The sequence below is a fragment of the Crinia signifera genome, chromosome 4 (genome assembly GCF_055691185.1).
Source record: "Crinia signifera chromosome 4, ASM5569118v1, whole genome shotgun sequence".
NCBI lineage: Eukaryota > Metazoa > Chordata > Amphibia > Anura > Myobatrachidae > Crinia > Crinia signifera.
This window is the reverse complement of record NC_139220.1, coordinates 294,214,965-294,287,053: the sequence shown is the minus strand read 5'-3', so window position 1 is coordinate 294,287,053 and position 72,089 is coordinate 294,214,965.

Below are 72,089 nucleotides of genomic sequence, written 5' to 3'. Positions count from 1 at the left end.
TTGATCATGAGTGAAACATGGCATACACTATGGGCCTTATTCTAGTTCACTCTTAGAGGCAAATTCCTTCTTAGCTGGACAAAACCATGTGCACTGCAGGTGGGGCAAATGTAAAATGTGCAGAGAGAGTTAGAGTTGGTGAGTTTTTTTGTTTCTGTGCAGGGAAAATATTGACTGCTTTATTTTTACACTGCAATATAGATCTCACTTTGAAGAAAATCCCCACCCAAATCTAATTATCTCTGTACATGTTACATCTGCCCCACCTGCAGTGCACATGGTTTTGTCCAGCTAAGAAGGAATTTGCCTCTAAGAGTGAACTAGAATAAGGCCCTATATGTGTGCTACTTCCTGTTTGACACCCTGTAATGGTGATAAAATATGTCATTGAGTAGGATTAATGTTTGTGATGCTTACAATGGCCCAAATGTCACAGCATACCTGCCATGTTACAGGCTGTGTTTTGTAAAGGCCACTAAAGAGCTGTTTGCCTGTACAATTATCTGTACTTATAACCTTTGCATGTATAGCTTGATAAGGCTTAATACAAATGACCCCTAATCAGCACTTTTTTGTTTTTCCCCAAACACAGCACGGGATCGAGCAAGACAGGCCCGGGAGGAGCCAGAGGTGGGCCAGGAGGAGCTTGCCCAACCAAAGGCCCAGGAGGTGCCTCAGGAGGAAGGGATGGCGGAGGAGGTGGCACAGGAAGTGGAGGAGGAGGAGGAGGGGTGGGCTGTGGAGGCGCTGCCACCAGAGGAGGACGTGCCACCAGAGGAGGAGGTGCCAGCAGTGGAGGCCCCTCATGAAGAGGAAGAGGAGGAGTTTGAGGCCTGTGAGGTTGTCCAGGCGGCAGAAATTGGTATGTATACATAAGGATTAATTTTTCCTTTTGTCATCTACTATTTGCTATGTAGCACTGGTGATTCAATTGTGTTTTTCAATACTATAAAGTGATAAAACAAACTGGGTAGCAACAGACACACTTAGGGGTTAGATAGGGTGGGCAAACCATCCCTTTCATCCAGGACACATATTAATGACACAGGTTGTGGGGATGGCTTTCAGGTCGATTTTAAGTGTCAATGAACCAGTGTAGTTAATCTGTATCCTGGAAGAAAGTGATGACGTGCTCATGTAAGGGTTACATGTCCCTGCTGCAAGCGTACAATCTGTAGGCTCATATAGGTGAGTATAGTTTACAGGTGCTTAATTTGACCAAACTAGATTCAGTATGGCATAAATGGAGTATGGACAGGCGTGGCTTAGACTGGAGTAACAAGTGGTCAGTGCCCCTGGGCCCTCCTCTAGCTAACCACCCCCTGCGGTCTGCATGTATGTTTGCCACCATAATTGTTTGATGATTTGATCTTAGTAATGATTTTGTGCATGGGAGTGGGTTAGTGCTGCAGCTTCACCTAACTGGCATTATGACAATGATTTCTGGAGCAGACCATCAGCAGGCAAGCCATGCTTGATTGCACCAATGTACTGTGCATTCCTGAGAGTTGTGTAACTCCCCTGCCAGGCTCCATCATATAACAGACACTGAACTTTGTTAGCAGAATTGTGATTGGTGCAGCGCGTGACATGCTTTTTTTTTTTTTTTAACTTGAGTTTTTATTTTAATTTGCATTGTAAAAAAATACATACAACAAAAGGAATACAATACATACAATTACATTTCCACATCACAGACATGACCGGACACGCCCCTAACTACCAGAAGAGAAAAAGGAAGAAAACCCCACCTGATATCCAAGGGGGTGATCATTTTATGGTTGACAACAATGCTTCATCTTAGTAAACCTTCTACAAGAGACATCACAGCTCAATAAACCGGGAAAAGTTAACAGGCCTAAAAAAAAAAAACCTAAAAGATAATTTCAATCCTCCGTGAGGCGCTGTGAACAAAACCTTATCATTTCTATTCAGTGGTATTGCCTGACTACCTCAGGCTCATTGTTTAGTGTTCTAGTATTCCACTCTAATATTACCATTACTATCCCCACTTTAGTGAATCAGTGTACTGTCCAGCGCCAATAGGAATTTAAAAATCTAAACACCTGACACTGGGACCGTTTAAGAAAAGTGAAAAAAGAGAAAAAAAAAAAAAAAAAATGTGTATATTTAACATAGTGCTAGCTATCAAGTAAGAGATAAACAGGTGCGGGTATGTAGCAAACTTCAAAAATTTCTCATTATCCTTTCCCTCCCCCCGTGCCCCTACTTGCTTTATGTAATATTTCTTACTATGTGTTTTCTTGTCGATATAATCATTCAGCTTAGACCATTTTATGCTAGACCTTTCCTCGTCTCATAGAGCCCGATAATATCTTGACCCAATCCATCTTCCCCAGGTCCTATAAAATTTATCCATGGTTTCCCTAGAGGCATATTCATATTTTTCATGTGCACAAACCAAATTAACCATGGAAAGCCATTCCTCTATCTGGGGAACCAAGTGGGACATCCACTTCGTTGCAATGTTGACCTTAGCGATGGCTATAAAATTCAAGATCAATTTGTCCCACGAGGCCACCTGACTGTCCCCTTCCCATACTCCCAAGACCAGACATAATGGAGTAATCAGTGTTTGTGGAGTACCCACCGCAACCAAAATTCTACTGACCTCCCTCCAAAATACCTGAAGCCTAGGACACTCCCAGAGCAAATGCCAGAAAGTGCCTTTAGCAGTCAGACATTTGGGACAATATTCTGAATTAGTTTTAACAATATTCTTCAGTCGTATAGGAGTAATGTAGATACGGTGTAGAATATTAAACTGAACCTGTTGGATGCGCGTGGACATAGAGGATTTACTCGGGACAACAACCGCCTTATCCCATTCAGCCGCGGTCAATTGAGGAATATCTTTCACCCAATTTGTTCGCAAATAGGTTAACTCTTCCTGTTGAGTAAACGAGAGGATATATTTATAGATTCTGGATAAACGTTTCTGGGACTCCAGTTTTTTAAGAAAGACCTTGCAAGGAGATTCGGCTATGATCAAGGGGCCCCGACTTTCTAATTGTTTATAGGCACTGCGAAGTTGATAATAATGAATTAACATACTGAAGGGGATGTCATATAACTGTTGAAGATCAGTAAATGGCCTCAGCTGGTCGCTCTCAACAAACTGCCCTATTGTCCTAAGGCCATTCTTTGACCATATTTCACCACATTGATCCCTCAGTCCATCCAAGATCGGGAGGTAAAAAATTGGGGTCTGGGGGTCAACACTGTCATAGCCCATCAGCTTATGCACCTGTCTCCAGATCCGAATGGACTGTATAACATTGGGGGGAAAATCATTATTTAATGACCCACCCAACAGATATTGCAGAGGAGAAACTCCACTATTGCCACAAGCCATTAGACCGGCAATATCTAAATAAGTATCCTTACCGGTCACCCATGATTGCATATGGGTTAGCTGAGCAGAGTAGTAATATAATCTAAAATTAGGAATGGCGAGACCACCTGCAGCCCTATCCCTAACCAAAGTGGAGAATTTAATCCTCGCCCTTTTGTTCCTCCATATAAAAGATGATAAGACGCTATCTAATTCCTGAAAAATTTTGGCTTTTATATACACCGGGGAATGATGGAGTACATAGAGAACCTTGGGCTGAATACACATCTTTATTAGATTTACCCTCCCGATTTGTGTAATTGGGAGGGATGACCATCTCCGGCACTTCTCTCTGACTTCACGCAATGCTGGAACTAGATTATCAGCAACGTAATCATGAGGACAATTTGATATATTAATACCCAAATATTTAAATTTCCTGGTGACCTTTAGAGGGAGGGTCAGTTGTACAACTGGGTATTCCTCACCCAGGGCCATCAAATTGGATTTTTCCCAATTCATTTTGATGCCAGAGAAATCCCCAAACTCACTCAGATAAGACATAATACAGGGCATATCACCAACTGGGTCTGTTGTGCCGATCAGTAAGTCATCTGCGTACAATGACACCAACCCGTTCCCTTTGATATTCTCCTCTCTAACTAATCTCCGTCTTAGGAGGCAGGACAGAGGTTCCATAGCCACTGCAAATAAAAGCGGGGACAAGGGACACCCCTGTCTAGTACCCCTAGCCAACAAAACGGGGGGAGATAAAAGACCATTAATCGAAATTCTGGCTTCCGGGCGCAGGTACAACACTTTGACCATTTTTATGAAACCCTCCCCGATACCAAATGCCCTTAAAGTTTCCCAGAGATAGTCCCACTCAATAACGTCAAAGGCTCTACTTGCGTCAAATGACGCTATTGCGGCCGGCTTCTTATCATGATTACAAACCTGAATATATGAAAGGACCCTCCTCAAGTTGATCGCCGTTGACATACCTGGCCTAAACCCGGTTTGATCCTGGTGCACAATCAAGTCAAGCACCTTACCCAAGCGATTGGCCAGTATTTTTGCATAGATTTTTGCGTCCGAAGTCATAATTGAAATCGGCCGATAAGAATCAACCTGAGCAGGGTCCTTCCCGGTTTTAAGAATCATGGTGATAGATGCTGTGGACATTGAGGGAGGGAGTTTACCCTCCTCCAACACTCCACCAAAAAGTTCCCATAAATGGGGAGCCAAGACTTTCCCATATTTTTGATAAAACTCCCCGGGCAATCCATCTAACCCTGGGGCCTTTTTTTTTGGGAGAGATTGGACTACTTCCTCCACTTCCCTCATAGTAATAGGGGCATCTAAAAATGCTTTTTTCCCACTTGGGAGTTGAGGTAAACTGAGGTCTACCAGGTAGTCTACTATCTCGTTTTTATTTTTTACACTCTGGGACTGATATAACTCCTTATACCTAGCGACAAATTCCGCCACGATAGAAGGGGTATCCATCACTATGTCCCCCGAACTCGTCCCTATTTTAGGAATAGTACTAGAAGGGCGATCATTTTTGGATATTAATGCCAACCACCTCCCGGCCCGATCCGAGTTGACAAAGCGTCTATGATCTCCTACCGCTACCCTGCGGATAGTAGTATTTTGCAGGTGGTCACGCCATTCGTTCTGGGCCTGCTGCCAGGCTGCCCCATCTTGCTCTGTTCCACTAATAATATACTTTGCCTCCAGGTCCTTGGTTCTATCCTCCAGTACCTGCGCCCGTTCTCGGTTCTTCCTCTTAAGGTAAGCAATTCTTTTAATGCACACCCCCCTCATATAAGCCTTAAACGAATCCCATACCATAGTTCGTGCAGCAGTACCGGCGTTGGACTGAAAAAACTCCTGTATAATGCCCTCCATTACTTCCAGCCCCTCCATCTGTTCTAACCAATAGGGCTGGAGTTTCCAGAACCTATCCCCCACCGGACCCTCCAGATCTAAGTCCATGACTACCGGGGAATGATCGGAGATACTCCGAGATTTATACTCTACTGCTTGTACCTTATTAAGGAGCCCCTCGGTAACAAAAATTAAATCAATTCTAGAAAAGGATTTATATGTTTCTGAAAAACATGAAAATTGCTTCCGATCTGGATACTTAATCCGCCAGGGGTCATACCATCCTACCTCCCTTATAAATTCACGAAACCTAGAGCCTTCATTACTTCTCCGAGAACCGGCTTTAAATCTATCTAAACTGGAATCCAGTACCTTGTTGAAATCCCCAAGACATATCACCTGAGATTGGGGGAAGTTGGCCGCAAATTCCACGGCCACCCTGATTAGCTCAAACGAGAAAGGAGGGGGAACATACACTGCAAGGATACATATCTTAAACTGATCTATTTGGCCCTCCACGAACACATACCGCCCGGCAGGGTCAATTTTCTTGGTCCCAAGAGAAAATGCCAAGGACTTCCTAAAAAGGATAGATACTCCTCTAGACAAATTAGTAAAGGGTGCATGAAAGACAGGGCCAATCCAGGGGCGCTTCAGTGAAGACAACTTGTCCCCGCACAGATGGGTTTCCTGTAGACAGATTACATCCGCCTCCAGGCTTTTACATTGCTTTAGGATAATGGCCCGCTTAACCCTGTCATTCATGCCCCTCACGTTCCATGACAGAAATCGTATTACCATAGTGCACAACCTGGATATCTCAACATGATGTCAACAGTTGTGGTAAATGTAATAACCATACAAATTCTCGTTAGGGCTAGGGGTGACCGGTCATGACACACATAAAAATTATACAAACACACACTAACAAACCACCCCACCCCCGCCGCCCCCCACCCTGTATGCCCCTTATTGGGCGTACCTACCCACCTACCCTCCCCCCCCCCTCTTTTTTTTGGAGCAATTGTATTAAAGCCACAAGAGAGCTGCCCCTCCCTCCCCACCCACCCACGCAACCCGGCATGACAATTTGAAGGGAGAGGAGAAGAGAAAAAAAAAAAAAGAAAAAAAAATAAAAAAAGAAGAGAAACCAGGAATATAAATCACACAACCAGAATCAAGAACATTAATGATGTCCTGCTTAGGTGGCCAGGAGTTGTTGTTTCCCTGGGTAAGACCGATCCAGCCACTCTGCCACCTCACCAGGGGAAGTGAAAAATAGGGTAGCATCCCCTGTTACCACTCGCAATTTCGAAGGAAACAACATCGAGAACTGAATACCCAGCTCTCTCAAACGATCTTTGACCATTTTAAATTTCATTCTGTCTCTCCGTACTTCCAATGGGAAATCTAGAAAGGTGGCGATCTTTTTACCATTAAAAGTTAAATCATCTTTCCCTCTGGCCAACCTAAGTAATGTGTCCCGATCTTTAAAATGTAAGAACTTTGCAATCAAGGTTCTGGGCTGAGCTCCAGGGCCCGGAGGGCGGCCGGGAATACGATGAGCCCTTTCGATGGCAAACTGTGCCGTAAAGGAATCTCTTCCAAATGATTTAACAATCCAATCCTCTAAAAACTTCTCAGGGGCCTTTCCTTCCGCCCGCTCTTCAAATCCCAGGAACCGGACGTTACTACGTCTAAGTCGACCCTCCATGTCAACAAGTCTCTGCCGTAAATCGCCTACTTGTGAGGAGATTGATCTCACATGTTTATCAATAGGGGTAACCAAGTCCTCCAACTGTGAGACCCGAGTCTCGACTTCGGTAATCCGCTCTCTTATCTTTTCTGCATCTTGCCTGATCAGTTGGATATCAATCAGGACTTTTCCCACTTGATCGGAGAGACGAGTTTCGCATTTATTAATTGCCTCTAACACTTGGTGCAGGGTTACCTCTGTTGGGGCTTAAAACGAGCCTCCTTTCTCAGGAGAGGATGATGGAGTAGGGGTTTGGGAGGATACCCCCCCTCTAGTCTGTGATCGGGCAAACTTTTCTAATTTGGCAGCCGCAGTACTCTGGCCGGTCTTCCCCATGACAAAAAAAAAAAAAAAAAAAAAAAAAGTTTCTTTTTCCCTTCTCTTTCCCTCTTCCAGGCAAGATCGAGATATTTCAATTCAACTGCAACTATACTGGATCGAAATCCCCAACACGAGGCCAGATATTTCCTGACTTCAACCAATTCGCTGTGGGCACTTCTGTTCACTGACACCGTTCACCCTGGCCGTGCCAAGTCGCCATTCAATGCAGGTTATACAAAATATTATAAGAGGGCAATTAGGATATGGCAAGGACGAGCCCCATATATGCAATTGTATCAATAGCAATTAGTTATAAGAGACACTGTCCACGAAGCCTATGGTCTGGAATTATTGCAGGACCCTCAGTGTATTCGGGCAAGACCTGCCAGGGTCCGCTGGTGCTACTTTCGACCACTCTCGCTGTCAACACTGATTTGGTGACATTCAAGCACAGCGTGACTGGTCCACGCTGCTGGGGGAGGCACACCCAAACGCTCTCTCTGAACCACGAAGTGAACAAAATGGCGCGCCTCTTTTTCACCCCCACTTTCCAGCGCAATAGTTCTGGCCCACTATGAGTCAAGAACATAGAGTCTGGAGTATAAAACAATAACCAGCTCTAATAGCAATGGAGGTTTATAGTGTCTCCTAAAGCACTCAATACTTGCAGTTTGTGAATGGCAGATGATTATGCGGGCACTGTACGCGGTACATATGGGCTGGGGTATTGGGGAACCCTCGATATGTTCGGGCGTAGCTCTGCCAGAGGTCCGCTAGTACAACTCTCGACCACTCTCACTGTCGACGCGGCTTTGGGACATTCCAGTACGGTATAGCTGGTGCAAGCAGCTGGAGGAGGCACACCAATAGCACTCGCTCTAGACCACAGGGTAAGCAAGGTGGCACCGAAAAGCCCCCCGTCCTCTCAACACCTTAAACAGGAAGGATAAGATAACCAGGGAGAGCTCCGAGGAAACAGGGAGCCGAGAGCTGGAGCCGAGTCTCTGCACAGGCCAGGGGAATTGATGCTTGCTTCACAGGAGTCTCCGCGTGGCGACGGGGCCTGATAACATCAGACGCCGAGGAGAATGACCGCACCTCGCGTCTTGCCTCCGTCGCTAAGTCTCATTCTGCCGGATAGATCAATGCACCGCAAAAGTCCTCCACGGGGTGCCAACAACCCGCAGCCCGCAACCAGCAAGCGGCGTCACACGTCGGGCATAGAGTCCACGATCATGCCGGCGTCCTAGCTACATGCCGGGAAGGTACATGGGGGGGAGAGGAGGAGAGAGCACGCAATCTCACGCTGCCTCAGCCGTGGCCCGCCCCTTCCGATCAACTCCGTGATCGGAGTTGCGTGACATGCTTCTCAGAGCTTAGTCATGGGTGGGTTTGGATTGAGAAGGAGCAGTATGACTGTGAGGTGTTCTACAGAGTAAAGGGTATAGGGCAAAAATCAGGCTTCCCATGTAGTATGTATGCATGTATGTATAGGTGTATGTCTCATATATATAGTTATATATGTGTCTATATATATATATATATATATATATATATATATATATATATACATATACACACACACCTGTCACGGTGCATGTTTAAAATGTAGGTATGACTATGTTAAATGTATGCATGAATATCATTATTTATTTTTCTATTTGTATTTCCTCCACAGATGAGCCTGCCCAAGCAGAGGAGGGTCGCCGTGGGGCCCTCCTAAGAATTAGAGCCCACATGCGGCACATTTTGGACGAAATGGACCGGCTCATTGATGAGGAAAATGAATTTCTTACACATTTATTTTTTCGTGTTTATTATAATAAATAGTTATTTAAAGTTCAAAGTTGTCAGTGTTTTTTTTCTAACATGCAAAAGTATATGTGTAACTTGTTTAAAATCTTTTAAATAAGCAAAATGTAAATAGTGTATATAGATGTATGTTAGGGTCACATGCTGTAAGGGTTAATGTGTGTCATGAATGTAGTAGGAATGTGGGTTAGTATAGATGAGCATTTAATTGATTGAAATTGATAACAATCCCTTTTTCATGAGGTTGCCTAATTGCCTAAGTGGGTCATGTGATCGCTGTGTGTACTCAGTAAAAAAGTGTGGGATTGAGCGTAAATACTCCGCATCGGGGCGTACGGACAGCTTCCCGTACGTTCTGACGCGGTAAGACCGTGCTTGTGCGGGAAGACCGTGCAGAATCTGTACGTTTCCACCGCACACGCACGATTTGTATGTCGTCCGTACACACGCCCTGTTCTTAAAGAGTGAGTCCGTCCGAATGCGGAGGACACGTGGGCGTTTCTACGGACGTTGGCCGTACGCCACCGCACAGCGTGGCGTGCGGACCGCACCGTAAGAATTCGGGAAAGTACGCACCGATCAGAATAAGGGCCTTGGTCCGTGTTGACCTATTGCATATTGATCTTCTGTCCGTGTCGACCTATGGCATGTTGACCTTTCAACTCGCTTCCCTGAATCACATTGGGAGGGAAATCATAAAAGTAAATCCAAGTTGGAAGTCACCTGTGAATTGACGCTGTGCACAGCGTCTATTCCTTCAGTCCGATGGGCTGGGAACACAGCCAGCAGCTTATAGAGCCGTTGGCCATGCCCCACAGCCTTCGGCACGCATTATGGGGGTTATTCTGGTTGATTCACAAGGCTGCAAATTTGCAGCCTTGCGAGTCCACCAAATCCCACCTTGCGAATGGTGGCATGTCCACCACCCATTCGCAGCGTGTGTTCACACGCACTGGCTGCGGGGGAAGGCCCACATCTTTCGATGGTCGCTGACTCTCAGGTCACTTACATATGGGTGCACTTTCGGACCGATATGGGCAGGCAGCTGACATCCGGGGATTGTCACCCGACAATTACCATGGGAATGGCCAGAGTTTCATGGGAAAGCCCATAAAACACTGGGCGTTCCCATCGGCGAGTACCTGGCCCACCGCTCGCAATGTTGGGTGTGTGCATCCGGCAAACAGCAACCGGCCTCACGTACCCGGCATATGCACATGTGCAGAAATGCGGCTGCACATGCGCATATGAAAAACATTGAGCTTGCAAGCGGATTTGCATGCAAGCGTACGGTCCTGAATAAGTTTATTGCTAACATTTTTTCATTGATTACTTTTACATGGTTAAAGGGGTAATTGATGCCTTGTGTTTATTAGGCTTATTTGCTGCTGTTGTTATATGTTCATGAGTAGTGTAAATTGGCAATTAAATAAGCACAACAAAAGTCATATTTTAATCTAACTGCATCTTTTCCCGGAGGCCCTGGAGGTATTAAATATCTTCCTGTGTCCTATAAAATCTGGCAAATTAACTAGAAAGCGGACAAGGGAAGATTGTCTGTGTAACACAATATATTTCCCTTTCTTTTATGGATGCCATTTTATATGACAGAGACCCAGTGTGAGATGTCTGGAGATTACTGCTGTGATCCACTAAACAGCTCACTTTCTTTTCATATAGATTCTTCTTTTTTTTCCCCCTTTCTAAACACTGCTAAACAGCGTGAGGCTGAAGGTATCTTCACGAAACCACGTCAACTCCGAGAAAAAGAAGGAAATTGTAATGAATCTATTCACAAAGCGAGAGAGTCCTCAGTGGGGGGAACCTGTGGACCGTTACCTTGAAAAGCTTGACAGAAGCAGAGCAGGCTTTGGGAATATTACTGTGAAATAAAAATAAATCCCATTGAAATAAAGATTGTTTTTCTTACCATTTTCGAGATAGGATCATTAAAATTCGAGGAACCTTAGGTCAGAGGTGTCACTGGTTGTGGTATACAAAATAAAGACCCCTATGCATGACGACGGCATGCACATCTCAAAAGGGGTGTGGCCTTACTGCACGCCACCATTTTTAGACTTTTGCTGCACTGCTGACTCAGGGAAAGGAGCCACCGCAGTATCCAGTTCACTGTCACTGTAGAGGAGAGGATATTTTGGGGTGAACACTTTCTACCTCTGTTCAGGGTCTCTGCCAAACCCAATGTGCGGATTCACGTCCACTATACATCCATGAATGAATAATCAGCTCAGTAACTCTCCAAAAATCAATAATCCGCAAAAATCACTCTCTCTCAAACCACAGCTCTTATCTCCAACAAAACTACCCACAAAAGAAAACTCTGACAAGCTCACAGGGGGTCGGTCTCAGACAGGGGGATGTACTATGTTGTGTTATGAAAACTGTCCTGTAAACATCAGTTACTATGCAGAATTAGAGTTCATAGAGCCATTGCAGATGTTACTATGCAGACTAAGGGTCATTCCACCTATTACAGATGTTACGATGCAGAATTAGGGTCATTCCACCTATTACAGATGTGAGTGTGAGCGGGAAATCGCGGGCATCGCGGTCATGGTAGCTCAGAAAAACCTCAATCACCGCGATTTTCAATGGGGGCGATGAAAAAGTTGTGGAATCGCAGAGATCGCGGCCATCGACGGCCGCGATGAACATCGCTGGCGCCGTTCTGGGTAAAGAGTACCCAAATTTGTTCTCAAAATGCACTGCAGGTGTGGCAGATGTACCATGTGCAGAGAGAGTTAGATTTGAACTCCAGGACCACAAGTGCAGTAAAACCCCCGTTTTCGGGGGGTTTACTACATTTTCAAATGTACTAAGACTAATGTACTAAGACCCGGCCGCTGCGCTTTCCCCGGCCAGGGTATCACCACCTTTTGGTGATGATACCCTATAGAAGCCAATGGGCTTCTTATTGCCACCCATCACCACCCGCCAACCCCTGCCGACCCCCTCTCCCTGGCTTACCTTCCTCCAAGAAACCTGGACCAGGAAGGTAAACTCCTCTTTCCCCTAGCAACGCAGCCGGAGGTCCTTCTGGCTGCTGAGGGGAGGAGGCATCGGGGACAGCTTAGGTTTCCATCCATGGGGGGAGTGAGGAGAACCCAGGGAGACCCCCTGCACACCACCTCAAAGGAATCGTGGGGGCCTCTATCATCGCAGTGTGATGTTGACATTATTGCGATGGCATACAGATAGTGGTAGATGCTCAAATTAGTTCAGTAATACTATTCAGGTGCATGCAAGGGAGGGGTTAATACTGAGTAAGTAACAAGACATTGGTCCCCCCAGCGCACTGAATAGTAATAGTAACCAATCTTGAACACTACATGATAATAGAATTCAGAGATATTGGTTACATATACATGCGCAGGTGTATGACATGCCCCCAAGCCGCGTCAAGGCTTCTTTGTATATTGGGGGTCCCCATCTTACTGCTGTGACAGCCGGGCAGAGAGCTGCGTGCTGTCCGGCTGTATATGGAAAGCAGGTCCGCGGCTATTTTGAATTCTCCCGCTGGACCGCGAGCCAATAGGAGCTTGCGGCCCGGCAGCCAATAATGAGCCACCACTGCCGCTCCTTATTGACAGTAGCATTCAAAAATAGCCGCGGACCTGCTTTGTGTATACAGCCGGGCAGCACGCAGCTCTCTGCCCGGCTGTCACAGCTGCTTAAAGCGTCCACGGCAGTCCTCAGAAAACGGTTCTGCAGAACCAATCCTATATTAGGTATCGGTTCTGCAGAACCGGTGAGAACCGGCTGAATCCCACCTCTGCCCCTCCCTCTAAACATGTGATGTAATTAAGTCTCACCTAAAGGGAGAGGTCTCCAGTTCTGGGAAGCAGAGCACCATCTGGAGCGTCCTAATTATGCGCCAGGCCGCTCTGCAGTAACGCTATTATCTGCAGGGTGACTTGAACGGCACCCTACAAGCCACAGACATGTGCCATTAGGAGCGATGGTGCTGGCTCAGGAGTCCAGTGCCCTTTAATGACAGCCTCACTCACACACCCATAGTTAGGGCCCTGTGTTTGTGTGCCACCATTTCCATGGGAAAAACATTTTTATGTTTATTTCCAAAGGAGGCAAATCATTATCCATGTCGAGTTTTAAAATAAATATAGATAGACCTAAATATTATTTTTTTTTGTTTGAAAACAATTCTCATCATTCTTTACAAATAAGTGCAAGCTTTACATTTTAGACCTACATTAAATTAATTAAATGTAAACATGTAGATGGAATCAGCTCTCCAGAGTAAATTTGTATGATGTGTTATGGATTATGGATTTAATTTGCATGATGTGTTTTAAAAATAACAGTTTATATTTAACACGCCACCATTTTGCTATTTTGAAATAGCGCGTGTTTGGCAAGCAGCTTAGGAAACATCTCATAAATATGGAAGAGATCATGCACATTTCAAAAATAAATTATTACAATCTCCCTTTAGGGTTGCACAAACAGCATTTTTATGGGGATGTTTTGTTGGAACATTATTAGTCAAGGCAATGATATTTTCAAAGCTAGTCCCTTACCAGTGTAAATATGTGGCCTGATTCCAAGTTTAAAATAAGGTTTTGGCACCTGAATACTGTATGTCCAAAACCTATAAACTCACTCAAAAATTGGAAATTACACTGGTTTACGAATTTCTGGAATATTAGATTTGTTTGTAAAACACGTTTATTCATTAGATAAAAAAAAAAAAAAATCTTATGGATCGTGTACCTTTAAGTTAAGGTACACGATCCACACGATGGACCCGATTTTCTTTGAAATCAGGTCCATTTTGCCGGCTAGGACACAATATCGGGGGCATCGCGTCGGTCGGGACCATTAACATTGGTCCCGACGCGATGCCCCCGATTTTTCCATAGGCTTCAATGTTAAAATATTTTTTAACATTGAAATCGTGAGAAAATGTGAAAAATGTGAAATGGGCCAATATGACCCATTTCACATTATAGATGTCCCCGTCGTCACCCCACGATAGACGCCAACCCGAAGCGTGGCGAGCGCAGCGAGCCCGCGAGGGGCGGCGGTGCGCGTCCTCCGACCTTTTCATTCCCCTACTATCCACGTCGGCGTGGAGTTGAGAATAGAATAGTGTGGCGAGCGCAGCGAGCCACCGAGCCCGAAGCGTGGCGAGCGCAGCGAGCCCCGCGAGGGGACGCGTATAACTTCACAGGTATACGCGTCCGCTCGCCACGCTTCGGGCTCGGTGGCTCGCTGCGCTCGCCACACTATTCTATTCTCAATTCCACGCCGACGTGGATAGTAGGGGAATGAAAAGGTCGGAGGACGCGCACCGCCGCCCCTCGCGGGCTCGCTGCGCTCGCCACGCTTCGGGTTGGCGTCTATCGTGGGGTGGGGTTTACGCCGTTAAATTTGGGGGGGTTGGGAATATTTTACATTGAATCCAATGTAAAATCGGGTCCCAGGGACCCGATTTACATTTCATTCAATCAAAAAATCGGGTCGAAAATCGGTCGGTCGCGTCGATCGCATCGCATGCGACCAAATCGCATGCGATGCGATCGACCCGATTTTTCCGACACGACCACCCCGATGTAAATCGGTGTGGCCGTGCTAGGAAACAAGTACCAAAAAAACATTAACACATCATGCTTATTACCAGACGTTAAAGTGGAAAGGAATGGGGTGGAATTGAGTCCCAACACCTGTAAAGGTAGGCTCCACCTCCACCACAGCCATGCACAATAGTTTCAGTAGAAAAACCTGTCCAATCGGCTTCCATTTCTGGCAGGGTGTATGTGATGTCATGCCATCCCCACCACTGTAGTGAAGAAGAGAGGAGTGCAGGGCTGTTGTGGGCCTTAAGCAAAGCAATGGAGCCCCTACTTAAGTAAAAAAAACTCATCACTTCCTGCAGTTTTTCTACACCTGCTATCATCCAACCAGCAATTAGCATGCATGAAGCCATTAACGGTTTAGCTGGAGGCCGGTAAGAATGTTTCCCAACAGATCTGATTTTGTGTAATTTACCACCAAAGCAGCCTTGCAGCAATCTTTAGTAGCCTCACAAAAACTCCAGAGGAACAGCAAAGCCTTGATCGTGGGGCCCTTGGGCAGCTGCCCAGTAACTTGGCCCTGGAGGAGTGGCAGCTGCTGGAGGAACAGAGATGGATATGTGTAACTAATACTACTGCTGTTGAAATTATGGTAATGATCCTGGTTGGCTCGCTAAGCAGCGAAAATTCACTGCTTAGTGACCCTTCTAACGCCGCCTACCTGTGAATGCCCGCCCCCCACCATGCTCTGAACATCCCCGTCACTTTGCGAATGGATGTTTTGCATTTGGGCTGACTTAGACTTGCGACATCCGGGTCAGAGAATGGGGCAAGCGGCTGGCGTCCTGCATTTGCATGGGGACACCCAGTATTTTCGTGGCCACATCAATTGTTTTTGTGAGTATTTCCAGGAAACACATGGCATTCGCATGCAAACGCTCCTTGCCCACCTCCACCCTTGTGTGAGTGCCATAGTGACTATGCAAGTTGCTGTGGGCGTTCACACAGAATCCCTGTACATGCGCAAACAGATGAAGCCAGCTTCATCTTTGCAGGGGCTGGCGAATACTTTGCAGGGGCTGGTGATACTTTCGCCAGCCACCGGGAGCCGCCGGCTACCACCAGGGGGCGCGCGCACACGAGACGCCCGCACTCCCCGTGACAACGGAGCTTGCCCGGGTCCCCGCCACCTCCTCTGCCACTGCCGGTCCCCCTCGCCGCCCCGACCCCCCTCTAACACTGCCTGTCTACCTGAAGCAGATCCAGGCAGGATGCCGCTGCCCTGCCATTGAAGACTGTGATGCACGTGCACGTGAGACGCACGCACGCATGTCCCAGTTTTAATGGAGTCCCTCTCTGCCGGCGCTCGCCAGAGGGGAGGTGCTAACGAGCGCCGGCACTGAATGAGAGAGGCTCCATCTGTATGTGAATATGCACATTAAGCAGGGCAGAAACATAAGCAATACTACTGTGGGCATCATGTACAAGTGACACTACTGTGTGGCATACAAGAGTACTACTGTGTAGTGTAATTTGAATAAGGGGCACAAATGAGTGTCATAATGTGAATAATTTGCACCACTTTGTGGTGTAATATGAATCAAGGACTCCAGATGTGGTGTATTATGAATATGATCTACTTTGTGGTATAATTAGAATTGGGGGTACTATTGTGAGATCACTGTCCCTTTATAAAGTATAAAAGGTATGGTATAAATGTTGTAGTTTGCAGGGGTTCCAAAAACCCTGGCACTGACCCTAATGGGTTGGTGGAGGTGTGGGGGGGGGGTGAGTTCCACCCCCTTTCCAGGACCACTTTAACCCTTGCTTATTAGAATTATTTAGAACTGATAAAATAAATCATTTATATGTTATAAATATCTTTAATAAAGATGTAATAGTGCCTTAAGAGAACCTAGCATGTAAGCAGCTGGGGTAACCTCACCCGAACAATTGTTGCCAGAAGTACCTATGCACTGAAATAAATACCGGGGACTGGGGACTCCTGTCTGTTATCATTTCATGCCTGTCAGCACCGGTCTGTGTGTTAGTGTACGTGAGTTCTGTTTATTCTGTAGTTCAGGTTTTGAAAGGAAATTCAGCCGAATGGCAGTGATCAGAGCCTCCTGGGTTTCAAACAACCCAAGTTGCAGAGTGAGAGCCTGAATGAGCAATATATTGTACCTACTATAGAAATCATTTGAACTTTTAATACAATATGCTGATTCATGTATTATCAGCTTAGCATGTCTTCAGTTGTGTTTTTTATGATCACGATGAGTTATTTCTTTGAAACTATTCCCATTCAATATTTCCTGTGTGCAATTCACATGGAAAAACAATTCTTTGTTTTGGTAAATGAGTTTTAAATTCAGTATAAAACCATATAATACTAGATCATAACGGAGCAAAGCATCACAAATCATAATGGGTGACATATAATAGGGTGCAATTTTTTAGACTATGATTGTTATGCATATTAAATACTCTAGGGTATTTAAAAAAAAAATGTTTAAATTATTCTTTATAGATATAAGCCTGCACAACACTTTTGTTGGTAAGCTGCTCAATCAGAGGTCTGTCACTCAGGTGCCAAAAGGGAGGGGCAATTCTGAGAGGCTATAGATATAAGCCTGTACAGACTGTACAGAAGATAATAGAGGTTGAGTATCCCTTATCCGAAATGTTCGGGGACCACAAGCATTTTGGATAAGGGATTTTGCCGATTTTTCAAATGTTTTTTTTAGCATACTTACCTGGTCCCCTGGTGGTGCCCCGATGGTCCAACCGGCTTCCATGGTGTCCCCCTGCATCCACGGCGGCCTTCAGGATCCTCTTCAGCGGTCCCAGTGGTGCATTGCGCGAGTGCCAGGGCGCACCGGTGACATCACCAACATGCACGCGCGCCCGCGCAATGCACTCCTGGGACCTGAGATGCGATGAAGAGGATCCTGAAGCCCGCTGTGGACACCGGGGGACAAGGTAAGTATGAAAAAAGGGTCAGGGGGAAAAAAAACTTCCTTCGTCCCCTCTCCGAAATATTCTGAGAAACTACGGTTCTCGGAGGATTTCAGTTTTGGGATATATCTGAATAAGGGATAATCAACCTGTATCTCCAATATTAATAATGCTCAAATTATTACTGAATATACATTATTTGGTTTCTGTGAATCTAATACCCCTTTTACACCAAAAACCCTGGTCGGACCCTGGTCTTTGAATGCTGGAGTTTCCAGGGTCTGACCCTGCTTTATACCCCATTTACACACTTTGACCTGGGTCGGACCTGGGTCTGCACCATTTACACTGAACCTGGGTCAGCCCTGCCTTAAATAATATATATATATATATATATATATATATATATAATATATATTATATTTATATAAATATAATATATAGGTACTTGTGTATTTTGGCGGCGCCCATCGCATCGCATAACATAACGCATGCGATGTTATACGATGCGACGCGATTTCGGTGGTTAGTGTACGATGGCATACAATTTTGAAATTGTATGCCATTGTACATGGCATACAATGCTATACGATGCGATTAAACATTGTATAAGCACCCTAATGGGTGCTTATACAATGTTAAGCACCCTAATGGATGCTTACAATGTTAAATGCACCCCCACGCCACCCCCCCCCCCCACTATAAACGTGAACCCGAAGCGTGTCGAGCACAGCGAGCCCGCGAGGGGCGGCGGTACGCAACCTAAGACCTTTTCATACCCCCACTATCCACGTCGGCGTGGAGTTGAGAATAGATTAGTGTGGCGAGCGCAGCGAGCCACCGAGCCCGAAGCGTGGCGAGCGCAGCGCGCCCCGCGAGGGGACGCGGATACCTGTGAAGCCCGCGAAGGGACGCGTTTACCTGTGAAGGTATCCGTGTCCCCTCGCGGGGCTCGCTGCGCTCGCTGCGCTCGCCACACTAATCTATTCTCAACTCCACGCCGACGTGGATAGTGGGGGTATTAAAAGGTCGTAGGACGCGTACCGCCGCCCCTCGCGGGCTCGTTGCGCTCGCCACGCTTCGGGTTCACTTTTATAGTGGGGGGGTGGCGTGGGGGTGCATTTAACATTGGCAAGGGTACTCTTTACCTAGCACGGCGCCCACGATCTTGATCGTGGGCATCGTGAGGTAAAAAATCGCGTCGGTCGCGTCGTATGCGGGCTAAAGATGCCCGGACGCGACGCGACCGACGCGATGTCCACGATTTCCCATTGAAAACCATGTTAAACATGGACATCGCGTTGGTCGCGTCGAGGCCGGCCATAAATGTGCACACGATGGCCGCGACGCGATGCCCACGATTTGCCATAGGAATCAATGTTAAAAGGCCCGATGGACACGATTTTCATGTTAAATGGCTGAATGGACCCGATTTAACCATAGGAAACAAGGGGCGAGGGGCGGCGGTACGCGTCCTCCGACCTTTTCATACCCCCACTATCCACGTCGGCGTGGAGTTGAGAATAGAATAGTGTGGCGAGCGTAGCGAGCCACCGAGCCCGAAGCGTGGCGAGCGCAGCGAGCCCCACGAGGGGACGCGGATACCTTCACAGGTAAACGCGTACCTTCGCGGGCTTCACAGGTGTCCGCGTCGCCATGGACACCTGTGAAGCCCGTGAGGGGACGCGTATAGCTGTGAAGGTATTTATAAAATATATATATTTATAAAATATATATATTTATAATATATATATATATATATATATATATATAATATTTAAGGCAGGGCTGACCCAGGTTCAGTGTTTTTTAGGGGGTAGATGGGGAGTGCTGTCCCCGGGTGCTGGAAGGAGGGGGGTCCCTGCGGCTGCTGAGGGGAGGGGGGTACCTGTCAGCCTGCGGTCGGAGCTCAGCGGAGGGGATGATGTGCGCCGCTGCTGTACCACTCCCCGCAGCCCTGAAGTTCCTGCGGCGAATGTACAGTCAGTGGCAGGGGTCCCTCTGGCGCATGGGAACTAGTACTAGTTCCTATGCGCTGTAGGGACCACTGACACTGACTGTCCATTCGCCGCAGGGACCGGCTGCCGGGGGATGGTACAGCAGCGGCGCACATCATCCCCTCCGCTGAGTGAGCTCCGACCAGTTGCGTAACTATAGCTCCGTAGCCCCCGCGGTGGCGGGGAGGCGCAGAGAAAGTTTGGGCGCCGGGGGTCTGCGGGACTATAGTTACCCGCTGCTGTCTCTGCTGGTACCTGCCTGCCATGCCTGGTGCCGTCACGGTCCCGACTCCCGTCTCTCCCAGCGCTGGCTAGTGGCTCCTGCTGCTATAATGAAAACGGACTCTTAGAAAATGGCTGCCCCCATACTGCAGACAGTTTTCTGTCTGCAGTATGGGGGCAGCCATTTTCTAAGAGATTTTTCATTATAGCAGCAGGAGCCACTAGCCAGCACTGGGAGAGACGGAACCGTGACGGCACCGGGCACGGCAGGCAGGTACCGGCAGAGACAGCAGCAGGGGGCGGCGAGGGGAGGGGGAGTGGGGGCACCCCAAAAATTTGGGGGCTCAAAATTCTTAGTTACGCCTCTGGCTCTGACCGCAGGCTGACAGGTATCCCCCTCCCCTCAACAGCCGCAGGGACCCCCCTCCTCCCGCAGCAGCTGGGCACATCTTCCCCAACGCTGCATGCTGTGGACCCGCTGCGGGTGCCTGCACCCGCAGGGGGACCATTTACACCGCCATTTACACGGGTCCTATTCAGGTTCTACTCAGGTCAGGACTTGGGTAGAGGACCCGTGTAAATGGACACGGATATACCCCATTTACACCGCCGATAATCCGGGTCTGACCCGCAGCTGACACAGATTTTTTGGCGGTGTAAAAGGGGTATAAGTCAATTGAGGACAGGTAATTTAAAGCCTCTTTTATTTTTTGTATTTGCCTGTTAATCCTTGAAATTATCCTGTGTAGATTCAATCTAAATGTACACCTCTTCTGGGATTCTGTAGCTGGAAAGCAATTAGCTGTGCACACCAGGTGCCCAGGTAGAAGAGATTTATGAACAAGACCATTGTCTAGGGCATGCATATTGAATATGGAAGCTGGCACCGATCACAGAATGGGCACTAACCTCAGCAGCCTGGTCACCAGGTGTGACTGCATATAAGCCAAATGAAAGACAAAAATCATATGTTATTTGTATTTGATGTAAAATTAACATTTCTATAACAGCTAGGAGCTTCCAAAAGTATAGGAAACTCAGAACTCTATACACAGAATAGGTACAGATTTTTAACCAATCCCATGTTACATACTGTATTGTCAAGAAGGAGATTAAGGTGTTCACTACATATCCTAGCTTTTGTAGTTATTTTGCAGGGATATTATGTACAGATATTTGTACAACAATAGAACCACGAATGCTGAATAAGCAATGAGAGAGCATAAACCCCTGATGGGTTCCCCAGGTTACGCAGGAAGGTCACCTGACATGTTAATAGGATGGGCACAAGGCCTATCAGAGCTGTGGGAGGAGATAGACAGGGAAGAAAGGGCATGTGATACCAGAAGATCTTCCTCTGTCCAGAAAAGCTGTCGAGAAGGCAAGACCTGCTGCTGCAGCTGACTGGGTAGTACACGTGTTATAAAAATCTAACCTCCTTTTTCTTTCTTATCAATCTTTCCCTGTTTAGGCTGTCTCTTTCCCTCACTTTTTTTTTCAACTTTTGCTATCTTACTCAACACCCCTCGATATGCCCCGTCCGCGCCGAGTGTCTCGCCCGCCCGCCCGGCTGGCAGAGGACGCCTACCTGGCTTGGGGGGCCGCAGGGCCAAGCGGAGCCATCCCTGGTGGTTCCAGTGGGGACCGGAGGGGTGCGCGACGCGGCCTCGTGGCTCCTGAGCGCGTCGCGCGGCCAGCACTCGGGGGGGTCGGGCAGGGGTAGAGCCCGTGGCGCAGTGACTCGGGGTGGCGGGCCAGGCCTACGCCGCCCCGCAGCGCGTGAGGCTCAAGATGAGCAGGCCTCAAGAGGCCGCGGTAGGCAGCAGCCACACCGCACTGACGGGGGGGTCGGGCACGGGTAGAGCCCGTGGCTCCATAGATAGGAATAGAGGGCAGGGCCCCCGCCACACAGCAAGTAGCAATAACGCCAGTGGCCCTACATTGAGGCCTTCCAGCCGGGCTCGCGCTGGAAGGTCAGGAGGGCAGGACAGGCGGAGTCAGGGTGCCAGTTTGGGCACCAGGGACAGGGTCACTGTTCGCGCCAGCACTACTGTGCCGGCTCACATTACAAGACAAAGGGGGCTTCCCTCTGGAACCCCTTCCCCTCACACTCCCGCACAAGGCAGAGGTCGGGGGCGGTCTAGGGGGGCAGCACAGGTGCAGGGCCGAATTGCGGGGGGACAGTCAGGCCCTGCTGGGCTTGCAGATATTCCCCTGGGGACACCTAGGGGTAGGTCCCCTTTACACATTGCCAGCCGACAGTTACTCAGGCGAGCTAGGCTGTTTCCCCTGCGGTCTTCATCTGCACCAGCCCCAGCTGCAGTGGTGCCAGCAGCCACTACCCCTTTAACAGCCGGGGATGGGGGGGCGCAACAGTTCCTGACGCTGCTGTCCAGCTTGATCAGCCAGGTTAACCCTCAAGGGGGGCAGGTGTCCTCCCCTAGTCAGTCTGCTACTGCCGCTTCCGGTGCGGCTAACCCTCCTCATGCAGTGGTGGCGGGTCCTTCCACTTCACACCAAGGGTCTACACCCCTCACGTCCGTGGCGGTTGTCGCATCCGGGACTCCTCCGGTGGGGACAGTGGATACTTCTGCCGAGATGAGCCTCGTGCCAGCGAGAGGCGCTGCAGGTGGGTCAGCTGCCAAGCGTAAGCGGCGTAGGCGTAGGGCGCACACTTCATCCTCCTCGGGCGGGTCCGATTCGGGAACGTCCGAGGGGGAAGGCGGACGAAAATCACGCAGGAGGCGTCGACACCGACGCCGCCGACACTCCAGTTCTAGCGGGAGCTCTGGGTCACCACTTTTTCCTAGGGGGCAGGTGGTCCAATGTGAAAATACTGCGGTGCTTAGGGGTCTGCGACGCAGCGTACAAGAAAGAATAAACGAAGGGAAATATGTTAGTTTCTTTTCCATGACGGCACAAGCCGAAAAGGAATACCGTGCAGCCAAGCGCCGAGGCGGTATAGGGGAGGAAGCCTTCTGCACCTATCACCGGTGGCAGGCGGGCATGTTTATGTTTGCGGCTTGCTACCTGGAGACGAGGCCACAGGAACACATGAATATGGTGCGTTACATGCACATGATTCATCAAATGTTCCTCTCGGAGGCTGACTCATCATGGCGCTCCTATGATGAAAATTTCAGGCGCAAACAGTCAGGATTGCATATCATGGCATTCGGGTGTAAGGATGTGGAGATCTGGATGGGGCCGAAGCCCTCTTCGGCTCAGGTGTCCACACAGGTCTCCACCCCTGCCCCGCGCAAACCCCAGCTCCCCTTTCGAGGGAGGGCGGGGGGAACCCCCGCAGGTCGTTGCTTCGCCTTTAACGGTGCGGGCTGCTCCCTCGGGGCCACCTGCAAGTTCAAACATGCTTGCTCCAAGTGCTGGGGCAATCATCCTTTTAAGGATTGCAGGAAAGGAAAGCAGGGAGGGGCCACCCAGGCTGCAGCAGCCGGGGGTGCACCTCACTAAGGCCCCTTCTCCTGTGCGGGTTGACCGCTTGGCCAGCTGGCTGAGTAGGTACCCGCGTAGGGGGGAGGCTGAGTTCCTGGAGTCCGGGTTTCGCCTGGGCTTCCGCCTCCCTATACAGGGGAACATCATAGCCCACGCCCCTAGAAATTTAAAATCTGCGATCCAGATGCCCGGGGTAGTTTTAGACAAGGTGGCCAAGGAAGTGAGCCTGGGTAGAATGGTGGGTCCATTCCCGGCACCACCTATCGAGAACTTAGTGCTATCCCCAGTGGGGGTGGTCCCCAAAAAAGCCAGCGGCAAGTTCCGGCTCATCCAGCACTTGTCACACCCCCCGGGCACCTCGGTTAACGATGCCATCCCTGAGGACTTGTGCCGCGTGCGGTACCAGTCGTTTGAGGAGGCGCTGGATATAGTGCGCGGCCATGGCCCCGGGGCTCTGATGGCGAAGGTGGACATTGAATCGGCCTTCCGCCTTCTCCCGCTACACCCGGAATCGTTCCGGTTCATGGGCTTTCGCCTCCCCACGGGTTTCTACGTGGACAGGTGTTTGCCCATGGGCTGCTCGATTTCTTGCGCCTACTTCGAGCGCTTTAGCAGTTTTTTACACTGGTGCGTGGTCACAGGCTCGGGCGAGTCAGGAGTTGCCCACTACCTGGATGATTTCCTGTGCGTGGGCCCCGCAGGATCCCAGCGGTGCGGTCTTATACTGGCATACCTGCAGGATCTTTTTCAGCACTTGGGGGTTCCCATAGCGGTGGACAAGACGGAGGGGCCAGTATCGTGCCTGTCCTTCTTGGGCATCGAAATCGATACTGTGGCAGCCTGCTGCCGCCTTCCCCTAGACAAGCTGGCTAGACTTCAAGGGGCGGTTATCCTGGCGTTAGCCACGGGTAAACTCCAGTTGCGCCAGCTTCAGTCACTACTAGGGCTTCTGCACTTTGCCTGCGAGGTGATACCCATGGGCAGGGTGTTTTGCAGGAAGCTGGAGAGATCCATGGCCGGTGTCAAGCACCCCCTGCATTACGTCCGCCTGCGAGCGGAGTTAAAGAGGGATTTGCGCATATGGCTTGCCTTCCAGGAGCAGTTTAATGGGGTCCTTATTTGGCCAGCGAAACCCCTCACCAATGCGCAGTTGCAACTGTATACCGATGCTGCGGGCGGGGTTGGCTTTGGAGCCTTCTTGCACGGCTCATGGTGCGCCGCGCCATGGCCCGTCGAGTGGGTTGCCGAGGGCCTCACAAAAAATCTGTTGCTGCTTGAGCTGTTTCCCATTGTAGTCGCCCTGGAACTGTGGGCAGAGAGGCTCCGCGACTCTAGTATAATATTTTGGTGTGACAACTTGGGAGTAGTGCACGCAGTGAACAGACAGGGCTCAGCATCCATGCCGGTTGTTCGCCTCCTTGCGCGTCTAGTGCTAAAATGCCTGCTGTTTAACATCCAATTCGTAGCACAGCATGTACCCGGAGTAGAGAATTCTGTGGCAGACGCATTGTCCAGGGCCGACTGGGTTAAGTTCCGGGCCTTGGCACCTGATGCAGATATGGTTGGTGAACGCTGTCCCTCTTATATTTGGCAGATGATCAGGCCGGAGTGGAGGGGCTAGCCATGCGGGCTATAGCACCACGGACGCTCCATTGCTATCAAGCAGGATGGCAGGAGTGGGAGCAGTTCCGACTGTCCGCATCGCAAGCAGGTAAGACACCTGAGGCGGCCATGGTGGCTTTTGTTTGGAGTGCATACTCCTCTGGTCGCTCTGTCGCCTCCGTGCGCAGGACTTTGGCAGGGGTGTCATTTTTCTCCTCACTGCAGGGTAGGGCGGACCCGTCACGGTCATTCTTAGTGTCCAGGGCGTTACGGGGTTGGCGGAGGGCTACGCCCGTTCTCCCGGACTGCAGGCGCCCTATTGATATGTCGTTACTTCCAGCATTGCTGGACGCCCTGGTGGACATTTGCTGGCCTTATTATGAGGTCCTGCTGTTCCGCACGGCGTACGTAATGGCGTATCACGGGGCCTTCAGGATTGGGGAACTGGTGGCCCCGTCAAAACGGGCGCCCTCACCTTTGACTGTGGACGATCTGGTGGTCCAAGCTGATTCGGTGCTATGTCACCTGCGACGTTCCAAGACGGACCAGGCTGGGAGGGGGCGGTGGCTGTCCTTGCTGCCGTGCACGGTGGAAAGGGCGTGCCCTGTGACGTTGGTCTCGGCCTTCGCCCAGGTGCGCCCGGACCTCCCTGGCGCATGGCTGATGCATGAGGATGGGTCACCGCTCACCAAATACCAATTTTGTCACGTATTGGGACGGGCGCTGGAGGCCACGGGTCTCGATCCTAAGGAATTTGGGTCTCATTCCTTTAGGATTGGGGCGGCTACCTCGGCGGCTGCGGAGGGCCGCTCCGACGCAGAGATTCAATCTCTGGGTCGATGGCGCTCGGCAGCATTCCGGAGGTACATTCGGCCAGCCTTATCTGTCACTATTCACCATGGTCGACTGGACGCATAAGCGCTCGTCAACTTACAGTGGGGGCCTTGAGGTGTGTTTTCACATCCGTCTGGGGGCACAATTCGGCTATAATTACAATCTGGCATGGCGTACTTGTTAGTTTACTCCAGACGGTGTGTTTTGTGCCTCAAGAGCTGGTCGGCCACGGTTTTTCTCATTCCTCTCTCCTAACAAGTGTGGTGAATGCATGGCATGCAACATTGTCGACAGCCTTCTAACCTCTATATAAATATTTCAGGTCGACAGGACGTTAAGTCCATATGGATGATTGGACATTCCTTTGTCTATTGGGCTTCCAGGGCTAACATCGCCTCTGATATAAGTGTGTTTGGTCGAGCTGGGGAGGTTAGGTGGCTGGGTGAGAGAGGTATGCTGTGGGGAGGACTGCAGGCTGGGCTGATTCGAGCCCTGCGAAATTTTGGGGTCCCGAAGGTCATCATATTTCATCTGGGTGGCAATGACCTGGGGCGGGTAACCGCTCTTGAGCTAAGCTCAGTGATTGTGCGGGACCTCTATTTTATTTCGCGGTACTTGCCGACATGCAGGTTAGTGTGGTCCTCCATTATTTCCAGGATTGTGTGGAGGAATGCTGTGTCCTGCCCCCGCCTGGAGCGTTCACGGAAGACGGTGAACGCTGCAGTTGAGAGGTATCTGCTGACCAGTGGCGGGGGTGTTATTCGCCATGACACCATCAGCTTTCAGCGGAGTGCGCTGTATAGAAGCGATGGCGTACATCTGAGCCTGGAGGGCGTGGCTCTGTTTTTGGGCGATGTATTTAGTTGGTTAGATGCACAGTGCTGAGCGTTTCTTACTTGGTGGCGGTGCTGCGGCTTAGGGCCTAGCTTTGGCGGTAAAGAACGGTCATCCTTGTAAGATCTTGAGGTGTGTGTGCAGATAGTGGGGTGTCGCTCTCCCCTGACATCGAGGGTCATTGGCCATGCTCCCGCCCGGGGGGTGGTCTCCACTAGCACGAGTGGATGACCGGGGAGAGTGATCACCAGCGATGGTGTGTATGGTAAACATCTTTAACCCCACTTCCCCTATAGTGACCGTTCTTTGGTGCCGCCACCATTATATATATATAGTTTAGTTTAATTGTCAAATAAATTTGACATTCATGTTTGAAACGCCAGCACTTGTGTCTGTGTCTTTTTTATTAGATAAGTTAAGGTTTAAGGTTTAGGTTAAGTTCTCGGTGAGTGGAAGCGTGGACCTGGGGGATACCTGATGGGGAGTTTAAGAACCACGAATGCTGAATAAGCAATGAGAGAGCATAAACCCCTGATGGGTTCCCCAGGTTACGCAGGAAGGTCACCTGACATGTTAATAGGATGGGCACAAGGCCTATCAGAGCTGTGGGAGGAGATAGACAGGGAAGAAAGGGCATGTGATACCAGAAGATCTTCCTCTGTCCAGAAAAGCCCCACCCACCCTTCCCTATTTCTTTTCTCTTCGGCGGCGGTAAAGAACGGTCATCCTTGTAAGATCTTGAGGTGTGTGTGCAGATAGTGGGGTGTCGCTCTCCCCTGACATCGAGGGTCATTGGCCATGCTCCCGCCCGGGGGGTGGTCTCCACTAGCACGAGTGGATGACCGGGGAGAGTGATCACCAGCGATGGTGTGTATGGTAAACATATTTAACCCCACTTCCCCTATAGTGACCGTTCTTTGGTGCCGCCACCATTATATATATATAGTTTAGTTTAATTGTCAAATAAATTTGACATTCATGTTTGAAACGCCAGCACTTGTGTCTGTGTCTTTTTTATTAGATAAGTTAAGGTTTAAGGTTTAGGTTAAGTTCTCGGTGAGTGGAAGCGTGGACCTGGGGGATACCTGATGGGGAGTTTATAAGTGGGCAGTCTTGAGATAGACCCAGTCAGTAAAGATTTATTTAAGACATCATCTGTGGGGTGGCAATAGGCCAAGGTACAGCGTGGATGGGGTGTTCGGGAGACTGCGCTGTGAACTGTTTTTTAGTGGTTTAGCTGCAAGGTGTATGAGGTATACTACAGGCTACCTTTTCAATGGGATAGTGGACAACTTACACCTTAAGGTGTCAACCTGCGCTCAAACTCAGAATATAATAAGCACTTGCACTGTTTTTTTGACAATAAAATCAGATTTATTTAAAATACAGACATACGGAGAAAATTCATATATGCAAATATAAAATTATAGAATTAAACTTGAAATTAGTTGATAAAAATAGGCTAAAAAACTTACTGTAAAGCTTCTATTTTGCGGTGCCTAGTACCAGTACACATAAAACAATGGGGTGTGTACAGGGAAAGGGGTCTCAAACAATGACTGACACTGTCTCTGTGGTACCAAGTTGGTGGGTGTTGATATTATTTCTCCGTTTATTGGAGGATGTGTAAAAGTCCTTAGCTTTCAAAAATGGGAGCTCTCTTTACCTTCTTCCAGGCTGTGGTGAGGGGGTGTCTGTCGGCAGACTTTCGCCTATGCCCGTCTGTGTGTGGGCGGTTTGGGGCGAGTCCAGATACTCACGTTAGTCAACTAGTTTTGCCTGTTCAGAGGCTTCTTCAGTAAAATTCTGGTGTCTGGACACCTCTCCTCTCTGCCTATTTATAATGAGGCTAAATGCTGTCTCTGCCTTCTGGGCTGGTCTGGTGCACCGTTCCCACCTGGCTTGTGCCCATCACGTCACTTCCACCCATACCTCGGATCGCTATCGCGGTTTGGGAATCGCCGTGATTGCGGGTTTACGCCATGTGACCTCTGCCCATACATTTCCATGGTGTGGGGATTGCAGTGATTATTCTTGTGGGCGGGCGGAAGCCCAGCTCCCATCTTAGGTTTTTGCTGCCTCCTGTGCGTTCCACACTGTTGGAGGTACACCTGGTCCCTGACGTCTAGTCCTGGCGTAGATTCCGAATCGTAGATTCTGATTGGTTATACTTAGCAACATCCCATGTGAAATAGAACTCTCATCTTAGTAAATTTCCCCCTTAGTCTCAGTTTGAATCTTCCCACGGTAAGGAAATTGGATTTTGAATCCATAGTTGGGGTTTTGGATTGCAAAATGACATAATTTTAGCTGCTTTTATTGATTTTATTTATTGATTTTTATCAATGATTATCCATTTTAGCGATTTTGAAACCAAGCCAAAATCCCTATCTGAATCAAAACATTAAGGGTGGTTTTGCCATAAACAAAACTGAAGCCAAAACACAATGATGAATTATAACCAAGACTAAAATATTGGGGTTTTGTTGGCACCTCTATTTTTTCTACACTTTCGGTTTTTAAAACTAAAATTAACTGCATTGACATATAACAGCCAGAGTGCCGTCTGTGGAACATTTTATTGTGATTTAGGAGGCACCTTCGCTCCTAAAAGTGAATGATCAAAAGACTAGGCAATTATAGATGTGCTAGAGCAGATGTCTATCTCGCTTTTCTTTTTCTCGTCTAGTGTTGCCGCTTTAAAGACAACAATGTTTTGGAACATTATTATTGGGGTAAAAATTTTTTTTAAAAACTAGAAATTTGAATCTTCTAGATTTTTTTTTAAACTTGAAAAGTGTGTATCTGAGGCTGTTCTACTGCAGCCATTTACAGAGCCTGTATTTTCCTAGAAAGTAATATATTCCTATTTGTGCGAGAGTTCACTGACATAAATTCCAGATAAGCGTGCACCGTAGATACAGCAGCAAATTTGCAGCAGCCTCAGTGAGACCCCTTGTATAGAAAGCTACTGTAAGCTTAATGATGTATTTTAAGATGGGAGAGATCGGAATTCAAAATCGCTCCTCTCCTAAATTACTTCCAAAGGTGAGAAGTGATTGCTGGCTATGGGCACCTTATCCTCTCTTTACACTTTTTAATATATCAACTCCTATTTCTTTTTTTTTTCACCTCCGCCTGTATTGAAAGTTTGTTATATTTCTAGTACTGTGTACATTTCTATGGGCCTGATTCAGCTGGGATCATACAGATGGAGCGTCTTTCAGCTTGCAGGATCGCCAGATCTCCTGAGCTGGCACAGGCTGGCAGACAGGTGCTCCATCTGATGGAGAGCAAGATGGCGGAAGTGGCTTCCCTGCCCATCTCTGCTTTTCAGGGAGACGGCCAGGGAGTGAGGGCAGACTGGGGGAACTGCGGGGGAGCTGCTGGAGACCGGCGGAGGGCTCAGACAGAACAGGGCACACAAGCATCTCTTGCGGGCATACCCCCTTCTGTCAGAGGATGGGGGCTGGCACAGTGCGGCAATTGGCGTTTCTATCGCCAGGAGCATCTCCATTGAGAGCTGTGCCATCTGTATATGATAATCTGCTCTCTACTTATCATATGTGATCCTTAAGCAATGCAAATTGAGGAGGAGGTGCAAGAGTAAAACTCGTCCTGTGCCAATCTGCGATTCACTTGGATTGTTGATCACATGCCAACTGCAAATCCATTCGCAACTCATTCACCATTGAATGATTTTCCCAGATTTGCCCAGATTTGCCCCTTCCACATTTCTACGACAGTGACAGCCTGATCCAGCCAGGTGCTGACATCACATGCCCTCACTGAAAATGCCAGGGGACGTCTGCGTTTTACCTGACACTACCAGAAAATGTCACCTACTGTACCAACCTCAAACGCCGGCTTCCTGTTAATCAGAGGGGATTGTGATTAGATTTAGACACTGTTTTTTTTTATCACTGTTTGAAATGCAAACCCATTTCAATAATTGATAGGCTTGCTAATTCCCACAACAGCGATCATCTCTGAAGAACCTCCTTATTTAGTAAATGGGTTTTATGGAAATCAATAAAAGATTAAGGGGAGTATTCAATGGCTGCAGGGCCCTATTTAATGCTGTCTTAACCGGATTGAACAGGGGTTCTCGGCACAATGAGCCCGACATCACAAGCTGTCGGGCTCGTTCTGCCGAGAAAATCCAGAAATAGGCGAGCTCCTGGCCGGAGCTCGTCTATTTCCGTCCTCAACTTGCGGCCACGGCCCTTTCTCGCCACTCGGCGGCCGGGACATTGAATCCCGACCGCCGAGCTCAAGTCGAGCAAAGCAAGAACGGGACAGGGGCATGGCTGTCGAGCTTGCTCGACAGCCGTACCCCTGACATTGAATACCCCCCTATGAGGGCACATCTGCACAGGACCTGCCCATTTAGCAGGTGGCCACATTTTCCTGCAAAGGGAGTAGAGTTTTGCTTGGCATAAATTGGCCCTTCTTCTTCTTTTCATTACATGACATTTGCACCAATCAGTACATGAGTGCATTACACCACAAAGTATATTTTTAGGTTTATTTCAAATAATATAATAAAAACATTTAATTTATTCCGATATCATAAATATGGTCAAAAGGTCACCAATTTATGGCTAATGTAAGACATCAATGACCTTAAATAGAGTTACGATTTAGAAGAAAATGTCTGAAATTTAAATTACCAAAAAGTTTAGACTTATAAGGGTACCAGTCTGGTCTTTGAAGTGACATTTTTAGTCTTTCCAACATGATTTTTTTTTTAAACTGGAATATGGCAAATGTATCATATACTGTAGGACTTTTCTCGGAGCAGTTTGCTAAATGAAATCTAGATGTCCGCCTCTTTGTTCAAAATGTAAATGTCATGTGACTGTTAGAACTACAACCCTAAAGTGTTCAGGTAAGTATTTATACCCTTAATCCCTCCACCTAACCAAGTGCTTAACAGCCTGACTCCCTTGCAGTCTGACTCCAAGCTCCACCCTCAGCCTAACCCTAGCCCCAATGCACCCTGATCCAAACTCCACCCACAGACTAAACCCAACCCCCAATGCAGCTTGCCTCCAGTTTCCACCCACAGCCTAACCCTAGTCTCCCCATGCACCCTGACTCCAACCACCACCAACAACCTAACCCTAGCTCCCAGTGCACCCTGACTCCAACCTCCATCCACAGCATTACCCTAGCCCCCTTGCAGCCTGACTCCAAGCCCCCCAATGCAGCCTGCCTCCAGCTTCCACACACAGCCTGACCCTAGCCCCCCATGCACCCTTACTCCAACCTCCACCCACATCCTACCCATAGTCCCCATGCAGCTTGACTCCAACCTCCATCTACAGCCGAACCATAGCCCCCCATACATCCTGACACCAATCTTCACCCACAGCCTAACCCTATGATGCAGCCTGACCCTAATGTCTACATTTCACCTGTTAGCAATTACAGAATGCCGACGCCTATCGACACTTTAACAATTCTAACATGATGTGTCATTTCTGTGTCAATATTAGAAATGCCAGTATTATTATTGTCAGCTTTTTGACTTCATCCCCTATTTTTAGATTTTTCAATCACACTGACTCCAACAGTATTATTACTGGAGAACTTGCTGACGTCTATAGGCTTCATCCTCAAAGAGAGACAATGCGGGAACTGAACCCCCAGATAACACCCATCATTCTTCTGCATTTCCTGCTGTCAGAGCTCCAGCTGATGATGTTTTATTGCTGAAGGCAAGAAATGTATTTCGCCTGCGCACAAATCTGGTTATAGGAAAATAGGATAATTTATTGGAGAAGGTCTTTGTTACATATCACTATATTTGTAAGAACAGAACCCATAAAGTCTTACATTGTGAATTATTCTGAATGATTTCTTATCTAAGAAATATCCAAGAACAAAAACAAACTTTATTATGCAATACATCCTTTTTGTTGTATGTCTTTTGTGATGGAGACAAAACATAAATCAAGACCATGTTCATGCTTCATTTAATATAACATTTTTACATTATTATTTTTTGTTATTCTTTGCATTTGACCATTATCACAATAGAGCTGCATGTAATTATTTTAGGGAAAAAACAGACATTTTTGGGAGATACTCACAAATATTCCCTGAATGTAACACAGAGGTTCCCAAGCAAACACTTCCAATTCTGCCATGAACCCTTCATTTCTGATGATGGTGTTAGACTGTTGTAGTCTATGGATTACATCTTGCAAACTTTGCCAGAAGAGGGTTCCCCCAGAACCTTCCCCAGCAATGGGCAGTGCACTTGTATAGCTAGTAGACAGCAAATGTGCAGGAGTCCTCTTGGAGGAGTAAAAAGACTGCTGCTGGGGTCATATATCATCGAATACATCCCAGACATGGGCTAAATTTACTAAACGCTTCGAAAATGAAAATAAGTGATGTTGCCCATAGCAACCAATTAGATTTTGTCTATCATTTTCTAGGATGGAGTACAGAAATTATAGCCAGAATCTGATTGGTTGCTATGGGTAATATCACCTCTTTTTATTTTTAGAAGCTTTAGTAAATTTACTCCTTAGAGTCCCTGTTCTTACAGGTGTATATTGATACATTCAGATTAAATTCTTATTAATGCAAACAGCACCAATATGTAATTATCTGATTGAAAACCCAATAATTGATAATGATGCTAGTATCATTATTATTATTATTATTATTATTATTATTATTATTATTATTATTATTATTATTATTATCATTATTATTACTACTACTACTACTACTACTACTACTATTATTATGATTATTATTATTACTATTTTTATTATTTATACTATTATTATTATTATTATTATTATTATTATTATTATTATTATTTGTATTACTACTATTATTATTATTATTATTATTATTATTATTATTATTATTATTTTTTATACTATTATTATTATTATTATTATTATTATTATTTATACTATTATTATTATTATTATTATTATTATTTATACTATTATTATTATTATTATTATTATTATTAGTGGAAGACAGTCTAAGGGCAGTATTCAATGAAAAAGTTCTCCGTGCATGGAGAGCGTTTTATTTCGCTCTCCATGCACTCTCCGTGTTCCGGAGGGCTCGCTGCCACTCCTGCTCCCTCTATTCAATGTTGTTAAGACTCGCCGCCACTCGCGGCGAGTCTTAACCCCTGCAGGGAGCAGGGAGCTTTCAGGGAGCCGGAAGCAGCCAGAGAGATTAAAGTCTCCCTGGCTGCTCCAGAGGACTGTGGAGGGGAGGGGGGCTCTCCAGGACCCAGGCTGCACCCCCCTATAGCCAGCGGGGGACCCAGTATTCACTGCACCATTCGTGCATAGTTACTTTCGGGTGCAGTGAATATATGAATATCTAATGAGCGGCTCGAGCGCTCGGGCCCCCTGCTGGCTGCACTGTGTAAAAAAAAAAAATTGTAAAAATTTTTTTTTTTTTAAACTAAATATATATTCATGTGCTATAAGCACATGAATAAAAATAACATGCCCCTTCACAGGAAAAAAAACCTGATTTTTTTACACCAAAATTTTAAAAAAAAACCTTTACGTTCAAAAGTTCACAATCCAGCTCTCCATCAAAAGATGGAGAATTGCTACACGGAGAGAGACGGAGAAAATCACTTAAAAAGATGGAGAATATTTCACATTGAATAGGGTTGCTCGCTTTTGGAGAGCAAAATGCTCCGTCCAAGGCGAACAAAGCACAAATTCTCCACAAAACACGGAGAACTTTTCTCATTGAATACTGCCCTTAGTCCTATGTCCCCTGCTCCCTATTTATTAGAGACTAACCTAAAAGATTTTCTTTTGTTTCATGTTTAATACTGTTACTCACAATATCTCTTATTCTGTAATTCTATAATACTGAATTTTTACAATCCGTTTGCATCTTTTTTTTACTATGAATTTTGAAAGTTAATATTTAATGAAGATGAGAACGTAACATACAGGAATGACATTATACTCATGTACAGTTACTGTGTCACGTTGTGATTGCAGAGTGCGGAAGTCTGCCTAGACCACACGGCCCATGACACGCTTAGATGTATCTGCCCAGCAGCAATGTGTCTCTGGAGTTGATGTTAAAATGTTGCCATGATATTAATATGACAGTTGTGAGTTGAAAGTCCAATTTACATCATAACAGTATTAATTGGACATTTGATCTTTTTTTCCAGTCTGATGACATTTCAATTTGCAAATGGGGCCAACTTCGCATCTAGTTCTGCAGCTCTGATGTCGCTCTGCTTTTTTGAATCTTATACCTTCTGAAAATCAAAGTCAGTTGAAAAGTTTGATTTGAATCTCATGAGTCGAATATTCACATCACTTGTCATTGGTTGGATTTCAAAGGGAGTGGGAGGTGTTTGCACAGAAAGAATCCATGAATTAATATTTAAAACCTCTAGAAATATTTACTCATGTCTAGTTACCTTCCGGCAATGTGGCGTTTGGGGATGTCAAAGAAAAACCCGGGTCTTTCAAGTATGATTCCAGAGACAGCAGCCCAATATTTCATTTCTAAGTTCTACTCTCCAACTGATCTAAATCGCCTTCAATTATTTTTAAAATATATTTTTACTGAAGCTATGTACAGATTAATGAGCAATATAAATGGTACAATGTAGCAGAATATACACGTATTCAAAAGCATGAGGACTCAACATAAATGAGTATATATCAACATAGAGACAGTAATGGAATTTGTACAACCACCAAAATGTTGATAGGCCCACAAAATAGATAAATATAGACAAAAGTTATAAATAAATTATGTTTGACCATAATAAAATTATTTAATGTTGACCCGCACCTACTCCCTCCATGTTCACACTGAGATTGGAAGATTAACTTTGACCATTTGTAACAGGTACTAAGAAGTATTGTACAAGGAATTTCAAATGTAGGTCTGTACTTCTATGGTCACAGTACAGTTCTCAAAGATTTTGAATAATTTTTGGGTTTTAGCTTCCTTTTATATACTACCTTCACCCATGCCATACGGAAAAGGTAAAACAGTTTTGATTTAAAAATGGAGTGGAGTGTTCAGGATTAATCCATACCTTTAGGATAGCAGCTGCACTAACTGCTAGTAGTAACTATCATCCTGCCATTGAGACCCAAAGCCCTCCTGAGTCTCAAATGCCAATAATGCCCATTCAGGGGTCATTAACATAGTTAAAAATGTTCCTCAGGGTACTTAAGTATCTATATCCAAAATCTATGACAAGACCATAAACAGTGTACTAGATCAGCTTGGGACTGGCCACATTTAAAGCTGGAATCAGTCTCCGAAAGCCTAACCAATATTTCCTATTTGGAGACATGCATGATCTATGTGATATGTTTAAGAAATCTCTGTGTACATAGTAGAGGTAAGCATATGACATAACCTAGTTTGGGCCTACTATCTACAGGTTCTCAAATTGCGAAATGCATGTCTTGGAGCCTCCATGGGATCCTAAATTTATTTTAATAATTATATTTCATGTACAGTACTCCATTGTTTGATAACTGCTGTCCAAATGAGTTAAGGACAGTCTTATGGTTTCCCAAGTTAAATTCGGATTTACAGTGTATTCTTCACATCTGCTTAAAAAAGATATTCCTGTGTAGGATGTACGATATACTGTAGCAGAGTATATTAAGATTTCCAACTAGAAAACAGTTGTAGTAGGCACATCACAAAAGGCCCAGATTAAAGTCCTGGGATGAAGGGAAAGCCCAAGGGAAAGTCCTGGAATGAAGGGAACAGTCTGTGCTACCATCCTATTTTCCACTGGATCCTGGTTGCAGTACATCCCCAGTTCCACCACCTAAAATTTGTAAACACTATTGGTAAAACAAATTGTAGTACTGAGTAACATCTTTATATCAAAGTCAAGGATCTACTGATCTTAAATTTCTGTTAAACTGCCAAACCCAATCAGTTCTGCTGTCATTGCTGTTAATGTCTCTGTCCAACTACCAATATCTCCACTGCTGCATTTTACTAACTGTAACTGCAACAATTGTTCTTCCAGAACCTACAATGTCAAAGACCCTACATTCATCCACACCCTCACATCATTCCTCCATGCAGCTAGCTATCTGCTGCCATAGCCAATCTGCTATTAATGACTCCTGTTCTCTGGCCAACTTCCTGTTTATCCCTCTACCATCTCTATTTCCACCTTACTTCTCCCCTCCTTACTAATGGGCCCCACTCATCTACCTATACAAGCAGATATCATGACTGCCGGTGACATCTCACCCGAATCCTGGCACAAGGTTTTCCCGACTATCAGCTTGCACTCTCCAAACTAAAACCTCCATATCCACTTCTTATTCAAATTCAAATTCACCACCTCTTCCTACCTTGCAATGTGCATTCTCAAACATACAATCTGTTTGTAAAATCTCTCCTCTTATTAACCCATAATCTGTTTATCTAACAATCCTTAATTATCCTTTCCAATAGAGACTTGGTTGTTTTAATCTGATGGATGAGAAACTGCTTCTGATTGGCTGACTGTTGATGACATGGCCATTATCACATTCTTGTTCTGGCCGTGATGGTAATAGTGTCCTAGTACCAATGGAAAAAGGGGGGCAGACCCTAATCACACAAGGTGATTTAGGGTCAGGTGCGCCTGACCTGAGTTGTGTTTCATAGCAGCTGCCCTATGACAGGATAGTCAGTCCTGTACGGGGTGAACAAAAGCAAAAAGAAAAAAGTGTGGGCAGCGCTGATTAGATAGTATTGTGTGCAAGGCTATGCATAAAAATAAAAGATGAGATTGGTTAGATCTATCACAAAGATTTAATAATACTTCTAAAAAACATGAAGCCAGAATGTATATAGGCTATAAAAACAATGACAACAATATTTAAAAAAAAGTGGAATGAATATCTCACCAAACCAAACCATTCGAATGGGTTTGACCCAGAAAGTCCCAAAAGTCCAAATTGATACACACTGATGTCTCCCACTTGACAGTGGGGAAATTCCAGACGTCCAATTAGAGCTGTGGTTGTGTCCCCAAGTGTGCAATATGGAGGGAGGACAAGATGTTAGTCTCAGGAGTGGCCCAAGATGGCACGAATAGTACCATCTTGGCCTAGTACCAATGGATTACTTCAGATCCAGATAGAAGACGTAAGTATTATACAGTAGAATCATCGAAGCATCAACAAATATTTAAAATAAAATTCTGGAAAACAGTAAAAAAATTAAATATTACATTTCTCCACTGTATATTTATATAGGTGTCTAAGAATTATTGAGGTTATGGCAGGATCGCATCAGTATTGTGTTTTTTTAAAGCCAAAGGGGATCTTTGTCTGGCACTGGAATTTGTGTACATATAAACAAATCCAACCTCTCTAGACTTCCTTCCCGCAGGTTACATGGCTGATCTTCCTGTTATTTTATTAATTTTGTTGTCAAAAATACAGATCATCTAGTAATTAAAGACTCTAGACCTTTCACATTTGTCATACGTTAACACTAACCCTGCTTCAGGTTTCATAGAATGTTAAATGTTGGAAATTAAAGGCCTCTATTCATGATGTTAATTTGTTTGCATTGATATCCATATGCGAGGTTTCTTTGATGGCTTCATGAGTTCTCATGCATGTCCGATGTCATCCACATGGCTTCATTCTATACACTGTCAATATGTGACTTGGGGCAGAACATGGTTTGGGGCACTGAGATGAGCGTTTTGCACTTGGTGAGAGAAAGCCTATTGTATTCTCCCCAGTACCCGCAGAGTTGGAGCCAGAGGCAGAACTACCATTGGTGTAGCAGGTGCAGTGCACCGGTGCCCCTGTCATCCTCTTCCTCTCACCCACTGTTTTCTCTATCACACTCTGCCTCCCCCTGCCTCTCCCAGTCACCCTCTCCCTGTCACCCACTGCCATGTACCATATTGTGAACTTGAGTTTTTGAGATTGGGGCTTGGTGTGAGCTCTACCAGTTTCACCCATTTAAAGTTACTTGGTTCTTAAACATGCTTGTTGGCCAAATTACCATTTGAAGATTTTATTTGAGTAAGTTATAAAAAAAGGTTTAATCACATAAAGTCTTTAATAAAATCCTCTGAAGATAGTCAGCCGAGAAAACCATCATGTAGACATACAGTACTGTACTTAGGAAGCTACTCTGTGAGTTACTTAATATACAGGGTACCATAGGTGCCGATTTATGTTTTTGTTGGTGGGTGCTCAAACCAAAAATATAGGGGAGTGGCTTAATGGGAAAGGGGTGTGGCCACAAAATAATACCGATTTATATTACGCAGCACAGTTGTCTCCAATATTCAAATTATGGCAACAGTACCAAATACATAAATGCCCACACAGTGCTGGTACAAAATTCCCCCCCACAGTGCCAAATATATAAATGCCCCCACAGTGCCAAATATATAAATGCCCCCACAGTGCAGGTACATAAATGCCCACACAGTACCTGTGCCAGCGACGAGGGAGGGGGAGTGCAGTGGGACACGGGCGGGTGGGCCTCTGCTGAGCGGGTGGGTGCTCATCAATTTCCATGGGCCCTCAAGCACCCACAAAATCGGCACCTATGCAGGGTACCTGTATATAAAGCAGTTATATATTAGTACCATTACATTGCAGCTTATGAGATGGGTTATATTCTGGTTTAAACCTACTCTAAGCTAAAAATTTAAATTTCTTGCTGTACCTGGAAAAATAAAAATGAAACCCATGGACCTGTCAGAATTAATTGTGATGGAAGCAGCATTATAACTCTGTGTACAATAACTTATTGGCATGAGATCGGCTTTTTTTAATCTCTAGGTAACTAATGGGTCTGAATGTTGTCAAAATCCTATTTTTGTGGCGATTACTTATGGGGAGAAAGTAGATAGCTGGCATTTCAGTGCTAGACATTCCTAGTAAAACTGACGGATGGGAAAATTCAGTTCTCAAATACCAGGCGTGATCTAGTGAATACCAATGAAGGGAGCTTGACTCAATGGAAGATGAAAGACGCAAAGGTGGAAATGTGTTTTAAAATCAGTCATTCAATGCCCAGTGTTCATAGTGCTGGTCTAGTTACAGTGTCGGGTAAGGAAGCTCACAATAATATTTTGTTACGTTATCTGAGTAATAAAGCTTTGCTTTTTCATATAATGCTATCATTTCGCTGCCTAAATCAATGTGTTATGTAAAGCAATTGTATGTGGCCATATGCAATCTAAATATAATACCTCCAGCTTTATATGTGTCAGTCTGAGGAAATGAAGACTTGACATTTGTCCCTTACGCAGGCTGTGCACATTGGAATATAACAGATGTATTGTTACCGCGTTAGGGGCAATTTATAATCAGGCCCCCTGTGGTTTGGCTGTCTGCTTTCTGCCTGACTGTCAAGTTTATAATTTATGCCATGCATGAACATAATTGTCATGTGGGCGATGGTGGATTTAGGGACAAACCCCACCCCCTCTTACATGCATCTGGAGTCCTCCCCCACCAGTTTCCAGTCCTCTCCACAAGTTACCGGTTTTCTTGGCCTTTTGTGAGTTTCTAACTTGGACTAAGAATATCCTATTCCAGGCTTCCATCTTGCAAATGGTTCTGACACTCCCAATGATATACACCTATTTATTTGGCTACTGGACTGCACATAAGCCCCTTATGAGACTCCCCTTGGTACACTATGGGGGATGTAGTCTTTTTTTCAGTATCCACATAACCATGGCTCATTTGAAACACTAAACAACTGTGATTCACTGTTGTGCTGCCCCTAGGCATGGTGGTGCCCCTAGGCATGGTGCTGCCCCTAGGCATGGTGGTGCCCCTAGGCATGGTGGTGCCCCTAGGCATGTGCCTTATGTGACTAGTGGAAAATCCAGTAGAGTCTGTTTAACAACGGAGTGAGCTACTACAGGATGCTCCATATTGATGTGTTTGTAACTAACCAAGATGGCCACCTTCTGTACTTTTGTGCATGTGCAGAGCCATCTTGTTACTGTGCTAGACCACCACAGTGAAATGCAAACATTTCCACTTATTTCAATGACCCTGCAATTATCTGATTGGAAGCACCAGATGATGTATTACCACACCACTGCCATCAAATATGAGAGGCTATTTGCTCAAGACGTGATCCATTTTAGGTACCTAAACTAAATAACTGTGAGTACAGCGGTATAAACAAACTCTGTTGCACCTCAAATTAAATAGACACATGGTTATGTATCATTGGGCTGTTTATTGAATCTCATTATCTGCTGGTGTATTGTACTCTACATTTGTGTGACATGCAGTGGTACAAGTAGGAAAAACGACTTAGTGGTACTGTGCCGCGCGCCAAAAAATGGGCGTGATCAGGGGGTTTTCAGGGGCGTGGTCATATGACACTAGAGGGAGTGACTGGAATATTGCACACCGAAGGCACACAACCAAAATTTACACAGTAATGCCTGTTACGCGTCACACACCCAATACATATGACCCATGCCATAATGCCCGTTACACATTATGCCCCACACCATAATGCTCATTGCACTGCACAACTGATGGCCATTACTAATATGCCCCCACAGTGCTAGATATCATATGCCTCCACAGTGCCACACATATGCCCCCAGTGCCAGTTATAATATGCCCCCACAGTGCCACACATATGCCCCCAGTGCCAGATATGTCCCCACAGTGCCACACATATGCCCCCAGTGCCAGATATGCCACCACAGTGCCACACATGCCCCCAGTGCCAGATATGCACCCTCAGTGCCACACATAAATGCCCCCACAGTCTTCAACAGCAAATTACTGTCAGGTCAGGTCCGGTCCTCTCTCCCCCCCTCTAGTCCCCCTCCGTCGCTGACTGCTTCTTCCCTGGGGAGGGAAGTGCATCTTCCATCTCTCCTGCCCCGCCATCTATCTCACGGGCTGGCTTCTGACTGGCTGCCAGCCCGTGAGCTCTGATAGGTGAACAGGCATCTATGTCACAGTGACACAGGGAGGGGAAGGAGAGACGCGCGATGCGCTCCCCTCCGAACGCTATCAGCTGTGGCGGGGCGGCGGAGGCCACGTCCCCGCCACTAACATATTGCGCAAGAACAGTTATTTGTTATGGCGGTACGGGGTACCGGCAATATATTTTTTACAGGTATGCCGTACCACCCCGTACCGCCATACTTTGCCAAAATATAGAGGGAAGTCACCCCCAACTAGAGAGTCTTCCTGCTATTAACTCAAATCCTTTTCATTGGCAGGAATGTAGATTGTAATTATCTCTTGTAAAAGTGTTTTCTGAGCTATGAGCCTCCCACTAATAGACACCAAATAGTCTCAGGATTTGTTGCTGCATAGGCCGCTTGATGTTTACTACTGAATCATGGACAACCACCCAATAACTGATTATAGTCAGACACAATTTTGAGCAGAACTATTAGTGCAAGCCCATAACATAACATAGTGCAACAGCCCATAGAAGGAATCTTGGTCCTGGCGCCTGTACAATATAAATGACAGGCACCGGTACCAGCGTATGCGTAGTACCATTATAGGTACTGCGCATGCACAATTGCCATTTTGGCCTGGCAGCCCGCAGCAAGGCATCCTGGAGGGAGGGAACACTTCCCAATGGGATTGCCTTGGTGACTGGCAGGTTGGACTTCCAATGGGAAGTCACTGCCAGTCACAGTGAAGCCAGTGCAGTCCCACAGACTGCATCTGGCTTCATTACAGTGGTGGATTTTACCTGGGGGTGGGGCTGCAGCCCTGCAGCCCATAGGTAAAAACCGCCACTAGACAAGTCTGCAAAGACCAATCCAACATATATATCCCAAGTAGACCTGTTCTGTTGTCTCATATCGCTTGCTGTTTTTGTTACAGTCTTCCCCTATGCTGCTGGTAGGGTTTTTTGCATTGTATTATTTTTAGCATCCACATTAAGGGTTTTTATTTTCATATTATCTTTAACTTTAAGGTGCCATAAAGTGTATGCAGCGCAGTACTGGGAAAAGATAAAAACATTGCAAATTGTCAAGCATTAATAAAACAGTCACAGGCTGGGCAGGGCATATATTAATTGCTGGTCAACTAACTGAAGCTAAAAGTAGTATAACCTACTGTATATCACTCATGGGTGAGATCAATTCTTCACACAGTGATCCTGTTTACGACTTATGCGCAAGCAAACAGAGAGTCTATGTTTCTATAGGAATAGGGTAGACAATGGATTGGTGCACCGGTGACAATGACAGTGCTAAGGGGGAAACAAGGGGCAAGAGAGTCCTTCCTGTGAGATCTTCCATACTAACTGGAGCAGGTGGATGCTGAACTGGGAAGGAAAACAGTATCAGATTGTCTTGTTTCCCTGTAGGCCTAGTACAACAGGATATATACACAAACATGAAAAATTATAGGGTAAAATAGGATTAATACTATGCGTATTTGATATGTTATGTGTTTGGTATGAGTTAATAGCAATGACCGATGTTTAAGCATATAAACATTGAGCCTGATTGTGACTTAAACGTAAATCAGCTACACATTGTAGCCCTCATTCTGATGGGATTGCTCCCCTGTGTGAACGTGCACATTTATGCGCATGTGCAGCCGTACTGATTATTCGCTGGCTGCTCGCACACAGCACAGTGTTGGGGGCGTGGGGCTGTGGTCACCATCTCATCAGCGTTCCCATGGAAATTTGCTAGTAAAGCGTGTGTGTGGGTGGGGAGCCGACGTCAGCGGATGTCAGCTGCCCGCCCGCTTCCCGTATAGGGACCCGCAGAGAGGTGTCTTAGATCTGCGAGCACTTTAGAAATTATTTGATGGTCAACGTGCAAGGTGTGTCTGGCAAGCCGAATCGGCATGTGGGGAACATCCCCCCCCCCCCGAACTTACCTGATGCGAGGAGGCTACCGAGCTGTTCAATGCTAGGCACCATTTTTATGGATCCAAAACGCCATCTTCCCGCCGTTGGATCCTAACGAGATCCTGACTCTCTAAGTCCCGGTGATCGGTGCCATCTTCATTCCATAAGTTGATTTCAGACAGTACAGATTAGTCTGTGCTATCTGCTGAGAAGGGAATGCTATGGGGACACTACTATGGGGATACTATAAGGGGGAATTACTAAGGGGGTCCTACTATGGGGACACTACTCAGGGTGCACTATTATTGGGCTGTGGGGCGCTACTTAGGGGGCCTACTATATGGGGACTGTTATATTGGGGACTGCTGTGGGGGACCATGAGAAGGGGACTACTAAGGAGCTTTTTTTTAATCTAATTTTTACTGCAGGGCTACCCTGTTTGCCAGATCAGTACAGCGATGCTGCCCAGTGTCCCTTATTAATCCAGGGGTGCAGTAATGTGTACCATATCAGTCAAGGGGTCCTGGCATGTGCCATATCATTCAAGGGGTTCCACCATGTGTGAAGTATAATTTTATCCAGGGGAGCTGCCCTTTTTATTAAAAGAAAAAAAGTGTTTTTTTTTTTTTCTTTTACTGCAAGGGTGCTGTTATGTGTACCATCTCAGTCTAGGGCTACCGCCATGTGTGCTGTACATTTCCAAGGGTGCTGCCCAAGGCTAGTGCAAGGCACCGGAGTGCCCCAAGTGGGGGGAGGGGGGGTGCCGGGTGACACTGCCCGCCGTGCTCAATGGTGTGGGGGGGGGGGGGGGGCAGTGGGTGATGCGGCGAGGCCAAGTCACTGCACGGGGGGTTTGATGAGGCAGTGGCCGCCAAGTCACTCGGCGGGGGGGGGGGGGGGGTAGCAGGCGCCGAGTCACTCCAGGGAGGGGGGAGAGTTGCTTACCTCCAACCAGGGGGGGACCTGCTTCCTCCTGCCGCCCTCCAGTGGCCGGCGCCCTAGGCACATGCCTAAAGCTGCCTAGTGGTGGCGCCGGCCCTGGTGCTGCCATGTGTGCCGTATAATTCCAGGGTTCCGCCATGTGTGCCAAATAATTCAAGGGGTACCAACATGTGTGCTGTATAATTGCAGGGGTGCCGCCATGTGTGCCGTATCAGTCATGGGGAGCTGCCCTTTTTTTTAAATAAAAGAACAAAAGTATTCTATTCTTTCACTGCAATTGTGCTATTAAGTGTGCTGTATCAGTCCAGGGATTCTGCAATGTGTTCTGTAAAATTCTACGGGTGCCACCATGTGTGCATTATAATTCCGGGGGTACCATCATGTATGCCATATAATTCTAGGGGTGTCGCCATGTGTGCCATATCAGTCCAGGAGTGGCATGATGTGTGCAGGATCAGTCCAAGGGAGCTGACCTTTTTTTTACTGCAAGGGTGCTGTAAAATGTGCAGTATCAATCCAGGGGTGCTGCTCAGTGTGCCGTATCAGTCCAGGGATGTTGCTAAGTGTGCCCTTTAATACCAGGGGTGCTGATAAGTGTGCCATATCAGTCTAGTGGTTCTGCTAAGTGTGCAGTATCAGTCAATGGGTGCTGCTAAGTGTGCTGTATCATATGAGTGGTACTGCTAAGTGGGTAGTATCAGTCCGGTGTTTGTGCCGCCCACTTATGTAGATTATTTTAGTCATCCAGCTACCTCTGTGCAACCTTTTGGCTTAAAAACAATATTGTGAGCTGTGAGGTGTTCAGAGTAGGCTGGATAATCAGTAGAAATTAATGTTATTGAGGTTAATAATAGGAACAAAAAAAACATCAATTCTGTAATTTTAGCAATTATTATGTTTCCCAAAAAATACAGATCCAAAATCAAAACCCGGAAGGCTGTTATTGTCAAAGCCAATCTAGATCCAAAAAAAGAGCAGGGATCCAGATCCAAAACCAAAACACAAAATCATAAAAGTATCCGGTGCAAATATATACGGATGACCAGCGGATGGGATGCCAGCCGCCCAAAAGACCAACAGCGGAATCCCAATGGAGATAATCCTGACAGGGGCCTGGTAAGTATCTTTACCCTCTCCCTGCCCCTCTTCCTTACCTTAACTCACCTTCACCACAGACTAATCCTAACCCTCTCCATTAGTGCTGAACCCTAATCCTCCCTTCGCACAGTAACCCTTTTCTTAGTGCCTAACACTAACCATCTCTCCCGAAGCCTTACCCTAACCTTCGCACCCCCACCTCTCTTGAACCCTAGCCCAGTCCTAGTGCCTATCACCGACATGTCGGCAGTCAGGATTTCTGTGTCATTATCTCCAGCGATGTCGGCATTCCGGTGCCAGCATCCCTACTTCCATGGATGGTAACTGCATACCTTGTAAAGTTGTATGCATCTGTTCAGTGCATCCACCCCCTACCTGTATGCTTCACTTGGTATTCATCATCATCGGGGTGAACGTGAACCAGCCTATGCTTGGTGCCGATTCTATGCCTGGAAAAGGTTCATAATTAAGTTTCTGCCCAAATACACATAGCCCGCAACTTCCTCTTCAGGCCATACTTGCCTACTTTTGAAAACTAGTTTCAGGGAGATTATAGTTGGTAACATAATTTTGCACAGTGCCTCATTGAGGGGGCGTGTCATACTCCACCCTAAGGGGCGTGTCTAGTTCCATATATGGAGATATTGTGAAAAGAGCTTGTGAACGTGGCAACTAGAAGCATGGGTGTGTAATTTAAAATTACTTCTATCCAAATGTAGATGAGCCCCAAAGCAGTTAGTAAGAGCTAATATACTGTAATGTAAATGTATCTTTCTCTCATTCCTTTTTCCCCAAAAATGGAACAGTGTAATGTGGGCTAGGTGAAATGAGGTAGATTGCTAGACTAATGAGGGAGAGAGGGAGATTGCTGCTATTTCAGGGAGTCTCCTGCAGAATGCAGGAGGGTAGGCAACTATGCTTCAGGCCCTCTTTGAACTTTGCATAAGTGAGGAATCCCCAATGCAGCCCAGATACACTTCTTCAGAGGCAATCGCAGTCTGCATTAAATCGGAGGGTGCGCAGTGCACAGTGCATGACACACAAGTTACCATCCGCAAACCAGCACACCTTCCTCACTGCATCAGGCCCATGAGGCTGTTAGAGACAGATACAGCAGTAATGGGATTATAATTAAATATTAGCTAAGGAAAGAGAACCGTTATGTCTTCCAAACACGTTTTAAATATTGTTGGGAAAGCTAAATTTCTAACATCTGTGCTGGAAGCCCTGGAAACTGGCAAATTAATCAGATCTCCGTAAATTTAACAAGATCTGTATATTATAAATAACCGCATTTCTGACAGCTAGGAATGAACCTTGACTCGAACAGCTGCGGAATGTAGATATGGCGCCTAAATCTGTCCAAATCAGCACCTTGTTTGAGTCCTTTCTTCATTACAGAAATCCCAGAGCCCCAATCCCCTTCTGCTTCTTCCTCTCTCCCTGACAGGGTGGAAATCTCGGCGCTTTCTGCTGCCTGTCTGCTGGTGTTTTTCTACTGTCTGCGCGGCTGCTGCCCTGTTTCACATATGGAAAGAGAATATGTTAAATCCCAATGAAGGATATTGCCGGCTTGCCTTGCAAGATCAAAGACAGGGAGGTGGTAGGCAGGCTTGTAGCATATGTTTGCCGCAGTGTGAACGCATATGACTGATCAGAAGAGCTTACGATCGAAAGGACAAGTAATAATCAGCGTTCTGTTTCTGACAAAAAAAAAAATAAGTTTTACTATTTTATATTGTTTAGATTAAAAGGATGGACCCCTCACAATTTTCATAGGCTTTCATAGGAGACAACTGATTAACTGATGGTTAAACAGCGGCGCAATGGGTGTTTTATGCTAGGGCCGCTGGCGTGGTTACACACTTGCCTAATCATGGTCGCCCTGAAGGTCAATTTCTAATCAAAACACCACCGAGTGTAAGGTAAGGACTATATTAGTAATTCTGATCAGTGGCATAACAATGGCATTGCAGTCCAAGCTGTGGCTGGGGGGCGATGGCGCTGTGGGAGCACATAGTCTCTGCAGATTGGGTCTAGCAGTCCGAATGGCATCTGCTGAAAAATGTCCTTGGGCCAAAAGCATGTAAACCCATTCAATGAGCATAAAACCTCTGGCAATGAGCTTTTAGGTTAAAAAATAATAATTAAGAAATGTATGGGGGATGGGCCGGGGGGGGGGGGGGGGCACAACATTTCTAGTTACCCCACTGCTTCTGATTGTGGAATTTCCCTCGGCTATAACATCATTGCTACGGACTGACATTTCAGAGACCGTGGATAAAACCACATCTAAAAGATCTCACGTCCGTTGCTGAACTGTAAACACAATTAGGTGACACATCTCCTATGACTGATGGCAGAGTTCTACTGCCCAAAAAGAAAAAAGAAAAAGGTATCATTTAACCCTTTCCTTGCCTGCGGGCCAGAAGATGCATTCTTCTTCTGTGATGCGGCCAAACGTCGGAGGCTCCCGCGCCGCAGTACATTGAATATTCCAGTCTTATTTCTATTGCTTTCCTGTCTCATCTCCTCTAGGATGCAGCTGCCACCAACAGCTTGGTTTCCAGAGTCAGATCCCAGTCATGCCATTTAAATCAAATTAACAAACATGTTTATTTATTATGGTCTGAAGCAGAGAGCCTGCATGGCAGCCAATGCTTATTTACTGTGGGTTGTTTATTCCCAGGCCTCTTTCTAGTCGAGGCAGCATAAAGCAGAACACGCACAATGGAATCTTACAGGGAAATAATACTTTATTCATAGACGGTGTTTATTTCACTTTCATTTCAGTGAATTAGAAATATTCATGCTGCAAATGAAATATTTATTGAAACGAATGTATATCACATAGGAGCTCCAGCCTTCATTACTATTATATCCAACCAGGCCCATGCATATTTATTAATGCGATGCATCCCACCACTGGCCGCATACATAGCACTGTTTATTAACACCGCATAGATGTAGATGTAGGCCAAGGACAGATCTCCACATAAGGCCGTCCTTTGCGGTGTGGGGATTCCCGGGATTAATGGGTATACGGTCGTTGGGTTGACGCTATTAGGGTCCATATCCATTGGGTGGACTACTGAAGGTTGACAAGGCTCAGGTAGACATTTGAAAAAGGTTGACATGCCTAAGGTCGACAGGGTCAAAAGGTCAACACAAACATTAGGTCGGCATAGGGAAGGTCAAGAGTCAAAAGGTCGCCATGGGTTTTTCATGGGTTCTTTTTTGAGCCGATATGTGCCAACAGGCGGTATTTCATGCCCTACCATCCACTAGGGCAGGCCTGGCCAACCTGTGGCTCTCCAGATGTTGTGAAACTACAAATCCCAGCATGCCTTGCCACAGTTTTAACACTCCCTTATAGAAAAACTGTGGCTAGGCATGATGGGATTTGTAGTTTAACAACATCTGGAGAGCCACAGGTTGGCCAGGCCTGCACTAGGGCATGGAGGGAGAATAAAACAGTGTGCTGAGCGTGTCGACATTCAAGAAAAAAAAGTGAAAAAACTCATGTTGACCTTTTGACTGTCGATCGAATGCGTGTGTCGACCATTTGACCATGTCGACCTTGGCCATGTTGACCTTTTTTCACGTGTTGACCTAAGCCCTGTCAAGCTGCTGTGATCGACCCAATGCATGTCAAACTTAATAGGTCGACCCTATGACCCATACTGATGTTTATCTTATATAGGAAATACAGTATAATCTTTTTTACACAATACTTTTTATTTCATTTATATGACAAATGTGAGCCACGCTGGCACACATCTTGGCACTCAAAGGGTTAAGCAAAGGACAGATCTCCACACAAGGCTGTCTTTTGCAGTGTGGGATTCCCAGGATTAATGACCCTAGAGTCCTTCCTCGCATGCGCTTCCCTTGGCCAAAGTATGTGCAAGCCGCATGGAGCATACCTCTCAGGGAATGCTGCCAAGTCGCCCTTGGGCTTTTATTGGGCAACACCATCTGTAGATGTCATTTCCAATAGAGTACAGGCTCCATAAAGTTTCAAGCTGACATCCGGCATAACATCTTTTTGCCGGCATGCATCCAGCAGTGAACAGCAGTTTGACACACACAAAATTCAAACCAACAATCTCTCCACTGTTCTCAATTCTATCTGTGTGACAAAATACAAATATTACCAGTGTGTAATGAGTTGGCCTTGACATTTGAATTTAAGGAACCGTTTAAATCTACAGTCCTTATTCCTGCCCTGTTCCCATTCCATTTAACAGTCCATGTCCTCTGTTATTTTTAAACAATTGGGACCTACTGTAAATTGTGCAATTCAAATGTTTTGATTTAGACTTTGCATGCATTCACAAGACAAGAGTGTGAAATTTGAGACCATATTTTTGTCCAAAAAAAAACAAAAAAAGCCTCAACTCATGTGTGAAGGCTCCCATGCATTACAGTAGGCCAAGGTATCGCATACAGCCTTGCTTGGGATACCTCAGCAACTCAACCGTAGCTGGATTGCATAGCATTCATCGTATGCGGTCATTTTACATACTATGTACCACAAGAGATTCCATTCGACGCCCTGGGTTCAATAAATCCTTGTTGAGACACAAACAATCTTCAGACCTGATCCGATGCACACGGGACTACACGTCAGATCGGAAGCGTAAAGGCCCCCATACACTAGGGCGACTTGTCCTTAGGACAAGTCGCCCCCGACTTCCCCCTGAGCTTCCCCGGCTGCTCCCCGGGGGAGCTTGATTAGATTGGCACTTGATGTGCCATTTTTTACATGTGATAAATCGTCTTGATTTATCACATGTAAAAATCCCGGGGAGCAGAGGGGGGGGGGCTACAGAGGTGGGAGCAAGGGGGCTGGGGACGCTGCGGGGGACAGCGTCTGTGCGAGGCGGTAGAGGGAGCAGGGGGGGCTGGGGACGCTGCGGGGGACAGCGTCTGTGCGGCGAGGCGGTAGAGGGAGCAGGGGGGGCTGGGGACGCTGCGGGGGACACAGGCGGCATAGAGCAGGGCAGGGGGAGCCGGCCGGGAGCTGTCAGTAATGAATAAAAAAAAAAAGCCCATACAATGAATGGGCAGCCTGTGATTGGCTGCTGAGCGCTCTCTCAGCCAATTGCTGACTGGCTGAGAGAGCGCTCAGCCAATCACAGGCCGCCCATTCATTGTATGGGCTTTTTTTTTTTATTCATTACTGACAGCTCCCGGCCGGCTCCCCCTGCCCGGCTCTATGCCGCCTGTGTCCCCCGCAGCGTCCCCAGCCCCCCTGCTCCCTCCACCGCCGCGCCGCCCCACTAGGTCCCAAGTCGGGTGGTCGGACGTGCAGCAGGTCCGACCACCCGACGCAGATCCGATGCGCACGGGACCGCGCATCGGATCTGAGGGGACATCAAAACTAGCCGATTTTGGTCCGATTTCGGCCAGATCCGACTGATCTGGCTGAAATCTGACCAAAATCGGCTAGTGTATGGGGGCCTTAAGTCAATGGCATACGATTTGACACTTTTTGACCCAATATTGTACTATTGTATGGCCACCTTTAATCTATGTAACAGGATTATAAATGATCCCAATTTATTGACCTATCACAGGAGCATATAAGGAAGGGTTAATCTAGAAAATTGGGACAGCAAAACTGCCTTGCATCCTACCTGTACATGATAATAAAATGCAGTGATCTCAGTTACACACATACTGTACATCAGGGATGGGGAACCTTCCGCCCTACAGCTGTTGTTGAACTATACATCCCAGCAAGTCCTGCAACAGTTGTAGCATGGCCACGTAGCAAAACATTAACAAGGCATGCTGGGATGTGTAGTTCCACAACAGCTGGAGGGCCGAAGGTTCCCCATCCCTGCTGTACATGATCAGCCACTCGCTGCATCAAGGACCTCTGCCCATGTGGTCCTACACTATTAATAGCCCACTTTGGTCATATAGTTAGGTTTATGTACTTCTAAATTGAGCGCCAGCTTACCTGGAGGCACCCTCAATTGAGAGCCGACTCACCTGGAGGCACCCTCAGTTTCAGGGCTTGCTCGTGCGCAGAATTGCGGAAATTGGAGAATAGCCATATCCACACTTCAGCGTAGTTAGCTGAATCTGACTCTTAGTTAGTACCTGAATCAAATTGATTTAACTATCTGGACTCAGAAATGGACTTAGAACCTTAAAACCAGGACTGTGATGGAGGAGTTAAAGAAACTCAGGTGGGACCTGTGGCAGCGGTGTCATCCATTCAAATGAAGCTGATGAGGTCAATTATTCCTCTTCAAGTTGACGTTATGCCAATGTGGCTGACTCTCTAGCTAGTGAAAAAGAAATTTGAGATCCAGAAACAGTACACAGCGCTAAGACATAAGCAGGATATATTACATTATAAGAATAGCATACATATAGCAGAAAAATGTAAAACAATGTTACAGCAAAAATGCTGTAACATTGTTTTACATTTTTCTGCTATATGTATGCTATTCTTATAATGTCCTCCCCAAATATATGCCAACTTTATAATGCATAAATGACCAATTTATATTGCTGTACTTTATATATATCTTTTTGTTGCACAGCAATGCAGTATACTGTACCATTCTTATAATGTTTTTTGTAAATTGCATATTAACTTTGTAATATACAAATGAGTAAACATGTGTAATATATCCTGCTTATACTCCATTATTGGTGCAAAAATGTAAAGTGGGATGGTCTTACACACTTTAAAAACATCACATTATTTAAGTACCCCATCAGGAAATATATTGGACCGCATATGCGTTCCAATACATTGTTAAAGTGGACAACGTGCGTTCCACTGATTAGGAACCAGAGCGCCTGAGATTGGACCGCATTTAGCGTTCCAACCAGTTGTATCCATTACACGTTAATGGAGCGCCTGAGGAGTGGACCGCATGTGTGTTCCACTCGCACCAACCTGTGACGCATTAAACAAGCATCCCGTTCCCCGCTAATACAAAGAATTAGCGCCGCTAACGCTTAATTCCCTACACCCAGTAATTGGCGATCCACTCTGCATACACCCAGCATGCAGGATCGAACCCGTTTTGGAGGTCTTTGGGTCCCTAGTTCATACAAAACACCACACGCCGATATGGAACGCAATGCGTTCCATTCAGCGGCCATATTGGTCACATCTTAATGATTAATGTTATTCACCACCAATCGGGCCCATGTTTGATTCGGAGACCACTTCCGACCATCTCTCTAATCAAACTTAGCGGTTATTATTATTCATTAGCCTTTAGGGCAGGGGTTCCCAATCTTTTTCGAAACATGGCACCCTAGAGTATCAGAATTTTTCCACGGCACCCCTAGGCCCAGATAAATATATTTTAAATTAAGTAGATTGTGTTTATATGTGCTTCTTAGGTTCAGTTATGTGTTAAAGGGCAGGATTTGCTTCCGATTGTACACATATTTTATGATTGGCACTGGTTTTGTCCATAAATAATTGATCACAAATAATTTTTATTGGTCCTGGACCACCAACCCGTGGCACCCCTGCAAGTGTCCCGAGGCACCCCAGGGAGCCACGGCACACAGTTTGGGAACCACTGCTTTAGGGATATAAGTGTGTATCTCCCATCCTACTAAATGCAAATTATGTTTTTTAACAGTTGGATTAATTAAGTGCATGTATGGATTCATTGCTTAGTGATCACTTCCTGTGACCACTTCCTGTGATTATGTGATTGGATCACTCTCACATAAATACCCAGCAGTTTGTTCTCATCCCCATGTCTTTAAAAATGCTCTTAGAGAGCCGAAACGCGTTGACACCAGGGGATTGCATGCATCTTTTGTGACTGTAGCTTTCACGTTGCCTCCTGGGTCACCAGGTCCTTTTTGCATTTTTTATTTTTATTTTTTAAGCCAAACTTTTTATCTTAAATGTTTTTATTCATTTTGTATATATGAATCTACATTGTATGCATTCATAGTCCAACTGTGGACATTTTGTCATATTAAAGTTTTTTCAGTCTATCCATCATTCTCCTTGTTTTTTGGGTTCTAAAAAAATCCACATCGAGAGACCCTAACCATTTTTGAAATATATAAAGGCCTTTTTTGAATATGAGAAAGAAACCTTGATGCGTCTGGCTCCATTCTAAAACACCGTGAGTGTGGTACGCCATTCCTTCGGAAACACCTTCTTGAATTAATAATAGAAAGATACCTTTATGTGCTTTCATCCACCACCTCGGATGTGAGTAGGGGTACGCCAACAAAAACTTATTGTTTGAAATATAATTTTAAGAAAACCTCTACAAAAGATACCTTGATGAGAGTCACCCCACCTAGTAACCAGGGAGTGTGGGTACGCTTATCTATCCTTCCTGCTTTACCAAATAGAAGGGGCTTTAATAACAAAAAGAAACCTTTATGGGAGTATAACATACAAAATCTATGTGAGTGGAGGTACGCCCCTGGAGTAAACCTCTTGTTAGACATACAACTAGGGAGAAGCAAATTCCCCATAGACACCTGTGCAAAAGAGAATACCACAACTTCAAAGCATCTTTGAACTAAAGCATCTTTTATTATTTCACTTGCTTACACAATGTATGTTTTTTTCATTTTTATGATCACTCTGAGATACATATGAAAAAAATGGACTTCACATCTTAAGAATTTTTATTCATCGAAAAAGGGATCGATACACTTACCTTTCATCAATTGAAATACACGGAAGGGAAGTGCTTCAGATTTTGTCCTTGTGCACATTGATTTGTTCACCATTTATTCACGATAATTTAGCATTTTTGTCTTAGCGCTGTGTACTGTTTCTGGATCTCAAATTTCTTTTCCATTTGTTCAATTCTAAGGACCTCTGGTGTAGGTCCTTTCGAGTTCCAGAGACCATTCACAGCTGCTTTAGCTCAAACTTTCAGTCACACATAAAATTAGTTTTTCTCTAGCTAGTGAGTTTGCGCAACATGCTGCGAGCAGGGAGGGTATAATATGCTTGGGCACACTAACCAGATTTTTGCCTAGGGCCCATAGACATTTGCCTCATATGCCTAAAGGTGCCCATACATTCTCGGAGAGAGAAGTTGCATGAATTTCCCTTGAACCACCGGAAGCTTTCCAGGCGGCAGGATCACATATGACATGTGGTCCTTTTGCATAATATATAACATGATGTCCCAGAGAGGGCTGTGGGATCTGACAAATCCTTAGTGCCTCCCTTGCAATGTCCGGCTCCGATCCGATGCACAATAGACCTTGCATCGGTATTGTAGATAAAACACATACAATTTGACACTTTTCACCAAATTTCTCAGGGCGATCCATCAGAATTGGATGAAAAGGGCTCAAATCATATAGCTGCATGGGGGCCTTTAAGGGAAATCTGCCAATGTAGATAATATACTGTAGATTGTATATGGTATAAGCTGGGCTATATATTGCATAATTAACTTGTCTGGATCCCTCTCTGGCAACTGCATGTGCTGTCTAATGACCATGCATGTGTAATAGGTCCGCTGCATAAAGTAAAATGATCCCTGATATAATCACTTTTGTTTGCATATTGCTGAGATGTGCTCAGGCCCGGCGATATCCGCTCAGCAGAGGATGCAGTGCAGAGAGGCGCCAGGCTGGAGAGGCGCTTTCCCAGCTCTTGCTGCTGTCACCTGTGGCTGCACCTGTCACACTGCATGACAGGCAGCGATGCCAGCGCCCCTCGAGTCTAATAACTAGTGGCTAAAACATCAGCAGCAGATGGGCCGAAAAGAGGCAGAGGGACAGATTAAGGGGCTGGGATATATGGGCCATAGTGGGCAGAGCTAGACAGGAACAGGGCGGAGAAAAATAAGGAGAGAATCAGCTGCCAGACGGAATTAGGTAAATAAAGGGTGTATGTGACAGAGAGTACTACTGTCAGTGTCATGTACAAGCTGCACTTCTTCTGTCGTATACTACAGTTTGCCTGTTATGTAACATAGTAATATAGCTTGTGAGGTTAAAACAAGACTTCAACACCGCCCCCTTTTCTGCGATCAGCGGCAGAAATAAAAGTCAGTTTTGCTTGCGAGGGGGGTGGGAGTTCGACGGGGCGGTGCTGACCTCTTCGCTAGACTGTGAGTATATTTAGCTTACCGAACAGGTCTGAAGGAGGCACACAGTAATATGTAATTATATCAGGGTTGCCGACCCTCCCGCAATCCGCGGGTCTCAGAGGAGGGAGGTGGAGCTAAAATGGCACAATCGTGTCATTTTAGCCACGCCCCCTCCATGGAGATCAGTCATTTCTCCTATTTCCCGTAATGAGGGCGGGGCTTAATGACGTCACAGTCAAGTCCCGCACCCGATCAGGTAAGGAAAGTCTCCTCTCTGGGCTTCTCCCGGAGAGGAGCATTTAAAAGTCGGCAACCCTCAATTATATGCATGAAGCAGCTAGTACTAGCAGTAAAACTCTAAAAAAGATAATTATACATTTTATGCTTTTAAAATGTTTCATTTCATAATATGCAAGTAATGTGCCTCTAATGGAATATCACACCTCTTAATAGTAATAGGCAATGCATGAACAGTAATACACAGTTGTAGAAATATTTAATCACATTATCTTGCATGGAAATGACACAGTAATTCTCTGTGTATATTATCTGCTAAGTGTGTACTTTATTTATCATTGTTATAGTTTACCGGAGTTCCTCTCCTGTACCAGGCAATTGGGGGTAGGAGAAATGGAATCAGTCTCCCATCCTCTCTCACATCCGCAGGTAATTATTTCATATCAACTTTGCCCTGGTTACTTGGCTGCAATCAGATAAACTGTTTGTATTTAATCAATGTTAATTACCTTATGCTAACTCTGCACCATTATTTAGACTGCAATCATAATGGATTTATTTATTCCAATGATATGCTGATTTTTGCACTGCGTAATAACTGTATTCCTGGGATTTGTAGTGTGAGAGATTGATTCCATGCACTGATTACATTTTACCAATACATGGGTGCAGTCTGTATAAGCTGCTGGAAAGGGGCAGATGTAAAATATGTAGAGGCAAGCCTATCATATTTAAGTTCTACACGCATGACCCTCAGAGGCACTTATGTATTATATAGCTTCCCTTCTGGACTTGTAACTTGGTGGGACTGCTATGCTATTACTGGTGTCTGTCCCTGTGTTTCCCTCCTATATCCCTATAGATTGTAAACTTGCAGCAGGGCCCTCCTACCTCCAAGTCTGTCTGTTGTTACCCAGTTTGTCTTATCACTGTCTACTATTGTAAAGCGCAACGGAATCTGCTGCACTATATAAGACACTGTAAATAAATAAATAAATGTAGAGATATGTCCAGTGGGGTCCCCAACTGCAGTGATACCAAGTGAGGAGGGGTGTGGGTTGTTAGGTCTACACCAACTAGGTCGACAAGCATTGAGTCGACACCACTAGGTCGGCAGGCAGCAATGTCGACATGGGTGTAGGTCGACATGGGTGTAGGTCGACATGGGTCTAGGTAGACAGGACATTAGGTAGTTTTTTGACTAGTGGTGTCGACCCAATGCTTATCGACCTAGGTGGTGTAGACCTTATGACCGTATCCCGTGTGGAGAACTACACCAAGTGTGTGGGGAAGCTGTGTGCAGGCAAAAATGGGGCCAAGTCCTCATGGCCTGAACCCCTGTTTCACCACTCCATTACATACAGTAATGGAATAAAGGTGCAATCAGGGAAAATACTAGACTGTTTATGGAGTTAGGGAGTTTTCCACCATGCAGGGGTGGAGCAAGGGCGGTGCTAGTGGAGCTTGGGCTGCCATGGCTAAGGCACGAGTGGTGCAGCTGCTCAAGAGGGGAGGGGGGGTGCTGCCATCTGCTCGGAGGATATAGGGGCAGGAGAACTACATGAGTCCCAGCCTGATCCCTAGCGTGTAAAAGAGGGCAGACCTTAATATTGGGAATTGTCTCTGCGGGGTCAGGTTAGTGCTCGCCCCCCCCCCCCCCCCCTCTCCCTCACACACACTCTTACTCATTTCTCTCGCTCTCTCCATGATGCTGTCACTCTCCCTGATTCTCTACCTCCACTTTCTATCCCTGACCTCCACTCTCTCCCTTTCCCCCTGATGCTGCTAATCTCTATTCCTTATAGAGCATAAGCTCCCTCTCTCCCTGACTCTCTCCCTCTCTGTCTCCCTGCTGTCACTCTCCCTGACACTCTTTCTCCATGACATCCTTTTTGTCTATCACTCCAGTCACTTATTTTCTCCTGCAGCAGGAAGGGGGCATTCACGATTTTGCTATGGGGCCCCCAAATTCTAGTTATGCCCCTAAATACTGTCTCTAGTATTCATTGTTGTGGGTAATATGCACCGGGATATGGCCAATCCGCCCCTGCTGGGCACCGTGGCAACATGTTGTCAGTGCCAGATTAAGCCTTCGGGGGGCCCGGGGCACTTTAGCCAGGGGGGCCCCCTTGCACTTGTCATTACTGGCCGCAAACTGCATAGGAGAATATTACACTGTCAAAACACAGAGTAAAGGCAGTATAAACATGGTCAATGGGTAACTGCAGGGGATATATACAGTAGATATAGATATATATATATAGAGAGAGAGAGAGAGAGAGAGAGAGAGAGAGAGAGAGAGAGATATGTGTGGTAAGTGGCACTCCTTTGGACTTCACAAAAATGACTATGCAAACGCAATCAGCTCCAACATTTCAGATTTTACTCAGTTTTCAAGGATAGAACCATTTCTATGAGTGCAGCACCCGGGCAGTTGTCATGTGTATCTTGGAGTGCCGGTAACCACGTATCTATTTATATATATATATATATATATATACATACACACACACACACATACATACATACATACATACATACATACCACATGAAAAGCCTGTGTTTGTCCCAGTGCTGCCTCTGATTAAAAACCCTCCCATGACTAGGCTGCTGCTGCTGTTCTCCATGGGCCTGAGAAGCATGTAATGAGCTCCACCAATCAGAGCTCAGCACAAACGTCTCAGCCTCTGCCCTCTTGTGCAAAGTGTCATGGGACTTAGTCAACTCCCAGTAATGCACTGCACACTTGTGCAATCTGTGTGCCCTGGCCCCCGATGCTCAGCACCATTAATCATTGTCACATTGGCAGATAGGTGAAACTGCAGCACTACCCCACTTCCATGCACAAAACCTAGCTAGAGGGGGGCCCAGGGGCACTGACCCCTTGTGCCCCTATTATAATCCGGCCCTGCATGTTGTATCACTGCTACTATCTCGAGAAAACAATCACGAAGTTCACGGAGTTCACAAGGACTGTATTTCTAAACTGCAATGTAAAAAAAAGGTGTGCAGCATTTGTGGGCTACATGCAAAAGCAGATAGTGAAGATAAAGGCGGAAATGTACTAATATCGACCATATGAACGGGATCAGCTGTATTCGAGCCAAAAACCAAATGAGAAATACAAAGAAGTTAGTAATCTGTCGTATTCTGCTCATTTCGTATTTTCCAATGTCGTAGCCATTGGTAGTGGTACCCGTTTGGCGGCTGCCCAATATGTATGAAGTGGCAGCATTGCACAGATCAGCGGGGAAATTTACTAAGATATAAATTCTACTTCAGAAGTGATGTTGCTATGGGCAACCAATCAGATCCTGTCTACTATCTTCTAGAGGGTGCTAAATAAATAATAAGAAGATACTGATTGGTTTCCCATAGCAACAGCACATGTGAAGTACTGTAGGGGATGCAGTCAAAATCCCGACGGTCAAAATACCGACAACCATTGACGACAAGGTCAAAATACCGACAAGGTCAACATACCGACATTTAAAATCCCGACAAGGTCAAATACTGACATATAGAATGTAGACAGGTGAAAAAGTCAACATGACTTTCGGTCGACAGGTCGCGAGGTCGACATGGGTTTTTTCACAGTTTTTTTACCCAACGTGCCGACAGGCGGTAATTCATGCTGTACCATCCACTAGGGCCTTGGGGGAGAATAAAATAGTGTGCCGGGCGTAGCGAGGCACTGTGCCCGAAGCATTGCGAGCGAAGCGCGCAATGCGAGGGGCTGCGGTTGTATCCTTGTCCACTGTGTCGACATTCGGGTAAAAAAACTGTGAAAAAACCCATGTCGACCTCGTGACCTGTCGACTGAAAGTCATGTTGGCTTTTTCACCTGTCTACATTCTATATGTCGGTATGTTGACCTTGTAGGGATTTTAAATGTCGGTATTTTGACCTAGTCGGGATTTTGACCATCGGGATTTCATACCGAATCCTACTGTAGAATTCACATCTTAGTAAATTTCCCCAGTGTGATGTAGGCTATGCTGTCCTTTTTAAAGAAATATATATACTGGTAATTTAAAAAAACGCTGTGGGTCTCTCCACTCCACGGCTTTAACCAGCTCTCGGCTAAAAGAACCGGTTCTGGTCTTAGAAATTCAAGGGCCAAAAAAAGTTGGGGTTCCCTGTAATTTCTAAAACCAGCACCATGCTCAAGGCCGGTCATGGTTCCCAAAAGACAGGGTCCCCCATATTTTGTCCGGGTGGTAATGCCACAGCCATTATCCCTCTGATTGTTCAGCCCGGGCTGGGACCCTAGGGGAGTGAGGAACCCCCATTAAAGGGGTCCCCCCTCCAGAAAAATCCCATCCCGGGCTGAACCCTGGGGCTGTCCCCTGTGCCCCAGAGGGTGGGCACCAGGCTGATATTAAGGTGTAAAAATGAGAACAAGTACTTTTGTGTTCTGTGTTAGTACTACAAGTTTCAGCAAGCCTGCACCTTATGCAGGTACTTGGAGAACCTGACTGATCCATATAGGCTTATCTGAAATACGAAAGGAAAAGATGGTCTATTTGCCATTCATACTTACTGGAGATTTGTATTCATATTCACCAGTATGAATTATTAGTAATTTTGATGATATCATTGAAATGAATGGGACCTTATGGTCGTATTCTATCGATGGTGTATGCATTCATATTTTTTAGAATTTCTAAAAAATCAGAATGCTAAAAATATGAGTTGTATGATTTTTTTTTTAGTAAATTATTCCATGTGTAAAATACAGGGATGTGCAGTCAGGGGAGGCAGCGCTTCCCATTACAAAAGCTGGAAGCAGGGGGCGGGCAGGGGGCCAGCACAAGCAGCGTGCTGTAAAAGCCCATTAAAAAAACTATTGAAAGTGGCACCGTTATAAGTACCTCAGTGACAGGGGATATGCTTTCAGCCAATATAAAAGCTCGCCCCTGTCACTGTAGCCAATGTGATTGGGCACAGGCAGCAGTGCTCAAAGTGGACTTCCGCACTGACTGCCATTTTTTTTCAAGATAGCAGCTAGTCCCGGACAGGATCAGCTGGAGTGGGACAGCAGCAGTACAAAACTCATCTACCAGTCCATCTGTGTGCTGTCCCACTCCCTGCTGCAGCCGCAGAGTCGCGCACCGCACCTGTTCTGCAAGTCATGACACGGGGCACGGACCAGGCATTATGGAGAGCTGCAGTCACTTCAGTAAGTACCCGCACAGATACGGCATCATTCATCCTGCTCCCGAGTTGCACTGTACAATGTAAGACTGCTGTCGGTGGCGGGCAGAGGACATTTATCGATGGGGGGGGCGACGACGTGGTCTGGTGTCAGCAGTGGCTGGGTTTGAGGGGTGCAGTGGTGGCTGTGACAGTGCCTCTCTGTTCACAGCCACCACCGCACGTCACTGGTGAAATACGTACGTATTTCACATCCAATGGGTACAAATTTGACCAGTCATACCCGTTCGGTCTTAGTAAATTTCCCCCAAAGGGACTGATTCGGATTTGGAAGCAAAGAAAATAAAAAGTCAAGTATATTTAAATCTGGAATAAACCATGTTGTCACGCAGGGGGAGAAAATACATTTATAGAATTTCTGTGCAGAGTAAATGAACTGACCATCATTATCCCAGATCTATTCACAGGCCATCAATAATGCACAATGTTAATTAACATATACAACGTAATATGGCAGCGCAAACGTGACTGTACTCTTTTTTTAACCTAGAATAAATGGATTGTATGAGAACTTCACATGGTAAATCTGCTTTATTTCATTCCGTGATTCATCGCTGATGGTTTTACTGTATAATTTCTGCTTTTTGGAAAGCATAATGAAATAATTTGATTTATACTTTGTGGCCATTATGTTCTAAAATAAAGGATTAATTAGGAAAATGATCTTTCTATGGTTTTTACTGTAGATACTTTAAATAAAAATAGAAATACTTATAAAAGTTAAATCAAAAAAAGCGTACTGCAGTTATCATTCATGTAGCAACCGCTCAGGTTGGTTTTGCTGCACCGTGTATGGCACAATATGGCACACCTTGGACTCTGCAAAAGTCACTCTTTGTGATTTTTCTAAAAATTTGCTTCTCTAATCTATTACTTTATACAAGTTCTACTGCTTCAGAAATTTTTTAGACTCTATCTAGTTGCTACATTTGGAAAAACATCTAAGCCGTGTTTTACATGTTGTGACAAATTGAGAAAAAAAGCCAAGATGTATGTGGACATATCTGTAGTTTGGGTTAGAAGACTGGTTACGCCAATAAGATCAGTTTATTTTCTATTCCAAGGGGCTCTTCTGGTTGACGCAGTAAGCTGCGAGGATCGCAGCCCCGAGTTCTGTCCATGCGCAATACATACCATGTGCATGCGCGGTCGCCCAACCATCGGAACAAGGACAAATTTCCCCTGTTCCGAATGGATTAGAATAACCCCCCAAATGTATTTCTGGTGATGCTATTGAGTCGTCTTGCTTAATTGGAGGAAAGGGTCCAGCAGGGTTCAGCCCAAGAAAACTCCTAGGGTTTATGGTGTACAGTATGTTACTGTATACATCCTTGCTGGCGGGTCGCCAGAACGTACGCGCTGGCGACCCGCCAGCAGCCTCGCCAGCGAGGAGACTGAGACGCGCGTGCGTCTCACGCGCACGCGCGTCTCAGTCTCCGTCGATAGCGCGACGGAAACCCTGTCCGTCTCCGCCTCAGGGAGACGGACAGGGTTAGGGGGGGTTAGGGGGGGGTGCGGGCAGGCGGCGGGGACCCCGGGTTACCGCCGGCAAGCCGGCGGGGACCCGGGGGAACGGATCGAAGCGCCGTGGCCATGGCGCTGGCGGGGGATGGCGGCTGGCGACGCCAGCGCCATCCCCTGCAAAGATGGGACCTGACCCATCTGTATGTACATTGGATCGTGTTTCTCCACATAGTGCGGGCAAATGATAGTACACGGGTCAAATACAGGGTGGATAGTGGGGCACGAAGGAATTCGTAAGTGAACAAGAGATAACTTTTTTTGTCTGAGGGACATCACTGACAATTTTGTCTGTAAAATTAAGAACCTTTCCATTTCATTTACGACCATCCTTTTGACAAAATTGGCAAGGCAATGAGTTTAGAGTAGGAAAGACAGGGTAGAGTAGGGATCGTAAGAAAAAAAAAAACAATAGCCAGAGACAGGGAAAAAATGGGGGAGCAGGGGAAAAAAATTAGGACATGTGAACAGGAACAAGCACAAATAACAATAAACAGTACAACACTGCATCAAGTACTTTGCATGCCGCTACATGTGATCTGGACCATGCCTCACCAAGCTTCTAACAGGGTGTATAGAATAGGCCCTGTATTTGCAAAAATAGCTCAATGCTCTTCGCAGACTGAACCACTTTATATTAAACCCTAAAATAAAACAATTTTTAGACCTCTACTAACTACAGATTGGTATCAAACCTTCCATTTCTAGGAAAGGTTATTCAGAAAGTGGTTGCAAATCAAACGGAAGCCCATCTGACAACCCATTCCAATGCAGACTCATTAGAAGTCAGAGAATTGCATCATTGTGGCCCTGCCCCCTGCTGTACAGTGAAGGCGTGGCCACAATTACGCAATCACCACACTCCACTTACAGGCTCATTTGGTGATACTTTTTTTCTGCTAAAAATGTGTCTTACCCTTTCTTAAATATATCAATTTCATCTGCCATCACAACCTTCTCTGGAAGAGTATTCCATAACGTTACTGCCCTTGCTGACCTATCCTTTGCTGGATGTGACACTTCCTCTCCTCTAACCTTGGGGGTGTCCATATGTCCTGTGTACAGACCTCTTGGTCAACAGATCATCAGCTAATTTGCTGTATTGACCGTTTATGTATTTTTACAGTATATATTAATTATATACCCTCTTAGTCCCTTCTTCTCCAATGTAAACATATCTAACCTGGCTAACTGTTCCTCATTCCCAATGACTCTAAACCTTTAATCAATTTTGTCGCTCTATGAACCTTCTCAAGTTCCAAGATTTATTTTTTAAAGAGAGGTGCCCCTAACTGTACACTGTATTAAAGATGAGGCCGTACCAATGATTAATAGAGTGGCAAGATTACACTGTTTTAGCTTGCCCATATTCCCCTTTTTTATGCAAGTTTATAACGTATTGGCTGTTGCTCTTGCTCCCTGAAAGTAAACAATTTTGCTGCCCAATCCTAGGGCTGGATTATAGTGGGGGCACAGGGGGTCAGTACCCCTGGGCCCCCCTCTATCTAGGGGCCCCCTGTGGTTGGCTTGTATTTAAAAAAAATAAAATAAAAAAAATGGTTTTGTGCATAGGGTTTTGTGAGTGGGGTAGTGCTAAAGCTTCACCTATCTGCCAATGTGACAATGAATAATGGTGCTAAGCATCAGGAGTCAAGGCACACTGACTGCACAAGTGTGCAATGCATTACTGAGAGTTGACTAAGTCCCATAACACTTTGCACAAGAGGTCAGAGGCTGAGAGGCTTGTGCTGAGCTCTGCTTGGTGGAGCTCATCATACACTTCTCAGGCCCATGAAGGATAGCAGCAGCAACTGCCTTGTCATGGGAGGGTTTTTAATCAGAGGAAGCGCTGAGCCTGTCAGGGCTCCTACCGAATACGGTACAGAGGGACAAACACAGGCTTTTCATGTGGTATTATATATATATATATATATATATATATATATATATATATATATATATATATAAAGTCCACCATTAGTCGGCACTCGACATAACATTGTTTTAACACAGGTGCCAATCCCCAAAATTCAGCATATAGAGTCCAGTGGGAGGCACTCAAGAAAAACGAATACACCATCATATGCAGAAAAACGTGTATTAAAGTGCCTATCGCTTTCGGGGTTCCCCCCATCTTCAGGGCAAATACACAGGAGAAAAGTATTTTCCCTGAAGACGGGGGGAACCCCGAAAGCACTAGGCGCTTTAATACACATGTTTTTCTGCATATGATGGTGTATTAATTTTTCTTGAGTGCCTCCCACTGAACTATAGATATACATATATTGCCCTGTGTTGTCCAGCACTCCTCCCAATCCTAAACGTTGCTGCCCAAGTGCCCTCCCCTGTGGATGGCTCCACCATATATGTTCAGGAAAAAAATAGGCGTCACTCCGGGACTTTTGCAAAACAGTGAGTTTACTGTGAAAAGGCCTTTTCACAGTAAACTCACTGTTTTGCAAAAGTCCCAGAGTGACGCCTATTTTTCCTCTGAATATATATATATATATATATATATATTTATTTGTATTACTCCCCCCCCCCCCCCCCCCAGTTGACCATTGACCAAGTTTATACTGCTTTTACTCTGTGTTTTGACAGTGTAATATTCTCCCATGCAGTTTGCGGCCAGTAATGACAAGTAGGAGGGGGCCCCCTTTCTGAAGTGCCCCGGGGCCCCCTGAAGGCTTAATCCAGCACTGCCCAATCCACCAGTTTATTTAAATCTTTCTATATAAATGCCACATCCTGATCTGATTTTATGACCTTACACAGCTTAGTGTGATTTGCACAAATGGACACTTTGCTCACTAAACCAGCACCATCATTAATACATTTAATAAACCAAAATGGTCCCAACACAGAACCTTGAGGCACACCACTTAACACTTATTGGCTATATCATATGCAGTATAGTAGATGTCAAGTTCTGTTTTCTGACTGTATGGGGGAAATTCTATTGTTTCTCACCATGTCAAAGTGATTGGCGATTACGGGGGGGATATTCAGTTGGTGTATATTTTGATGATTGTGCTCATTAGGGTTGAGTTTAGCCCTCAAATAAGTCATTTAGTACAGCTGGTATCCCTGGGGATGTGCACAGCAGTCGATTGCACAGCAATTGAATAGCTCCATTGAGTGCTATATGCTGGCTGCTGGCGAGGAAACAGTTGAATTCCCCTTATTGACAAACATGTCACTTTTTTTGTTAACAATAAATTTACTGATAGGTAACTGACTTATACTGTATCCATGTGATTTATTTTCCTAGACACATAAACCAACAATCCAGCTCTTCCTCCTTCCAATAAATACCCCACCCTCCCCTGTCACACACCGTGTATCTCCCCTGGCTGTGCGTGTCTGAGTTATGCATTATTCTATAATGCTGCCATGATCATTATTTATCCAGAACCATGATAGATTATGGGTAAACTCCGTGGCAACAGATCGAGGGTCGGAATAATAGCCAACAGGGGCCTTGCGGACTGTCATGACTGCTCTGGATGTGAGTCATTTGGTTTCAAAAGGACAGAGAAGCTGGAAGCTACAGACGGTCCCGGGGGACCTGGGGAACACTTTCTGTCAATTTGCCATGGTAACAGAGTGACACAAGTCACAAGCAGCACTGCAGGTTTATACCATCAAAAGTAAAAATATATTCAGTACAGTATGTGATGCGCTATTGTGCTGCGTTCCACAGATCTGGAATATACTGTATCTATCACATAGGACAAAGTAAGAAATAGTTTCTGGATGAAAATGTTGTATGGAGCAGCAGGGTTCTTATTGTGAGGAGTTACAGGAAACACAATCATAGGGAGCAGTTGTATGAGATATAGGAGGCAAGATAAGAAGGCCTGGTTACATACTGGTTTGTTTTCGGGATACCTACATGAGTCTCAGAATCTCCTTCATCTCTGAATATTTCCTTTGTGTAAATATATAATAGCGAAGTAATGCGGCACTAGGAGTCTGGTTAAAAAAAATATATTTTCAAAAATGTGTCACAAGGTCCGACGTTTCGGGGTGAACATACTAGTATATTATTATTTTTATATATACTAATATATATTTATATATATATATATATATATATATATATATATATATATATATATATATATAGAGATAAAGAATGTAATAGGAGTGCGCCCTAAGAACAGTTTAACACCACAGAGCATGCAGTTAAAATATCTGTATTTATTACAGCAATCAAGTACATATAAAAAACAACAATAATTTTGTCATAAAATTTGATCGGTAAATCCAAACAGAATGATCCCAGAGCAGGAAACAACCCTACGCGTTTCGTCCGTTTAGGACTTCATCAGGGGTAATTCTGGATCAAAGTATTTGTACTTAGATGTTTGAGCGAGGATGCATATAAGCATAGGCGACAGTAAATAGCCAATATCCAGTTCAATAATCACGAAATGAGCTTCAGGGAGCCAGGAGCTGTGTGTATTCCTAATGGAAGTACCGCGGTACTTCCATTAGGAATACACACAGCTCCTGGCTCCCTGAAGCTCATTTCGTGATTATTGAACTGGATATTGGCTATTTACTGTCGCCTATGCTTATATGCATCCTCGCTCAAACATCTAAGTACAAATACTTTGATCCAGAATTACCCCTGATGAAGTCCTAAACGGACGAAACGCGTAGGGTTGTTTCCTGCTCTGGGATCATTCTGTTTGGATTTACCGATCAAATTTTATGACAAAATTATTGTTGTTTTTTATATGTACTTGATTGCTGTAATAAATACAGATATTTTAACTGCAGAAAGTCGGCTCCTGATTGGCCTGCTAGGCGGCCAATAGAATTCAGTCTGAGGAGAGGCGCCGAATATGAAACTTCAGCATCTCTCCTCAGCGCGATGCAGAGACAGCGCAGACAGCGGGGACCGGCGACAGCAGGAAGATTACCTGGACTACGTCGGATCAAGAGAAGACTTCTTCAGCGCAGGAACAGGTGAGTAGGATTTCCTTCCACAGCTCCAACATGGATTTCTTCGGACCCGGACACCGCCATGGACCTGGAGGACGACACGGACCGTCGACATGGACCTGGAGGACGACGCAGACAGCCGACATGGATGACACAGGACATCAGGACCAGGGCTACCTACGGGATCAAGAAAGGTAAGTATCAGTATGTATGTGTTATGTATGTATTAAACTTTTATTTTTCACGTGTGTCAGTGTGTTTATTTAACTCTTTCTTTTACTGTGGAACTACAAGATCCAGCGGGCCCTTTAATGCCCCGCAGGCTGGGACTTGTGGTTCTCCAAGTCCCAGCTTGCGGGGGAGGCTTGCTGGGACTCATAGTTCACCAGTAAAAGACAATGGTTTTTATTCTATTTTTTACACCAAACCATCAGCTCGATGCCCACCGCCCAGGGGCATCGAGGACAGCACCAGGCTTCAGCCTGGTCAGGTAAGTCCTGGAGGGGGGGGACCCCTTTATTGGGGGGGTCCCCACTCCCCCAGGGCCCCTGGCCAGGCTGACTGGTCGGTAGGGAGAATGTTTTGGCCGCGGGACCTTATATTATAAGTGTCCCCCGGCTGTGACATTACCCTGCCGGCTGGTTGTGCCTGGGGCTGGTTCTTAAAATACGGGGGACCCCTACTCATTTTGTCCCCCGTATTTTGGGAACCAGCCCCGGACCTGGAGCCTGGGGCTGGTTGTTAAAAATCGGGGAACCCCTATTTGTCGGGTTCCCTGATTTTTAATTACCGGCCCCGGCTCCTTCAGCCTGGTGCTGGTTATGGCTGTGGGGGGGACCCCACGCCGTTTTTTTTTTAAATTTATTTATTTTTCTATTTTTTTACACTGTAGCCTGCACGGATCTGACTGATCCGTGCAGGCTAAAACGCAAATAGAACAGGAAAATGGTGTTCTATTTTCCTGTCGTATTTGCGTGGGTGTTTCACACCACTAAGCAGCCGTATTGTCAGTACGGCTGCTTAGTAAATCAGAAACCACCATTCTTTTGAATGGTGATTTCTGTCGTATCCTATCGATGGTGTAGGGCATTCGTATTTGTAACTACAAATACGAATGTTCCATCTTTAGGACTACGAATTGTTGTATTTTTGGGATTGTAAATCCCGAAAATACAAATTCGTAAAAAAAAGGTGTATTTCTCCCTACGAATACACCTTTTTTCTACGAATCCATTTTGGTAAATGTCCCCCAAAATTGCAGGTAAACAAATATAGTCTGTGCAGATCCAGTATGTTCAAAGGGCAGTGTCTCCTCCCGGAGATGTGCTCATGTGTGCTGCTCTGCAAGATATATATGATTGACTTATAGAACTTTTATTTACTATTATAACATACAGTATCAGGCCTGATTCAGAGGTGGAAACGTGACTTCACCTTTTAATGCAGAAGCGACTGTGTCTTTATGTTAGTGACTCAGAGGATGGTCATCTTACTGGCCATGGCACTAATCCGTCTCTATCTGTATTAAGACACACCACTGGTTGCATCTTCTGAGTCTGCAGCGGCCCTATGGAGACACAGAATTTCCATCTGACTGTGGCCACCTGCATCAGTGCAGCTGCGTCTATAGATGCAGTCTCTGACTGGAACTAGGGACGGACATAAAATTGCAATGTTTTACGACCATCTTTTTTTTGTTTAGATGGTAGTAGTTTTACCATTCGATGGTGGCAGTGTGATGTTTGCCGCCGTAGAAGGGTAAACACTCCATGGTGTTCCGATGGTCCTGCCCCCCAGCTATGCTGAAGATGTTTGCACATGGGCTTTTTAGTGAATGCACCAATAACATGAATTATTTTTCTATCAAGTTCATTCGATGCGATGGTCAGTGAACATAGCATCGAAAGATTCGATAGCGGATGCCCAGCCATCCTTTGGTGGTGGGTTTCCAATGTCCATCACTAACCGGAATGTACCCTTGGCAGACCTGCAACCACCCCTCTTTTACCTTCCACATACGCCACTGAAATCCATGACTCTTGCATGCAAATTCGTTCTGTCCCAACATAGACATTGTGTGACATGCGTGCAGTACATCCAACATCGGCATTGCATGCACTAGAGCAGTGGTAGCCAACCACGGTCCTCGAGAGTTACCAACAGTTCACATTTTCCAGACAACCTAAATGCTGCAAAGGTGCACTCATTACTAGCTGAAACATTTTCAAAGATCCACAGGTGGAGCTAATTACTTCACTTGTGATTCTGAGAGGAGATCTGGAAAACAATAACTGTTGGTAGCTCTCGGACTGGATTTGGCTACCTCAGCACTAGAGCTTACACATCTGAATCAGGCTGTTGGGTCGTGTCAAGAATCTCACTTTGGGTGAAATGTCCTAAACCTTGAAAAGTGATAAAATGGAGAGTGGTAAACCACCAGCCAATCAGCTCCTGTCACAGCCTGTGACATGGCAGTTAGGAGCTGATTGGCTGGTGGTTTATCACTCTCCATTTGATCACTTTTCAAGCTTAGTACATTTTCCCATGTCACTCTCAGTCACGATCACTGAGGCACTAATTTTACTGTATGACCCTGAAACTAACAGCAGTCACACCTACAGGTTTTACAGTATGAGAGTCAGATGCTCCAATTCTGTTACACACAAATACACACACTGTTATTCACACCACCACGGACATGCACAAGACTCCCTGGCAATGAAAGCGTTAACCTTTTCTGTTTGTACTAATAAGGGTTTTCCGACAACAGCAATCTCATCATGGCTTCTGGGTTTGTTTAGTGCAGTCAAAGGCAAACATATTGCATTTTGATTTACTATATGTACAAAATACACAGTGCTTACAAAAGTGACAAGTACAGAAATGACAAAAGAATATTTGCAGTATCAATCAGGAACAAAAATGTAGGCTAGAAACTGAAATTTGAGTTCTATAAACTGCCACAGGGACTGGCATGGAAAGATGGGCAGCTTACAATTTCATTGTGTGCCCAAAGACTGATCCAATCTATTCGGGAATTTAGGGTGTCAGGAAGTGTGGACAGGTATGAGTAGGAGTAAAGGAGGTGGGCAGCAACATTGTATAGAGTGAAGTAAAGAGAGGCGTGTGAAACTATGACCAGACCACAGGTTCTCAAATGTGGTCCTCATGGCATCCCAACAGTCTAGGGTTTAAGCATATCCATGGCTCAGCACAAATGGTAAAATCAGATTGACTGAGGTACTAATCGAGTCACCTGTGGCCAAGCATGGATTTACTTGATGCAAGGTCGGCCACTGCAAGATCCTCCATCCTATGCTTCACAGAAACCTAGCTGGAAGACCATATTGCTGAATCCTCAGTGACTGTCAGGCTTCAGCCTCTTCAGGGCGACTGCGACGAAGAGCTCTCAGGCAAATCCAAAGGAGGGGGCATCTGTCTGTACATTAACGACAGGTGGTGCACAGACATAAAGTCCCTGGGCAAGTCATGCAGCCCCCAACTAGAGACTCTTACCATCAAATGCAAACCTTTCTACTCCCCTCGGGAAATTGCCTCTATTATCCTAGTAGGAGTATACATCCCCCCACAACCAAGTCCAACAGAAGCCCAACTTCAGCTGGCCACTCTGATAACGGACACTGAACTTAGACACCCAGACTCGCTGCTCATTGTGCTTGGTGACTTCAACTGTGCCAACCTGAGCCAGGAGCTCCCAAAATACACCCAGCAGGTCACATGCCACACAAGAGAGGGGCGAACGCTAGACCACTGCTACACCACCAAGTCTGCATACCGATACATACCCCATGCAGCATTGGGTCTCTCCGACCACTGCATAGTCCACCTTCTTCCGACAGATATCCAGAAGCTAAAGTCTGCTTAGCCTATTATCAAGTCTGTCAAAAACTGGTCAATCGAGTCAAAAACAAAGCTTCAGGCCTGCTTCGACTGCACTGACTGGATGGTGTTCGAAGCCTCTGCCTCTGACATAGATGAACTAGCGGATGCAGTCACATCCTACATCAGCTTCTGCAAGGACTTATGTGTACCAACCAAGCAAATCCGATCCTTTAACAACAACAAGCCATGGTTCGGTAGCCAGCTCAGGAAACTCCGCAAAGCCAAGGAGGAGGCATACAGCAGCGGGGACAGGACACAGTACAAAGAAGCCAGGAACTCCTTGACTCGGGGTATCAAACTCGCAAAAAGGTTATATACAAACAAGCTGACACACAACCTCACAGCAAAGGACCCTGCGGCAGTATGGAAGGGCATGCAAAACATCACAAATTACAAGAAAGCCCAAACACAGTCTGAAACCAGCCATGAACTTGCAGAAGACCTGAACAAGTTCTACTGCAGATTTGAGCAGGCCATACCTCCCCCACTCCATCCCAAAGACCACCACACCCAGGCCCTCCACGTGGACCAAGGCGAGGTAGAAGCAGTACTCAAAAGAATAAAACCTAAGAAGGCTGCAGGACCGGATGGTGTGTCGCCATCCAGCCTTAGGACCTGTGCAGCTCAGCTCGCCCCCATCTTCACAACGATATTCAACTCCTCCCTGGACTTGTGCAAGGTTCCTGCCTGCTTCAAACG